Here is a 60,948-nt window from a genome sequence, read left to right on the forward strand (position 1 = left end):
CTAGATAAATAATCAGAAGATCAAACAAAAGCTGTTCCAGTTCACTTTGAAGGTTCATACAGTAAGCAGAACTTCCTCTCATACTTGGACTGTATCATTAGAACTTCTAACAGTTAGCAATAATACCTATTCCAGAGTCAAGACTCCTGAAAAAATAAGACAATCCACAATAATGAGGGGAAAAAAAAAATATATATATATATATATCAAAGACCAAAAGAATATGGCTTTCAAGCAAAATTATCCACCAGTATCTGAGCAGATTCGTGGTGAAGAGCACACTGCTAAGTGATGGAAGTCTGTTAATAGCCACAGTCAGACATCAGTATCAGATGACAGGATCTCTTTGGAATGAAAAAGACCTGCATACACAAGATGAAAGTGCTCGATATAAGGGCGCAAAGATACAGCAGGTTTGGAGCAAACCAGAATGCAGAAATACACTGTACTACTGCTTATCTGATGATACCATCTGTTACTTTTTCAGAAAACTGCATATTAAATTTTGCCATATTTAAGATTTTATTGTGTCAGTAATGGTGTGCCCATCCCAACCGACTCTTCCCATAGTTTTGCCCAGGCAGATGTCATTTTTCAGTGCTAAATTCCAGCACCTGAAATCTCTGACAATTCCAGGAATGGCAGGGCTGTTTGGTAACACATCCTGTAAACTAAAACTTCAGTTCAAGTATTGCACTTAGTCCTACTCCAGGGGTGAAAAGAAAGGTCAGAAACAGTTACAATTTTAATAACTACTTCAAAAGCCAGAAGATGAGCAACAGATCGATATATTAGAAGCACTGCATTATTTAATGAACAATAATGTTTAGAATCACAGAACATGCAGTGCTTCAGCAATCAGGACAATAACGACGGCAAGGGTCTGCGTCTGTATTCTAAAATGGAAGCTCATCCAGCCTCTTGCAATTGCAGGACTTTGGAAAAAGCAATTGGTGGATTCTCTTCTCATACTGTTGAGAGAACGTGAACAATACATCAAAGATAAAAACGCCTTAAGTTTCAACATGTTAACATATAGCCAAAGCATTGAGCAACAGGTGTGAAGAATGACTGTTCAGTTTGTCTACAGAAACTATGAGCATATAAGGAAAGAAGGATGATACTTCATTTGGCTGCCTTACCTCTATGAACTTGCTGAGGGTTGCATTGGTTGGGTTGTGAGTGATCAGGAAACGCATATTCTCATAAGTAATTTCCACGGGGGCTGGACGGTTCATAATGGCAAACAAAATGTGTAAGGGGCCAAAAAAATAAAATTAAAAAAAAAAAAAAAAATCAATAACCTTGGAAACGTTTCACAGCAGAAAACATTAAAAAGACCACTAAAATGCCTGGGATTGATCAGAGCTTGCTTTGACGTGTTTGTTCCTTAAAGAATTTGCTTCTAGAAAAGCAGGTTTGCTTCAGAATCCACTTGAATTCAACTTCGGCCTCAATTACTGCAGGTGGTATCCTTCAGACTCCAAAAATTCTGACTACATGCAAGACTAGGCAGCCTGTTCTACATTTAGGCACTGGTGAGGCAAAAAAGTAAGGGCAGATTTTCTCTCCACTTTGTTTTCTTGATGCTTAGTTTTGCTAGAGTCAGTAAAAGGAATATGCTTCCAATGTGCAGAAGATATCCCATATATTTGAGTGTGTTCGCTGTGTCTGGAGTCTTCAAGGCAAAGTAATTATGGCACGTAGAACCCCCTGCACTCAGCTCACTTGTCAGCCAGGATGCTGTGCTGGGCCTGGCAGAAGTCTGCCCTCACGCTCAGAATCGCCATAAATGTGCGACGTATATTCCAACAGAACACCTAAAGAGAAGAAAAATACCACATAAGAGGATTTGTTGCTTCTGCCTTCAGGAACACCAAATATTGACCCTCCAAGAGAAACTAATTAGACTAGATAAGACTGCGTCTAAAAACCAACCAAACAAACAAACAAAAAAAATCAATCTTTACTGGAGACCCAGCAGATGTAATCCCGAATATTCTTTCGGCACCGAGTACACTCCAGCCCAGAGACACGGGACTTCTCGTAACCGCTGCTCCTGGCAACCAGGCACCGTCACAGAGACAAGGAAACCTTTCTGTGCTCTCTGCAGCCCCTCCCTCCCAACCAGGTGCCCTAGAAGAGGAGAAAATAGCGCAAAGCCCAGTACGTGCTTGAAAATGTCTTGTTGATACAGTCATACCTGTTCGGCTTGAGCCCAAATACATAAAAATATACTGTTGGCATGGCTTTATTTTCTGAACAAAATAAGCAGTACAAACAGAAATAAAAGCATAACCAAACTGCCATATATTCGAGCTTTTGCTAGCAGATAAATTTTACCAACGCCATCGTACCACCAGACTCCCAACAGCAATAGGGAGATATCCTCCAGGAATCAAGTCATTTTAAAAGCATCCAAATGGTCATTTAGCAGTAATAACTTTTGGATATTCACAGTCTTGTCTGTGTTTACACACTAGGGCATTAAGGCAGCAGCAGCTTCCAGTCCTAACACGCAGGACTCAAAAAATAGATGTTTCAGCAAGAGCAATAAAACATGGAACAATGTAATTCTACCATGAAAATGGAGCTAAGCTAGCTCAACTCATTTACAGCTGAAATACTAAATAAGCAACATGGCTTTTCACTGCATTTAAAAAGTGTGAAGCCAAAGAATCACTACTGACACTTCTTTTTTTAAGGAAAAAGTTTTAAATCAGTTGAATAAAATCCAAACTAGCAGCCAGAAGTCATAAACCTGCAACTCAAGTGGAAAGGTCAACGTGGCACACTCAAGTGAATACAATTAGGGAGAAACGCACATGCGTGGAAGTTCACACCCAAAACTTCTGGTGCGCTCAACATTTTAATGAGATCCTCACTTTAAAATAGTCAAATTAAGTGCTACAAAATTACCTTTTTCACTGACATGAAGTCAAAAATCACCCAAAGAACAGCAATTATTTCCTTAAAGAACAGTTTTCAATGCCAAAAAAATACATTAATTAGGTTGCCAGAGGCAAGAACAAAGATGTTTTCAATAACCTCCCCCGACCTTAATGCAGTTCTTACTCTGAGTGACTGAAATACAAATTTCAAAAATTAATCCTGGAATATTTTATCAGTGTAATGACTACAGGATTAAGTCTCACCCCAGATGGAAGAGTCCCATCTAAACATATCATACTCAAGCCCTTACACTTGTCAGTTCTCGCACATTTGTCACAACTCTCTCATATATGCTACCAAATCTCAAAGCAAAGGCTTTGTTAAAATGTATTACAGTCTGCTGTAGCGATGATGTACCAGGAACAGAATGACTGAAGTTAAAATATCCACATGTGTCCAACACCTGGAAAACTGGATGCATGAAAGTCTTTTTTCAGGCAAATACTGGCCTGCTTTTCCCCCATTTGAACATACACTCATCTGACACGTCCTGGAGAGTGACCTGCAGACTCATGTTACAGGAACTGGTTTGAAACTACCTTCTGAGGATCTAACAGGGTCATTTAGATAAAAACGGTGGTCAACACATCTTGGCAAAGGAGATCAAACCCTGGATCCAGAGTACCAGAGGCTTACAGCATTACGAAGTACACTGTCGCGAGACGAAGAGCAGTTGTGTCACATTCAAACAATTTAAACATTTTTTCTTTTCAGCACCAATAAATCGGTTGGAAGACCCTCACCCAGTGCTATTTGCACCGTGAGAGGTATCAAATCGGGTCATTGTGGTTACACTTCTCCCTCAAGCAAATCAAAGAGGGAATTGCAACCCAATTATTTTAAAAGTCTTTTGTAAAAACTATTTACCAAGTCATTAAGAAAGGACACATGGAGATGATATGTTCCAGTAAATTAAGTATGGCAGGGGGAGTCACCAACTCAAATGTTGCTCTCAGATCTGCACCCGTTTGTAGTCTGACCTTGGCCAAGCCACCTTCAGTAGCTCAACCCATCTGCAGAACAGGAATGACACCATCTTACCTTCCCCAAAGGAATATTACTGAAGCGTTTAATTAGCTAATAGCTAAGGAGTGATTAAAAATTTAAAGCACTGTATTTAAGTCTCAAAAATGATTTCCAGAAGGGTAAGAAGTTTACGTAGCACATAACCCTATTTTTAAAAGTTTGGTTACTGACACATTCATCCCTTCCTCCCATGACTTTCAACTGCTGTTAAGCTAAAGTTTAAAAAGAAAAGCCAGGCTTCTAATTAAGAAAATGAAAACCAGGAAAAACCCTATTGTCTACAACTTCTGATCTCCCCTAGAAAATACTTTAAAATTTCTTCCTCCCTTGTTAGCAAGCAAATTTGCACTTCAAAATCCCAGGAGCACTGAGCGCTTTCAAGCTGACAACAATAAATAGTAACCAGGTCTATGCACAACATAAAACAAGAAATTATTTTTCAGCCAATTAACCTTCAACTTTTTATACTTAGAAAGTGAGATAGCACATGGAGAGAAACCAAAGCATTACAACATGTTTTATGTGGCTGGCCTCTGAAAGGGAGCAGAAGTATCCAACATGTCAACGCTACGAATGAGGTGCGATAGCTCCACCAGGAACCAGAGGAGAAAAAGCAGAGACAGCAGGACAAACAAGCCAAGCAATAACCATTCATGCATCTGAAAAGAACGAGATATGCTTGGGAGTCAGTTCCTGATGTTGTTTAACTTAATTATCAGGGAATAATCATCAATCAAGATGCCTATCTGTACAACCAAGTTTAGTGAGCTGTGACAGTCTCTGCACCTACAGACAGGCCTAATTTGAGTTATAACTAACAGCACCGTGAGCTCCCCACCTCTCACAGCCATACACGCCGAGAGCGCTTGATACAGCCTAATGAGGCCAACTGGAGAAGAATGTCTTTCAAAACACTATGAACCTGTCAGAATATGCTTAAAATGTAAGCAAGGGGCAGTCCTATTAATTAGCATAAATAAATCAGGGTGATTAACTAATTGAGAGAGAACGGTTAAATGGATTCCTGACTTGATAGAAGCTTCACTTGACATTGCCTTAAGTAAAAACCCAACACACCTACAATATTAATCTCCAGTGGCTGCCTCATCTCACAGCCTTGCATTGACTCCTAAATTAGACACTTCGATAGGGCAAGTCACTCGCTCTTCTGTATTGAGCCAGTACAAGTTCAGGGAGACAGGTCTAATGAAAAACAAGTAATAACATCGTGAGGAATTCCTGGTTCCACCATCTCCTTCAAAACACACCAGTAAAAGCGCTGCCTTGGCCACGCTGAGACAGCGAAACAGCTTGCAACAGCTGCAGCTTCCAGAGATTACAAAACACAGATACCTCTGGAAAGGTCACTTGGATCACCTTTCAAAATAACCCAGTGCACAGGATGCGCAGCAAAGCCCGCTAATTTGTCAGTCAGTATTAAGAGAATGCTTCGGTGTTTTGAAGACAAGTATTTTCAAACCAGCTCGAATAATTTTGTTCCTTTAAGTGGGAATCCACATTTGATGTTAATAAAGTTAGGTCACGAGCTGCTCAATTCTCTTCTTTTTCCTTTTCTGTAAAACCTCATTCTTGCGGTTTGCATTTACACACGTGAGATGAGCACCACAGCACGCTGACAGTACACAACTTGAGCCCCTAAGAATTGCCTGACATGACACTGCAGCCCGGCCGGGCTTTTCCTGACACTCTGCATGTATTTTTTTTTTTTTATTCCCCTTCCTGCATTGCCCCGCTGAGTGACCCACATTCTATCCCGTACACTACCCAAATGTCCCAGTTCATTTGGAGCACAAGCTGCTGTTCGAGTGAAAGAATTCATCAAGATCTCCAAAACGAGCCTTAAAACAGTGGAAACACACGTTAGCGAGAACTGAAGCAACCACCTTTTCTAAAATATACTTTCCTAGTATACCGAGAAAAGAAACTCTGGAACTAACATTCTTGGAAAAAATTCTTGAGCGCTCTCTGAAGGAAGTTTGCTCAGTGTGACACGTGCCTAGAGAGGGGTGAGGTCAAAAATTTTACTGTTCCACCCTACCCACCCCCGCCATGGAGCTCCCTCCCAGCCTGCTGACAAGTTCTACGGGTGACTCATTCGTTTCCTTTTTCACTAACCTAGTCGCTCCATCTGAGGCCGTAAACCCCACGGCAGCAGATAGAGATCTGCCTCAGCAAGAAAAAAAAAAAGTCCAGATTAAAGCAGTCTCAACTTAAAAGTGACACATCAGGAAACAGTAAAAATTGTCAAATGTACCGTGCAAGACTGTCAGCGAGAGAACAATCCTGCAGCAAACCTCAAAACGGAGCACAACACAAAGTTAGCTGTCATCCCTAAATTTGGGCGAGGTCAAACCACTATAGGCAACACAGGCATCGATGCACAGAGATCATCATCCTGGCGAGCTCGGCAGTGGGAAGCAATTAGATACTGCATTAGCTCTTGCAGAAAGAACTGATAGGCATGCGTGCTTTACGCTTCTGATCTTTTCTTCCCTGTGAAACAGAACCTGCTTCGTAGTTAAAAATGCTGATCTGACACAGGATTTTTTGAACGCCTTCCCCACCCACCATTTAGTTTCTAAAATCCCTTCAGAGGACACATTTGAATGTTATTTACATACCATGCCCAAAAAGTTTAAAGTTACTAAAAGTGTTTGAAGTCAAAACCAAAAGGCCTCACTAAGAAATTTAAGCTTTTAGCCCATTTAAGCCACAGAATTATATTTAAATAAAATCAAAAATTACTTTAGACAAAAGTTCCTGAGTATGTGACACTAACAACTTGCTCCTAAAAATCAGAATGCTGAGTCGTCTAAGCTGTATCAACTGTTGGTCTTTGAAAACACAGTTCTGCTGGATCATCAGCTCCCCTGACAACTCAGGCTACATACTCTCACACTTTAAGATGAAGTATCAAAAAAACCCAACCCACCCACGAAAAACCCATTAACAAGTCAAGCAGGACTTAAAAGCGATTTCAAATCACACTGCAACAGGAATATTATTCTGTGAAGTTACAGGGTTGAATTACTTGCATCTTACTCATCTCACTTATTTGAATTTGCCGTATACCTCTGCCGGAAAAATGACTTAGTGGAGAGAGTTGGCTCCTTCTCCTGCGGCAGTTAAGTTCAGTCTGACAACTGAAACTGAAGCTTACTGATAATTTCACTGCACATCCACAAAGTCTCAATTGTTAAAATCCACAGTCCATTATTTCAAGCAGAGCTAGACTTTCAGTGTGAGAGACCAAAAAGAATTTAACTTTTTAGTACAGAACAGAGAAACAAGGGGTAACAAGGGACACGGAACAGTGACCTGAACAGAGACAGCAACCCAGCGTCTCAAGTGTTGTCACTGAAAAAAGGAACAAGAGATTTAAGGCTCCTTTACCCCTTCACAATTAGCAAAAGGAGCTGCAAGATGATACCGAAGTCAACAGCCACTATAAAGGTATTTTATACTCTCTTATGATATCCATCAGCCCGATACTGGCCTCAGTAGGTGCCAGCCTGATCTAGCACTGCACTTCACATGCGTCAAAAAGAGTAACTCCTAGCCCAAATTCTCAAGCCATTAGGTCTATTTTTCAATGTTTAGACAGAGCTGTCTCAAATCTCCGACTCTGTAACAGGCAAAGCAGCTGTCAAGCTAATCCAAATACAACAGACAACACAGAGCTCCTCTCTGCTAGTTCAGTAACGGTACATCACTGACAGTGTGTTTTCTCCTCCGAAGATATCACCAAAATACACAACCTACACCATTTACAAAAACTTTCTGCTTGCACTACAGTTATCTCAAGAGCTACGTCTTCAGCTGCAGATCACCTTCCTTAAAGCAAGGACAGAAACGTGCCTTTCCACGAGCCACATATCGCCCAGCTCTGCCACCCAGGCCTCCCAACAGTTAACCAACACGGCATTCCACCACGGGGCAAAGTCCAGCGGCAGGAGCAAGGAAACCAGCTGCGATCACAGTTCAGCTCTGATAGAGGACGAGCGTTTTAGTACTCCTGTGTGGAAGAGAACGACGAATATTTGCAGGTAATTAAACCTGAAGTCAGTCACCTATGTTTGAGGGATGTATGTAAAAACATCACAACTAAACCCTACGGAAGACCACCTACATCCCTGCCTGTGCATCCACCCGTACGCAGATACGTACCCCTACCTTAACTCCAACAAATTTTTTCTTTCCAGCAGTTGAGTTCATTAAATCTATTTCTACGTGTTGAGTCACAAGGAGATAGAGTTTTCTGGCTGCTGCTAGTGGTGGGTTTATCTTTTTTCTTCTTTAAATACTAACTGCAGTTCTGAGTCAGAACCCGACTGGTTCATTTGGGGAGTTTTGAAACGAGTTTCCATTTATACAGTAGCCTTTAAAAGCCAACTTTCTGCCTTACTCCTCCTCACGCCGAAACCAACCAGCACACAGCTGCCCGGAGAGAAAAAGCAGATCATGACTAATCACACCAAGGAACCACGAGGAGCCAACACCGCAACTGAGTGGAGGCCACTTCTACACTCATCCCCGTACCGTAACACCTCCCAACCCGCAACCTCGCCTGCACTCCAAATCCCAAACCCCAGCTCTCATGAACTAGGCTTTCTCACCCACCAAAGCACACACTAAGCAGCAAACCACAGCCATTCCCAGTAAGTACACTGCTCCCTGTCTCAGGCCTTCCTGGAGGTCACTCAGCACCCTCAGCAACACCAGTACTTTCTTTAGCCACTGCCCTGGCCAGGCCAGGCTTCATCAACTCCCCCCTTGCAGCCCAAGCAGCTCCAAATCCCAAGGGCAGCCCTCTATCTACACAAACTGGCCTCAGCATTCACAACCCTGCCCCCACTCAAACCCCAGGAAAACCACCACATCCTGGACACCCTTCCTTTCCAGCTCCACATGCCCCCCTCCAGAGTGAGAAAGATCCCCACGCCCCCAACACTGCTCCCAGCCTTCCCCCTCCATTTTCCAGCACAATTCTTTACCCTTTAGAGACCATCTCCAGTCCTAAGACAAGGCAGGCCCCCCCCCTTCCCCCAAAACAAGCCCCCATACTTTTGCAAACTCTTCCCCCATCTGTACAGGAATATGTGACACCCCCTCCCTTCAGACAAACCCCTCCAAATGCCCCTCATACCAGGTACAAGCAACACTCCCCCCATTCACTCACACCAACCCCTCTGCAGTTTCCCTCATCAACTCCCACTGTTGCAGCCCTACAGGCGATGACCTCCCCTCCTGAACACCCCCCAAGCCCAGCTACAAGGCAGACTCCCTCCCTTAAACCATCCCTTTGGGGTCCCCTCCTCCCAGCCCCACAACTGAGGGGGGGGGGGGCCCCACACAAACCAGCCACAACAGACCTGGAAGAAGGGCACTGTAAGTCAACCTCATCCCTGAGGTGAGGGGAGGACCCTCCAAACCAGCCTCGAAGGTAGAAGGAACACCCCACAAAGCAGCCTGATGCCGCAGGCAAGGGCTACTATCCTCAAACCAGCCTTAGCGGCCATGGGGGTCCCTCACACCAGTCCAACCCCACAGGCAGGGGGGACCCCCCCAAAACCAGCCCCAAAGTAGAGTAGGGACCTTACAGACTAGCGAGCTGCCCACGAGCCTACTCCTCAGGCCACGGGAGCCCCCAGGGCTGGGAAGGATTCCCCAAACAAGGCGCACAGGTCAGGAAACCCCCCCGGCCAGGAAGAACCCCCCAGAACCAGACTCTCAGACCAAAGAGAGCCTCCTAGAGCAGCAAGGACCCCCCCGAACCAAACCCGCAGCCCATGCAGGACTCCCAAAGCACAAAAGACCCCTCCAAATCACCCGCAGGGGCCAAACGAGACTCTCCAGGCCAGGGAGGTTCCCCCAGACCAGCCCTACAGGCCGGGGGATCCCCTCCAAACCTCCCAAGCAGCCGGGGCGGGGGGGGGGGGGTACGGACACCCACAGGCCGCCCTAGAGCCACTACCCCCCCCCCACCTCCGCAGCCCAGGCCCGCCCCGGGGCGGGGGCTCAGTCCTCCCGCGGTCCCTCCTCACCCGAAGCCCCCCGGCTCCTCCCCACGGCGGCCCCTCACCCTGGGCATTGAGCGCGTCGGCGTTCTTCCGAGCGGGCCCGGCGCCTCCCACACACCGGGCCGGGGGACGGGAAAGTGCGAAAGGGGACGGGAAGGAGCGAGGCGACGATAAGGCCCGGCCCGGCGGCGACGGGACCCGTGGCGGGGTTTGGGGTTGCGCTCGACCCGGTCCGGCCCGGCCGCGGGGAGAGAGGCGAGAGCCCGCGCGCCGCCAGACGGCTCCTCGCGCACAGGCCGCTCCCTCCCCGCCCGCGCCCCGTGGTACGTCCCGCCCGCCGCTGATTGGCACACCGCGCCCCACACCCACATCCGGCAGCGGGATGGGCCCGGCCGCCCCCGCGCCCCGCGCTCCCGGGGCGCCTCGCCGGGCGCGTCCACCCGCACCTCCCGCGGGGGGGGCTCCGGGCATGGCGACAAGCGCTGGGACGGCCTCGCCTCCCTACGAGCCCGCGGCCCGGTGTGCCGGTCCCCCTCCCCGTGCGGCGGGGAACGGCTCCCTCCCTCCCGCTGCTGTTGGGACGGGCCTGCTCCCCCTGCCGAGGGAGGGAGGCGGCGGTGGTACAGCCCGCTCCCCCCCCCACACACACGCACGTTGGTATGGCCGCGGCGCGGCCGGAGAGCCCGGGGGCGGCTCGCCCAGCCCCGCCTGCCCGCCCCCGGCGGCGAGCACGGCCCCACGCCGAACGCGCCGCCCTGCTGGCCCCGGTTTCTCTTGGTACGCTCCTCCTCCTCCCCCCCGCCGCTCCGGCACACTTGGACCGGCCCTGCGGCCGCACGTGTGTGCGGGCCCTTCCACGCCAGCACCCCCTCGCCTCCTCCCAGCGCCCTGCGGCGGTGGTACAGCGCGCCCCCCCCCCCCCCCCCGCCCCGCTCAGTGGTTCAGCCCGCCCGGTAGTTCCGGTTTCCGCTTTCCCCGGGCCCTTCCCGCTGCCCCGGCAGAGACACGGGCCCGCGGTTGAGCACTGGTGCGTACAGCCCCGGCACCCCTGAGAGACCGGGTTCCCCCGGGAAGGGCAGCCACGCGGCACGGCGAAACCGAAATAAATGAACGAGCCGTTGATCCGGTTCCCTGCTCCGGGGGCGGAGCGCCGGATACGGTGACTCAGAGTTTGGTGGGAGGGTCACGGCTCGCAGGAAACCCCGCGCTTGGCCGGAGCCTGGCCCGGCCGCGTGGCATTAAGTGACCCCGAGGTGACAGCCCCGCCTGGACCCGGCTGGACCGGGTGACGTCCCCTCCCGACACCGGTTTTACCGGCGAGGGTGCGGCAGTGCTTGTGTAACCGGCTCTCGCGTCGGGGGCGGGGGGGCAGCCTCCTAATCCTGCCTGGAAAAGGGGGTCCATACCCGTTGTCATCCTGCTAAGGGGCTGCAGGACGGCTCCGAGTCACCGGGCCTGGACAGGGCCACAAAAATGGTGCTTGGAGCAGGCACGGAGAAACTCTCATGCGGGCTGTGCTGTGCCAGGCTTTCCCCAAGCACAGGGTGACGTTTTCTGCCCCAAAAGCTGCCCCGCTGACAGGGAGCAGCTGCGAGGCCAGACCCTGCATTGGGAGGTCACACGGGGTTGGCCCTGGGGCTGCTCCAGCCTTCCGGAGAAGGGAATATTTATCCACGGGATAAAAAATCACCGTGGCTCCCAAAGATCCCTAAGAATAGCAGGGTTAGTGTCTCCAAGGCTGGCGTTTATTAATCCCCTGTAACAACAAATACCTTCATTGGGAGCCACAGGCTTTTCTGCCAGCCAAGAGCAAAGGATAGAGCCTGGGGAATGATGGCCCGTTCCCACGGGCATCACAGGCGGCCGTGCTGGAAGTGGCACCGGCAAGAGCTGGAACAAGAGTTTCTCTGTTTTGGGCTCCTGCAGGAAGCCCTCTACAGGGCCCCTCGCCCGAGGAGGGAGCGAGGGCAGCAGAGCAGACAGCCGTGCCTCTGACACTCTGCCATTTGCATAATGCACAATATCGAGTGCTCCGGGCTGCCGGGCCTCTTCCTCTTCTGCAGCAAAATAAAGATATTTTCTCTAAGAGGCAATGAACAGCCCCGTCAGAAGCAATCGTGTCCACACCAACCATCAGCTGCTCCCAGAAAGGCGTTCACAGAGGAACAAACGCTGGGAGGATGGAGCGGGGATGGCCCAAAACACACCCATCTCCTATTTTCAGCTAGAGGGAAGCACATCGCTCCTCTGCCCTCGGCCTGGTGTCATCCAGAAGCAGACTGCGTCCATTTTCACACCCAGTGACTATTTCTGAAGCAGCTGGAGACTCTGGCCAAGCTCAGGGCTGCGCTGCTCTCTGTGTAAGGTCATAACAAAGGAATGTCTCGGCCCCTTCACACCCTGAGCAGATCAATGTGAAGAAGGTAAAAGCAACTTAATTTATAGATAGTGAAGTGACAGGTTAAGCAGTGTCCAGGTGCACTCAGGAAGCTTGGCAAGTGTTGGAAACTGACCCCAGATTTCCTAATCTCCAGTCCAGGGCCCCATCAGGTAACCTTCCTCCAAAGATTGAAACATACTCTAAAGGAGCAACACGCATCTCTTTTTTTTTTTTTTTTTTTTTTTGGCTGAAGTACTTTGAGGAAAGGGTCCAAATCAAACATCTAATGACAGCTGCCACCCACAGCTCCATAAGCACAGCAGAGGTTGTGGGAAGACGGGAGGTGTGTGTGCTCAGGGACTACGACTGAGGCAGCAGGTGGAAGCCCTGGGGCAATGACAGCCCGTTACCAGGAGCAGAATTAGTTCATCCCAGCTCTGGGAAGGTGCCATGGCATTTACAAGTGACGCAGCTGTGAGTAAGGATGAGACAGGGATGGCAGGCAGAGAAAGAGATTCTCAATGGAAAATATGCAAGAATGACACTGAAGATACACAACGGGGGTGAAGGAAAAAGAGAGAGTACATGAATGAGGAGGCAAATGACGGAGGAGGAGCAGACCAGGCACATGTATCAGGGACGTGCGCAGCTCCAAAACTATCAATAGCAGGAGCTCCCTTACACAGGCGAGATGTTTTGCGCAGCAGAACTGCGCAGGCACTGATCACCAAGTGACAGGTTCGCACAGGTTCAGGGGGGCTCTTTGGAAATGGCATCCTGGAGGCAGGAGGGACGGGATGAGGTTCTGGCTGTGTTACCTGATGGCATCGGAGGCTATGTCTGTCCATGAACATCAACTTCAGCTCTGCAGAGACGGGGCTGCAGCAGACAGCGTTCTGTCACAAGGTATTAAGAGATCAAATAAGAATCACATGCTTCCTTAACAAGCTAAAATATATGTGTAATTTCATGAATTATAAAAGCTGTTCGTCTTCCCACCTTCTCACGCTATGACTGTCAAATTATTAATAAAAGGCCATATCTGATACTGAATTAAGGAGCTGCAGTGCCTGAAATGTATCTCGTATGCTAAATAACTGCTGCCTCCACAAACCACACTAACAGAAACCCCTGCACACAAGGATTTTCACATTTGGCATCATCCCAACTGAAAAATTGTTCAGCGCCACTTTGCTAAGTTTCAAGACTGTGCAGACAAGCCGTCCCCCATGAGCTCCACCCCAGCACCTTTCCCTGGAGTTGCTTAACCTCTGGTGATCGTAGCCCATAAAACTCTTTTTCTTCCCTCTCCAACACGGCGTAACATCACCTCCCACAGGAGTTAACTGTTCTCTCCAAAGCCCCGTACCACAGCACGGGGACAACATGATGAGCACACCCAGGGCTCCCCTCCTCAGCGGGCACTGCCAAGGCCCTGCACGGCAGGCCTGGGCTGCGAAGGCCGGCGGGGGGAGGCTCAGCTCCCCCACGGACCCACCGAGGCCCTGTTCTGCCGGGCCGGTCCGTGAGCGGAGGCAGGGCTGCAGGCTCAGCCCTCAAGACGTGCTGTGCTGCCTTACCGTGCCTGCAGAGGCCAGGCGGGGCTGGCGGCGCTGCCCCTCTCACCCCGCGGCCCAAGCCCCCCCCCCAGCGCGGTCCCGCAGCGCGCTTCGCGCCTCGGAGCCGCCGCCGCGAGGAAACGCCGAGCGCGCGTGCGCGACAGCCGCGCGCGGGCAGACCCTGCGCACGCGCCGTGAGTCCGCCGGGGACCAATTCTCTCAGCGGCCTGTGACTAATGTGACGCCGGTGGTTCTGCGCGTGCGCAGCCTGCGCGGAGCGGGCGGTGGCCCCTCCCACCCCCGTGTCCTTCCACACACCCCCCCCCCGCCCTTTTCTCCATTTCACGGGCTCCGGGCACTGCGCATGCGCTCGCCGTGCGCGCCCCGGGGGCGGTTGGCGCGCGGCGCGGCACCGACGCAAGCGCAGAGGCGCGCGGGGTGGGCGCGCGGGAGCCGGCGCGGGGTGGGGCGGGGGGAGACAGACCCAGGCGCAGGGGGCGGTACTTCCGGCCCTTCACTTCCGGCCCTGGCGCCGCGGCGGACGGTGTGGCAGCGCCGCTCGGCCCGCTCCGCTCCGCGCCCGCCCGCCCCGCCGCCCGCCCCCCCCCTTCCCCATGCAGCGCCGCGACGACCCCGCCGCCCGCCTGGGACGGGGGCCGGGCCCCGGCGGTGCTCCCCGGCAAGGGGCGCCTCCACCGCGGCGGCCGCCCCGTGGCGGGGGGGGCCGCGGGGCCGGCACGGGGACGCAACCGCCGCCGCTCCTGCCGCCCAGTGCAACGGCCGCCGCCTCGGCCGCTCAGGCCTCTGCCGCCGCCCCCACCCCGCTGCTGCCCGGGGCCGCTGTCAAGATGGAGCCCGAGAACAAGTACCTGCCCGAGCTGATGGCCGAGAAGGACAGCCTGGACCCGTCCTTCACGCACGCCATGCAGCTCCTCACCGCAGGTACCGGGGGCAGGCGGGGCGGAGCGGCGGGCTGGGCAGGTCGGGACCCCCGGGCAGTGCCCCCCCACGCTCCCTGTTCTCGGTGGGGCGGGCAGGGGCGGAGGCAGCTCTTAGTCAACGCCGTGTGCGGCGAGAGGGGAGAGGGACACCCCACCACCCCCCCCCCCCCCGGGGTGCCTGCGGCGGCCGGGCAGCTCCTGGCCGGCCCGGATGAAGCGGCGAGAGGCGGCCGTTATACCGACCCGTCCTGGTTCCCCTGCCCGGTGCGAGATGCGACCCCGGGGTTTTGAAGACTAGATGTTTCTCTTATATTTAATCTCTGTTTAGCCCCGTGCTTAAATCTAGGGCCTGGGCCGGGTTAAACGCAGACCCAGAACTTTCTTTTTAAAATACGACGTGCGGTCATCTTGGCCCTTTTCATCCCTGGGGAGAGAGGGGACCGAAGAGAACGGTCAAAACTGGGGTTTTCCATGTAGCGTCTGCTTGAGTCCCTGTGAGGCATGGTTTGTGATCTCTTTGATTTTCCACTCTGGTAATCTGTATTAGAGCTTGTTTCATGCTTCTGATGAACCTAAATAGGGAATGGAAATGGCAGTCTTTGTTCTGTGCCCAGACTAGCCTTCTCCTTCCCCATCACCACTGTCCAATCGCCTGCCGGCTCTGATTTCTCCATATCTCCACAGTGCAGCTGCTGCACCCGCCTTCGGTGCTTCTGTCAAGTAGATTCAGCTGCCTCAAGACACTGTAGTCAGCTTCAAAATTGGAACGAGTGAAAATATTTCCTACCACTTACAGCTTTATGTGCGTGTAGTGGCGAGCTGGGAGGTACCCGGCGCAAGGATATACTCACATTTAATCTGCAGATGAGCAGAGTGCTCAGCTCTGATACTTATTCTGCTTTTAAATGATTTTTTTTTTTAAGGTCTTTAAAACATATAGTATTGCCATAGTCGGTGCAGTGCTAGAGATGTTATTAGCTCCTCCTTTAATGTAGGAAATAATTCTTAGGAATTGCTGTCTCCCATTGTGCAAGTAGCTGAAGAATATCGTCATGGGTAACTTGGCATAACTCGCGGACATTTTGATCTAAATAAATTAGTTTTATAATCCGATTTGCTGTCAATTTCATGTTTTTCGTTAATAAAACCCTTTAGCCAGCTGATGCTCGAGAGCTCAGTGATAATGCCTTCCAGTGAAATGAAACCTAAGGAGTTTGCTAATTCCCGCACAAAGAACAGCGTTCTCAGCCCACTTAGTAAAGCTTCGTTCACTGAGTGGTGTAACAAGGATTTATGAGTTTTTTTCATTAATTTAAAAATTGCTGATAGCAGGCTGCAGCTTTCTGAAACTTAAAATTGATCACTGGAAGAGCTCCAGATGCTTCCTGCTTGCTTTGGATGGATATTTTGAAAATTGCTGCCTTTTGGGAGCGTTTGCTAGCAGTCCAGATTCAGGACAATCCGAGCAGGAAGCTCATGGGAAAGAATCTGAAGTGAAATGATGGTTTTATGCAACTAAATCTTTTTGCAGAGATGACCCCAAGCTGATCTGGATTGCTCAGAATTTCTCTACTGCTGTGGCACCCTTTGGGGATGTCATGTTGGAGAAGCTGCTGTAAAGCTTACTTTGGCATTTAGGTCTGGGCCAAAGATTGTAATGCATACGGCCGGCACAACTTAAGCAAAATGACTTCCAGACAAAGACATGACTTATTGTTGAATGTCAGCAGTATTCTTATTCCAGCCTTTTTTCAGGAGTGGAAGTTGCTTGTCCTGCCCGCCTCTGGGAGGGAATCCTGCAGGAGTTCTGCATTGAAACTAAGACTTCTTTAAAAACAATATGTAAAAGTAATCTAAAATACTTCTGTGGTTCTAAAGCTGCTTAGGATTTCTAGATAAAATCAGCATTATTTAGGAGCAAGATGAAGGGCAACACAGTGATGTAATACTGATTCTTGAACAATGTATTGTGTGATGAAAAGGCAGTAAAGTTGGCTAGATTTTGGGGTTCTGTTACACAGCACCCTGAACAGAAACTGAAAACTGGGATTTCTTGCACCTTGGAATATGATCCACGTTTCCTCACTGCTGTGATTCGGGATCTGTGTGACCTTCCTCTTCCATAGGAACAAGAAAACCCTTTTTCCTCGCTTTGATTTATGCCCTCCATCTGCTGCGGGGAGGGCGGGGGGAGATGCTGCTGTTTTGAAAGGCACAGTCCTCTCTGCTTGCGTGCCTTGGGAAGACAGGAGACGTCCACCAATGTGTTAGCTAGGCATAGAGTTGGGTGGGTTTGTTTTTTTTTCAAATTCTTGTGGTAATCTTAGCTCCATTTCATGGAGAAACTCCCAAGTGAAAAGAGCTGGTCATCTCTGAGCTTCCTCTGCTGCAAACAGATCTGTGAGCTATGTCATCCCACTAGCAAGGCTCTGCATAGCTGGCATCATCTTGGTCCTTATGTTAAATCAGCCCTTTCCATCCCCAGAAGCGTGGAGCGGTGAGGGGGGATGGAGATGGGAGCTGAGGGGTGGATTCAGAGCAGCTCGCAGGGAGGGAACGCTCAGCAATTACGAGTTAGAGCAACACATTGCAGAGCAGGGAGTGGCTTGAGGTGTCGGAGGTCTGCAGGTCTGCTCGACAATCCCCTGCTGCCCGTGCTGCTTCTCCTGCCGGGCTCGCCCAGGCCGTGTGGACTCCTAGGAGGGGAAAAAAGAGCCGTATGGCAAGGTCAGATGGACGGGCGGTGGCCTCGCTGGAGTGACTTGCCAAGGAACCAAATAGTGGGATTAGAGATGGGCTGAGGTCACAGGGGTGGTGAGAAACTGTATGTAACCCAGAGCAATAAAATGTCCTGAAAATCTCCTTAGCGTGCAGTTAAGGCTGTCCTGAAATGGAGAAGATTTTTCTAAATTTCTCTGTTTCCGAGTGTACGCCCTACCCCCCAGAGGAGCTGTAACTGCCGCCTTAAACCTGTGCCCAGATGTCACCGACTCCGATACACTGATTCCGTTTCACTGTTGCATTTTTAAATGTGTATATTGCTAAGCCATGCCAACATTATTAGATGCTGATGCTAGCCTGCCTGTCACTGCTGTGACTCTGCCTCCTCCCACTCCTCTCCCAGGAGCCTCTACTACCTGTGCCATTTCTCATAGCTCACCTCCAGGCTTTCTCTTCCCTGCCTCATGCTTGAGCAGTGTTTCTCTTCTTCCCCATGCCCCTTCTCCCTCTGCTAGTGGCAGTCCCCTTCCTTCTCAGCAAAGCTCCAGAGCAGAGCTCTCTGCATACAAATCCCAGCATACAGGCTGGAGGGTGGAGGGGGGTATTTCACCAGAAAGCGGGAGGGAAATGGTGGGGTTAGGCTTGCCAAATTCTACAGCTTCCACTCTTGGCAGAGTCCATCCAGGAGCAGGTCCCTGCTTCCTCTCCTGGGAAATCAAACCAGCTGGGGAGCCAGTAGTGTAGGAGAGAGGGGGCTCTGGCTCCCGTCCCCAGGCTCTTGGGTTTTTGGTGGGGTTTTTTGTTGGTTTTTGGGCACGGGGTCAGTATTATCTTACTGTTAAGATAATACTCTCAGTATTATGAATAAACAGAATGTGTCTCTGCTTACAGAGCACAAGTGTGCTGCAGGACGATGTTTAATACGGGGTTTTTTTGTTAAGGAAGAGCTTGGGCTTAGATCAGGAGTAGCACTGTGGCTGCTTAGCCTCCTCCTTGTGAAGCAGCGGTGTTACCAACCCCCTTTACCTACCCCTTAGGATTTCTTCTGAGACAATGCAATCACTGCCCCACATGAAGTCCTGGAAACCACTGCCACACATGCCGCCAGACTGCTGACATTCCCCGTGGCAAGAAGGTAACCTTCTGCTGCACCTCTGACACGGCTTTAAAAAATCAGCACTGAAATGAGGCATGCTTAATCCCTCAAGGTATACGTACGCTTCTCCTTCATATCAGTAAGTGGTCTGACAAACTGCTACCACTCATCAGTTCATTCAGTACTGCTTCATGTTGCGTAGCTAATATGCCAGGATGCATACAGATAACGCTGGAATCCGGAGCAGTAGGACGCGTCACAAGTGGCATGTTTTTAGTCCTCCTTCACGCCTATTTCCAGACTTGGTGTTTGTTCTGAAGGTGTGAAGGGGACTGCTAGGTCACCCACACTGACCTGAATTGCAAAAGCTCCAGAGCTCGGAGTTATTCTGCTGTGCAGGTTGTTTGGTTTGTTTTTTTTTTTTCCTTTTTCTTCTCCTGTGTGTTGTGTTTCATTTAAAGACGTGGTGGTGGTGGATCCGATGCTTTTTCTTAGCAAATGGTTAATTATTTGTTGCTCTCACAGACCAATTCCCAGATGTCATTGCTAGTGGTGGAGGAGGCAGAGTGGATTTTGCTGTGTGATTGATGTGAACTGTGATTCACTGGTTTGCAGAGGCTGATGTCTGATGGCGTGGTGTTTTGACAAGGTAGAAGATGCCTCTGGGTAGTTTAATTTACATCAAGAAAGTTTTAGAGTGCTTTTATTCTTGATGTGCGCATAGAAAACCCTCCTTGTTAATATGCAGAATTCATTTACTGGTTTTGGAGAATGAAAACACTTGAGAAGTAATCACGTTGCATTATAGGGTCTAAAGCTACGCCTAACCAGGGATAAGGTCACCAATGCAGTCTTTAGTTTCCAAATCTTGATTCTCTGATCTGTTCTTATAGCTAAAATTTAAAAACTATGTAGAACTAACCAAGGCAGCCAGGTCCTTTGCTTATATTATAAATTTGACAGTGCTTGAACTTCTGGGTTCTTTACTTTTGCATAGTGTCTTCAGAAAATTTCTTTTTAAATCAAGCTATCTTTTTTCAAAGCTATTAGACCCGGTAGTTTCATTTAAACTAAGGAGTCATGGTAACACTTTTGTAAGGGAGCCAAGGTGCTGTTGCAAGCAGAAATACAAAATTTGGGGTTTTATTTTTTCATAACTATGCAAAACAATCTCCAAGTTCTATATTTAGGTCTCTAAACTAAAACCCAGTTTATGTTACCATGTCCATAACTGAAAAAATAAGACTGATCATTTGATCATGTTTTAAGGTTGGTTTTGTGTTTAGGTTTTGGGGTTTTTTTTTGGTTGCACATCTAGTTGCTTGACTTCCTCGTGGCCTGCACCGTTTGAAAGATGCTTCTCAGCCCATGAGGCTGTGGCAGCCTGTCCAGTCACAGTCAGAAGGATGATGGTAACCCATTGCTCCTATTTCTGGTTGGATGATACAAGACGATTACTAGGTGGATAATATGCTGAGTATCTGGTAACGCCAGTTTTCCAAAACTACAAACATGAACATTTAGGCTAAAGTATATAGTTTCTGACACAGACAGAAATTACAGGAAACACAAAATATTGCAGCTGCCCTGTTTAAATTCTGGTAATGACTAAGCAGTCTTCAGTTTCAGTTTTGTCTTGCAGCTTTAATCCAGTTATGTGTATAATCTTGTGAAAGTGTCTCTCTTTCCCCTGAGATGTGAGAAGTTGTATTTAGAGCGCTTTCGACTCAGATATTTATAGTTCTTGGGTTTGCTGGTAAAATGGCACAACTTAACTTTTAAGGAAGGGTCACGATCCTCCCCTGATAAACATCCGTAAATAATTTGTGATGGCTGTGCACGGTGTGACCCATTTATTTTTTTGTTGTTGTTGGACCAAAGAGTGCATAATGGTTCATCAATAGTTTGGGATTGTAAATAATGGATTGGCTCCAAATTTGAGGGAACTTGTCTAGTTGTTGGCCATTAAATAAAAATTGTACATGACTGGGCATCTCTGGAAAAGTCATTCAGCTATGGGCTACATTCTTCTGAAAAATGTTGGGTGTTTTTCTTGTGCATTAATGGTTGTAAGAACCTACGCTAGAAATGCCTGCCTTGATGATGATCTTCATCTTCTGCTCCATTTGGGTCATCTTTCATGAGATGACTGTCTCCTGCCATCTCTCAGTGAAAATTTAATTTCTAGCCAAATTTGAAAAGGTGTTTGTGTACTAGTTCCTAATTGGCCTACCTTAATGACCTACTTCCAGAAGGTTATTTGGTCTTTGTTCCAGATTCCCCTCAGGCTGCAGCATGCCTTCAGCTCAGTCAGGCCACCTCAGTGTTTTTCCAAGACTCTGCAATTCCCAATATACAATTAAAAAATCAGAATCTTATTTTGAGACAGGAAAATTTGTAGTTGCGTTGCCTGAATCAATTTAAGGACTTTCTGACGCTCACTTCTATGGCGATGTGTCTGAGGCTTACAACTTTAAAAAACAAGTTATGAATTGCTTGTGTGATAAAGATGCATTCATTTAATGAAATGAAGCTTATAAGAATTTCATAAGCCAGACTACGCTCTAGTGTGTCACTCATTCGGGCTTCTGCTTATTAGGAATGTTTTTAACTTAGCTGAAATTCATAGTGTCAGTATGTGTTGGCACCACTAATTAAATTACAGATTTAAAACAGTGCATCGGCTTGAATGATAAAAACTTGCCTGATTTGCTGATGGCTGCTGCATTACAGCAAGTACATACAGTCAGTGTAGCTGGGGCTGGTTTCTTTGTAGGTTTAGGAGTCAACACGTGGGTCCTGCGTTCGGTGGAGGCACGAGGTTGGGACGGAGAGGAAGGCACAGCAGAAGCGATATGCAAAATTGTACCTGCAGTTTCCTACTTTTATCTGTTGAAGTTATTTGTAGGGCATTCTCTGCTGGTTTGTCCTTTTTTTTTTTTTTTTTTGTTGTTGTTCATTACCCTGGTTTTGGCCTTCTGGAATCCCTAGATGTGAAGGGAGGAAGGGGCAAGGCTGGGCTAGCACTAAAGAGGTGGCCTGTCTATCCAGATTCCATTAATGCAATTATAACTGTTCATATATTCACAGAGAATGAGGGTGGTATGTCCTGTCATAATTCCAACTCTAAAAATGATTCTTGTTTGAGGAATATAAGCAGCCCTATTTTTATCTTGTTTAGAAATTGAAAAAATTCAGAAGGGTGAAACAACAAAGAAGGATGAGGAAGAGAACTACCTGGATTTATTTTCCCACAAGAATATGAAACTGAAAGAACGAGTTCTGATACCTGTCAAACAGTACCCCAAGGTGAGGGCCAGAAAATAGCTTACTGAATCTCTGTGATTTTCTTATTTTCTGTGGATTTTATGGCTGACTTTTAGAGATGGTAGCTGTCAAAGTGTCATCAAGAGTTATGCCAGTGTTCCACTATCGCTACCGAATTTTTCCTATGCAAGCTTGCAGGATCTTATTTCTAATACATGACACTTCTAGAATGTCTTGGGATAAAGCTAAATGGTGATGCATAGTTGTGATCTTTTATTACTAGAATAGATGCTTTCACGTGTAGAGCTTTGTGTTTTACAGTTAAGAACTCATTTAACTCTTCAGTCTTGCTGCCTGTAAAACTTCTGGAGAGTAGATGTTAGAATTAAACGCTTTATGTCAGTCACTTTAGCTTGATTTTCTGGTGGAGCATTTTTTCAGGAAAAGAATGTTCTGGAACTTAAATTTTCCTGTGCATTTTTTGGTCTGTATTTTTTTGGGGGGGTGAGGTGAAGAGAAAATGGAGCGGCTAAATTTTTTGTCAGCCAGCATAACATTCAGAAAAGCTTTTGTTAAGGCTACTGAGCTCTGGAGCTAATTTTTTTTTTTTTTCTTCATTCACAGTTCAACTTTGTTGGAAAGATTTTGGGACCTCAAGGCAACACCATCAAGAGACTTCAGGAAGAAACTGGTGCTAAGATATCTGTGCTTGGGAAGGGTTCAATGCGAGATAAAGCAAAGGTGAGGGCATCACCCTTGAAAACATATGTTAATGCCTTTCAAATTGCTATGAGAAGTAGTGGTTCTTGGAGCATTTTATAAAATATTAAAATCCAAAAGCAATGGCAGTAGGAAGTCACTCTTCCTAAATTGTTCTGTGCATGTTGGGAGCAATTTTGATGGAGCTGAAGTGTGATGCATGTTTTCTTTATGAGCATGTCTCAGAGACCGAGTCACCTTTTGATATCCTGTACCCTTGGATGCAGAGATAGTTTATATGAAAGGTGAAGTACAGAGTGTATAAAATAAGAATTAATTCCACCTACTATGTGAAGAGTTATTTGCTAAAGGAATAGGTTTCCCTTCCAGAAAAAAAAAATCCTTTTCCCAGTCATTCCCTCTGAAATCCTTAAATTCTCATGTTCATTGAAGATGTTGGAGCACTGTGTTCCTGGTAATCTTCATGAATCACAAACTGTTAGGAGACTTTTTTTGAGAAGAAAAAACAAATTATTTTTTTTTCTTCCTGCTTACTCCCAAGACTGAGCTAACAATCAACAGAGCTGTAACCTAACTCAGCGTTTTATTTGAGCGGCATTTATTCTAGCTTATTTGTAGTTTCTTAAACCCATCTGAGTAACACAGGTATCTAAGAGCAGAGTTAAAGAACGAGCTTGTTTGAGGCATTAGACTTCACTGGCTGGTAAAGAGCACCTTTGGCAGAAAGGTGGTGTAAAAGAGGAGGAACACTGCTTGCATATACTTAATCTTCTGGGGAAAAAAAAGTGGCTGGTATCAATGAATTAGCAAAAATACCCATCACCTGAAAAGGCAGCTATGAAAAGATGGAAGGTGTAGATTATGCGTGGTATTTTATAAAACTGTATACTCCTCTGTACGTTACCATGATCTGTGTCCAGGCATGGCCAAAATGCTTTTACAGGTATTTCCTGTTAAGGTGTAGAAAACCAGACGAAAGAAAAGTAGTTTTTCTGCGTCTTACTTAATTTTAGGAATCTCTAATCTGCTTTGTTTCAGGAGGAAGAACTGCGTAAAGGGGGAGATCCTAAATATGCTCATCTAAATATGGATTTGCATGTCTTCATTGAAGTTTTTGGACCCCCTTGCGAAGCGTATGCTCTGATGGCTCACGCCATGGAAGAAGTCAAGAAGTTCCTTGTTCCAGTACGTACACTGACGTTCTCTCCTTTTTGAAGGAGGTAGATGGGTTGTGAATCTGGCTGTAAGGATGAGTAAGATTTGCATAGGAATTGGTGTAGTTGAGGAGGCCTGGAGTATTAAGTGTGTGTATGTGGCAGCTTAAGATGAGCCCATTAATCTTGCATGAAAGCATGTGTTATTCCCCTAACCATAATTAGAAAGATGTACACTTGCAGGGCAACTGTACAGAGCACCTGGAGTAGGTATTTCTCTCCTAGCCCTAGCTGTGGGCCCCGGGGTGGGTGGATAGCTCGTCTAGCTCCATGTGTCACTTTTAGTGGGAGAGTAAGTTTAGCCATGCCTGGCGTGGAAGAGATTCTTGGTTGGGTTCCTCTGGCTTGGCACTGTAGCTTAGAAATCTGGCTAGAAAACTTGGTTGGTCAAATGAGAAACTGTAAGGCTGGAGGTGTTTGCTCTGCTCTAAAGGACTGGGGTGAGGATGAGGAGGGTGACTGCCCAGGCAGCTCAGTAGCATTCGGTGTTGTAGCTAGAGACACATCTGTTAAATCAGTATTTCTGTTGCTTTAAATGTGTATGATGTGCAGGAACCTCTGTGCCAGTCAGGCATTTATACGAATGACACTTCTCTATTTGTGGGTGTCTTTTGCTGGTGAACCTTGTAACACCTTCATGGTCAGCTTCACGTTGGTTTGGTGCCAGCTGGAGTATTTACTCCAAGAACTGCAGAATCTGAAGGAGTTTTTCGCATGTTATTAAAATTATAGTGTTGCTTGCTGAATTAGGAAAAAAAACAACAAAATGGGAAAGCAGCACACAGTGCTCCCTGCTTCTGGCTAGCTCAGCCTGTAATTCAGAGTCCTGGCAGGTAGAGAGCTGAATATACTCTGACACCATGTTTCCCAGCTGAGGCTGGGAGCTCAGATATTCTGCCTGAAATAGCAGGGATGGGTGGAACCTGAGAGTGGTGGGTAATAGGGAAGCGTGGAAAAGCGTGTGGGTACTGTGTGATTTCTGTGAGTCTGACACAGAGGAGGAGAGATTGCCATGTGAAGTGTCTTGGAAGGAAAGAGGTCATCTTCAAGGAGCCTCTGGGAGGTACGAAACCTCAGCTTGGTAAAGCAAGCATGCAGCCTTGCTATTTAAAGTGTCTTATCGCTGCCTTCAAACAATGTGTTAAACTTGTGAAAATTGTCAGAGAAGTCACTATGGAAGCCAGCAGCGCTGTGAAGACACATCTGGTAGGAGAGTCCTTGCTTTGGTGTTGCCATGGCATCATTAAGATCCTCGGTGCAAGGCCCAGCCTGTCTGTGTGTCGAAGGGAGAGGGACAAGTGAATTCTGTGGGGTCACCAGAGATCTGTACTAATTCCTGAAGCTAGATCCCCTGGGGTGATAAAAATGCATGAAGCCAGACACACGCTGTGTTCCTAAGAATCTGAAAACACAGCCTGGATTTGCAAATGGGTGTTTACTCTTTGTCAGGCTGCATCCTATCCTGTTCCTTCAGCGTGTCAGGAACACAGCAGGATTTTGTGTTATGTGGGCTCACTGCCTGCCACTTGCCTTTAAATGGGAGCTGTACAGTGCTCGAGGTGAGATATGTCTTTGTCTGACTTCACCTCTAACTCTCCAACGTTTGCAAATAAATCTTGCTGACATCCCTGGGGTGCTGGACACCAGCTACCTCCAGAACCCCCAGGAGAGAGGGGGGACCCCAGGGACCAGCCATAGCCCTCGCTGCAGCTCCCAGAGGGCAGGTGATGTGTCCTTCTTGGCCCGTTTGGAGAAGGCTGGCAGTTGTACATTGCTGCCTGCTGAGCAAATCCCTGTAAAACCAACCAGCAGCTTTTAATTTAGGACTATCAGGTTATTTTTATTCCAGCACGGTAGCCTGTGATATCCTGGAGCACAGACCAGCTAGTTAGCTGTTCTCTGGAGCTGACTCTTTCCCCTCTTTAGGATATGATGGATGATATCTGTCAGGAGCAATTCTTGGAGCTCTCCTATCTGAACGGTGTACCAGAGCCAACTCGTGGCCGAGGAGTCCCTGTGCGGGGAAGGGGAGCAGCTCCACCACCGCCTCCGCCTGTTCCAAGGTACTTTCCCCAAAAGCACGGGCCTAGAAATTCTGCATCTTGCTCAGAGTTGTCCTGCCAGACGAGGTTAAGCTACTTGTTCTTGCACATCAGCCGTTGGCCTTGACCTTGGCTTTTGGCTGCAGTTTTTTAGCCTTGTGTTGCAATGCTTTTAGCATGCTGACATGGAACGTTTTGTGTGTTTCGAGATGCAATCTAGCGCAGTGGATGTCTTCCGTATTATTTTTGATGTCTGAAATCAGTAACTTCATAAAGTAACCTTTCAAAAATTGGCCTATGAAATCGTGTGTAGATAGATATGTCATGTTTGCCTCTGTAGCCTTCAGCAGAATTAAGCATTTCCAGTTTAAACTGACCTTGTTTGAATGTTATAGGATGGCATTTTTCTGTCACTGCTGTCAAGGCATTGGGATAAATTAGTGATAAAACTCTGTTACTATAGTTCTTGCTTCGCTACCTATTTCATGGAGGGAAAGTCTTTGCTTCTGAGTGTTTAGCCCAGAAGTGTCCCTGCTCATCTCGTCCTGGAAGTCTGATGGTCATTAGAGGTTAGTGATAGAGGGTTGTTCAAAATGAACTCTGTGAAATGACTTGGCCCAGGTTCTGTATCAGATTTATTTCTTTGTACAACATCTAATGCAGTAGAATCTCATCCCAGAAGAGGTTTTTGTAAATCCTGCAGTACAATGTTGTTAACAATTCTCGTGCCTTCATTCCTGATTAAGAATTCATGGCTTAGTTAACGGTGACTGTATTTATTTATCAAGCTATTGCATTTTAAAGTAGGTGTAAGAGGCGTATGCGCTGCCCTCAGTATTCCGCACACGAGCAGTACAGCAGTAGCTGTTCACAGCCCTTTTTATCTCCTTTCCAGGGGGCGTGGTGTTGGTCCTCCCCCTCCTCCTCCTCCTCGGGGGGCCCTCGTGCGAGGAGCCCCGGTGCGGGGTGCCATTGCCAGGGGAGCTGCTGTAGCCCGCGGAGTACCTCCTCCCCCAGCAGTACGGGGTGCTCCTGCACCCAGAGCGCGTGCAGCTGGCATTCAGAGAATACCGCTTCCTCCTCCTCCCGCACCAGAAACCTATGAGGAATACGTAAGAAACCGTTTATCTTTGGTTTTTTTCTTTAATTCCAGCTGGCTGACCCTGTACTAGATACTCAACGCTATTGAAATGAGGGCTAACAGCAGTAAGATCGCTCTGGAGAAGCCACCACCAGTGCAGACACTGGTATTGTGCTGGGTGACCCGCTCTGCCTCTTTAGTCCTCAAAGTGGGAACTTCTAGTGTCCTAAACACAGAGTAAACAGTGTTTTTTATAAAACTGAAATGTGCCCCCAAGACTGCAGTTTGCCATAACTATCAGTAGAAAAAACTCACAAAGATTGATGTAGTTCACATCACATTCTCTTTGTGCAAGAGAATTCTTCGAGCAAGAGACGCCAAAGGTTTCTTACTGCCCCCAAAATCCTTAAAGTAAATATGTGAATGAACGTGGTGATGTTTCCAGTCGTGTAACTTAAGCACCACCCTCCTGCCAAGCTTATCTTAGCATCTGTGCCCTTGGTATCCTAAACAAAAAAAAACCCAAGACAACTGGTTTTGATGCACATCAGCACTTTTGGGAATCATCACAAACACTGATACATCTAAAAATCTGTTTCTCCTCTTGGTAAAACTTCTCAGTTTTTCCCCTGAAACCAGTGATAAGCTAATGGGTTGGGTTTTGTCTACCTGTAAACTGTGGTTTAAATAATGCAGTTGCAGGGCTTCTGGCACATGGACTTGTACCACAGCCAAACTGCAGCCTTGCTCATGTAAATGACTTTGAATTGTAAATATTAGCGTGTGTCCTGGTTTCAGTGTGGTTCACTGCTCCCAAGGCACACAGGACACGAGCGAATCTTATGATTGTGAGCCCCTTCCCTGTGGCAGACAAGGATTCACAGGCTCCTCTGAAAGCTGCTGTGGCCTGAATTCAGTTTTGCCATTCCTTTTGGTCAGGCATTAACCTTTGGTCCTTCCATTAATGCCCTTTATATCATCATCCATTTCAGGGCTACGATGATGCATATGCAGACCAGAGCTATGAGGGGTATGAAGGTTACTACAGCCAGGGCCAAGGGTAAGTTTGCTTGTCTCCTATTTGTTACTGAGAAAATTATGCATGATCTTTTTTTTTTAAGGAAACGGAAACACTCATTTCAGAGTTTGAGCTGTAGGGAAAGTGCCCTATTCTGCTGGAATCCAGGAGTGCATGGGAAATAACTTCTGGGAGCGTCCCAGTGTCCTTGACAATTCTGTAAAAGCAGCAATCAGACACACCACAGCCATGAGCAATATTGGGCATCTTTGCTTTTCGAGTGTTTGTGCAAGTTGTGTCAGTTTAAGGAAACAGTTTCAGCGCTGTATGTAACCAAAATAATTACTCTTCCAGGGACACAGAATACTATGATTATGGACACGGGGAGGCACAGGAAACCTATGAAGCTTATGGTATGTCTGGGAATACTGTTCTCTTGACAGGGAAGGGGCTGCACGTAGTTGGGAATTGCCTGCAGCGGTTGCACGTAGTTGGGAATTGCTTGTGGTTGACCAGCTATTTTCCAGTGCCGCTCCACACTGAGCAAAACATCGCTGGGGAGAACCTCAGGTAGTTTTCATGGTAGAATATTTATACCCAACAGATTATCCAGGTCTGAACAACCCAAGGGATTCTGTGGTTTTTAGGTTCTTATCTAGCTTGATTGTCTCAAAGGTGACACTTTCAAAATTCCATTTTTTAACTATGGAAATATCTTTTCATTTCCTTGTAGCTTTAGAATATATTAAGCACTCTGGATTTCCACCCACAGTGCTACTTTTGCTGCAGCCTGGTTTTCACGGATTATATTTTGTTGAGCTGGATGAATTCATGGTTCCATCTGCTTCCATATCCTCAAAAACCCGCTAGCAGATACTGACTCTGCACTATACGTTTGCTTGAAAAATGGATTTAAATGTCATATGAAGGCCTCCCTTTAACTTTGGTCAAGTCAATATGACTTGCAAGTTATCTATGAAGTTCAGCTGATTTGAATTACGTAAAGCTATCAAGTTAAGCTAGACTGAGGGGTGTGGGGGACCAATTTAACCACAGCTGTGTAAATCACCAACTGTTGAGAACAATAGGCCTTATCTGAGGTGCTGGCAGTAAAGGATTGGGTGACTGTGTTGGTTTTTTTTTAATGCTAGTTCAGATAGCTGAGCTTATGAATGGCGTCTGCACGTGGCAATGACTAAGATTAATTTTCTTCTCTCTGTAAGCAGGCTGGGCTATAAACAGTTACAAAAGCTCTACGGCGAGCTGCTTAATGGCATGGAAACATGCTGTATTGAAAACAGTCCCTTTAGCAGAGCATTGGTTGTCTGAAGGCGTGATGCATGCAGGTGATGGTAATGACAAGCTGGAGGGTCTTCCTGGGATCCTGAGGAACTGGGAATCCCCTATGCCGTGTCCTGCTGGTATTAGGGAAGCAGAGTTGTTAATGCTGTGGCTGTCTCTTCTGCCAGCCTCGGGGTGTTCCCTGCTCTGGGCTTAAGTTGTGAAAAGTTCAAATTCAGGTGCATAACCCAGGGATGCTTTTCCAGTCTAAGATGCATTTGAATAGACAGCTGCTGTCAGTAACGTTGGCTGTCTTTCCTGCCTTCAATGCCTTGGTTTGTTGCCTGTGTTAGTCACGCAGCACAAAGAGGCTTTTGTGCCTCCTACTTGGTAGGAGAGCGGTGGTGTTGTCTGGGATATGAAGGCCAAAATTCTCATTGTATACTTGGCATGAAGTTGCCACAGCTAATCTGTTTATCCACAGTAATTTCCTTTGGTCTCTGCTTTCATGAAAACAGAATTATAGAAATAAATTGTTGAGCCAGGCTGGAGACAGTTTTGAGAAAATGGGAACGTGTTCCATGGTGGCAGGAGCAGACCTGGCTGTCTTCCGGCCTTCGGACACTTGCTTTCCTAAACCAGTGGCCCTGGAGAGAATGGCAAGCGTGGAAGTGTGAATGCTGCAGGCACGAGCTGTAACCAAAGCTGAGCTTGGCTCTCTGGGGCTTGAGCTAGCTCAAGGACAACGAGAACTCAAACTTCATTCGCCTCGGTGGTGGCTGTACGTAGCAGAAGGGTTTGTGCTGTCCCGTCAGCAGCGAGTGCTGGTACAGTTCTAGCAAGGGACTCTGCTCCGGAGGGGCGAGCAGATGCTGCGTGAGCTGCGGCTGTAAGTTTTCCCGTGTTTGTGGAGAGGATGGAACAGCAAGTCACAGTCGGAAAGCAGACTGGTGAACGGGAGTTCAGTCGGATGCACTGCATAAGGAGTTATTCTGACACAGTTATCCAGGAGGTGTCTTGTCTGGCATCTGGGAAGGAGTGAAGTGCTCTGCCTGTAGCAGTTGTGTCCCCCCGCCCAACCCCAGGCAGACCCTGGGGTTAGAGATGCTGCTGGCTGCCAGCCTGAGGGGCTGTGACTGCTGCGCCCTTGGCCACGGCTGGCTGCCAGCACTGCCCTGGGAATTGGCTTCGGCTCTGCTGAAATGAATTACTCCTAAAAAGGCTCCGGGTTTGTCCAGTCGGGCGCTTAGCCGGGCTGTCGGAACTGCAGCCTTCCCAGGCATCCCGTGCAAGTGGCCTTTTCCCCTAATGTCAGAAGACGTGCTGCAAACAAGAGGTTTTGGGGGACCGCAGGGCATTTTGCAGACCGGTTTTGGGGTGAAACCATTGTGAAGATGCCTCGTGCCTCCACACCGACCCCTGAGGGGAGCCCGGCCGGCCCTGTCGCTCCCTGTGTGCCCCTTGGCTCGCAGCACTCCTCCATCCTTGACTTATCCCTCTCTTTTCTGCAGGGCAAGATGACTGGAATGGAACCAGGCCCTCCCTGAAGGCCCCGCCGGCCAGGCCAGTGAAGGGGGCCTACAGAGAGCACCCATACGGACGTTATTAAAAAACAAACATGAGGGAAAAATATCAGTTATGAGCAAACAGTTGTTACTGATTCTTGTATCTCCCAGGATTCCCGTTGCTTTACCCACACCAGACAAGTAATTGTCTAACTGTTTTTCTTCGTGGCCCTTTTTCTCCCACTCCATCCTCACCCTGCATTCTGGCTTCTGTACGTAGTATTTTAAAATGAGTTAAATAGATTTAGAGGACCGACTTTTAATTTTTTTTTTTTAAGTGTGTAGATGGCTTTTCTTTCTTTGTTGTTTAGATAAACACAACTGTACCTTTTTTAATAAAAAAAAAAGTTGAGTTAAAAATGTTAGTTTCAAAAGTGACATGCTTTGCTTAGCAGTTATGAGATTAAGGTTTTGTTAACCTTTTAAGTTTGGTTTTAAGGAACCCATAAAAGTTGTAGTTGCAGAATCCCAAAGTAGGCTACATTTCAAAATTCAGGGCTGTTTTTAAGAATTAAAATCATAATGTAACGGTAGTAGCTGCCACCGTTTAAAAGTAACCTCAGATGTCAAACTTTCCTTAAAAGCAGATTGCTGGTGAATCTTAAGTTTAAATTTTAATATGAAGGATCCTCAAGCAAATTAAATAGCATTTTTCTAAAGGTAATTGACTTAAAAGGAAAAAAAAAAAATTAGGTTTGTAAAATTGACTTTTCTTATGTGGGTTTTGAAATCTAGCCCCGAACATGCAGTGTTGAGAGATGCTTGGGAAGCAGATTTTCCAGTGTAAAGGGGTTCTTAGTTTGGTTCTATATGAAGAACTTTTAAGGGAAAAACAAATTAAAGCATGGCTCTAATTGCCCAGTGTTTGATATTAGAAAACAGAGTATTACATGAGTAGGTCTGAACTCTGTAAAATTACAGTTTTCTCTTTTTTTTTATAGTGCTTGGGCAGATAATACAGTGCAAGTTTAAAACTGACAAAATTGTCAATATTAGCAATCCCATTGACTTGTTCAAGTGTATCTCAACACTAGCTTTGCATAAAAAGGGACACTGCAGCTGAAAAAAAATGAGGAAAAATTTCACTTTGTACATAGGATAAAGTCCTAATTGGATTTGTACACTGTCCTCCCACTCTGTTCTTGAAGATTAAATGCTACATGTGTAAGTCTGCCTAAATAGGTAGCTAAAACTTGTCAAAATGTCTGCCGCAGTTTGTCAATAAAGTTTAGTCCTTTTTTAATCAAAGTAAATGTGATGAATTGTCATTTTTTTTGTTGAGCAATAAAATAGCTATTTTTTTTCAAATAAATTTAAATTAATGCTAAAGCTAATTGTCTTTTTAAAACATGGAGACATTCTAAAAATGGTGGTTTTCATAATTCTCAGAAAAAGTTTATCAAGCTCACTGGACGAGCTTAATTTTTTTTAAAAAAAAAAAAAGAAAAAAAAGAAAGAAAAATTGTTTTTCACCCCCTGGAAGTTGTTGAAAGCAGTTTATTGCTGGACTATGGCAGAAATCTGACTTCAGTCTGCTGGAAAGTGTTTACGGTTCTCTGCTGAATTACTGATTCAGATTTCAGGTGGCCTCGCAGAGTATTCCAGACTGCAGACTCCAGATTGAGTCTGAAATGGCTGGTTTAAACGTAGCGTGACAAAATGAATGCTGAAACATCCGAGGCTTAGCTGCCACCAGGAGGAGAAGGAAACTTGCTTTCTGCTTTACGTAAATACCCCTAACCCTTGGCTAAGATGATGCCCTTCCTACTTTACGGTAGTCTTTACTTGGAAAGCCACTTAAAAATGTATCTTTGTTGGAGAAGGGTGCTGCAGTTGCTCCTCATATCCTTCTGAGAGGGTGTGTCTGTACAGATATCTAATAGTTTAAAGTAAACTGCTGCTTAGACATGAAAAATGGTTTGTATTTCCCATCTGCAAAATGAATCTGGCACTCTAGGGGGAGAGAATTAAACTGCTCGGGGGTGAAAAATAGAGCATTAGGAACCAAACTGCTTGTAGCAGTGCATGATTGAGGGGAATACTTTAAAACAAAAAGTTGTATTTGTAGATTGTTATTAAAGTGTAAATAACTGAATTTTCAACAATGGTTTGGAGTCAGCTTTCAGGGCATAATGTCTTGCTTGATGAAAAGATCACCCTATACCCCCCTTTTAAAGGAAAATTATCGCAGGAGAATCAGGATGTGTAAAGCTAACATGCATCGCAAAACCCAAAAGGTAACCTAAATGTCTGATTTTAATAGCACATTTCTCTTTTACATAAACTGTGACGGCAACTTGCATAAACTTTATTGAAACAATTCTTCAGATGTTAATTTTAATGTAAAAATTTGCAAAAAAAAAAAAAATGTTTAAAATAAACATTTAAAAAAAACCACATGCTTCTGCATAAATTAGCAATAACTTTAATAATGTGCCCTTTGAAAATGCACTGTAATGTAATGTGGGCAAAAAGGAATCGGCAAGCTTAAATATCAAAAGATGTAAAATGACAACGAATATAGATAGTCCTGCTACTGCCAAAAAAAAAAAAAAAAAAAAATTCTGCTCAGTTATTTAAAAATGTAAAATGATGGCCCTTTTTAGACCCCAGTATTGATATTTACTGTGAAATGTTCAAAGCTCAGCTTAAGTTGCATGTTTTCCTTCCTGTGTAATTGCATGCAGGAATCTTTTTTTTTTTTTTTTCTTTTGATTTGTGCTTACGTTAAGGAGACTCACAAATGTCTTCAATTTGCAGGAGTCAAGAGTACATCGCTATGAATCACTTGGGCGAAGATGAGCAGGGGCAACACGAAGTGGGTAAGTTTGTTTATTTTTGCAACCCGTTGCAAGCTGCTGCCGTGTTCCGTGTGGGAGGTGGGGGGCGGCACCATCTGAGCTGCTAAATTGAAACCATTCTTTATATACCCCCAAATAAATTACTCTTGCGAAAGGCCGGGTACATGACTGACACGCTTGCAGAGGTCATGGTGTGGAGGAGGTTTCAGTATGTACCTGCCTAGAGCTTTCCCACCGAGATCCCGTGGAGAAGGAGGTTTAAGTGGATTTGAGGAGAGAAGGAAATGTGAGATGTGTCTCTGGGAGCTGGTTCCCAGCTGAGGTGCAGGGCCTCGCTCTCAGCAGCAGGGCAGTGTTAAGGTGGTGGTTACACCGTGCTCGAAAAACAGAGCAGCCCAAGGAACGGCTCAAGAATTCCTATACGAGTCAATAATGCATTAAAATGGCAAAGTGCAGATTTTAGAGCAGATGCTGTCCAGCTAGACCTTGCTGGTTCTACCCCTTCCACGCCCCCATCCGTGTGCTCTGAAATGTCACCTGTCTGCTCCTTTTTCGTGGCTTTTTTTTTTTCCTCTGGTGTTGCCAGAGGTGGCTGAGGCAGTGGTCCTGCCCGCTGGCTGGGACACGTTCAGCTCAGAGCCCTCAGGAGGGTGTGACAGACCCCCAGCACCTTTGGGTGCTGGTGCTGGTCAGCACCCACAGTGGAGGGGCTCCCTCTGGCGGTTGCTTTGGCCCCACCGACTTGCTTATTTTCCAAGAAATACCTTTAAAAAAAAAAAAAAAATGCACGCAAGTGTTTGCAAACCGAGTCGTACCTTGATTGGGGAGATCATCACGCATCAGTGGAGTGACCTGCTTACACAGCAAGGACACATCTCCCCCCAGGCCCAAAGGCAGCAGCTGTAAGCGTTTCCTTTGGGGACAGCTAATCACTTTCTCTCAAATCTCGAGATCACTGCAAGTCTGAGCTCCATAAATAGAAGAACAAAGAAATAAACTCTTGGAATGCTGAAGAAGTCTAATGGCTTCAAACGATAACTGTGAAAAGCCTTGGGCATAGGACATCGAAGGACATGTGTCTTATTTTATATGGAATTGTAAAGCTACCAAACGAGCTTCTCTTATCTTAGGAGTATTAGGAACAAGAAATGCTGCAGCAGAGTGAGATTACCCTCAATTCTTTGACTTTAACTTGAAAATTGGATCCGTAGTTTTCTGCTAGGGGAAATCGTAACGTGTCTGGATTTGTGGCCTGTTTATCGAATGCATCTTCATTTACAATGTAATTGGAACATCAATTTATATGGTGTTGTACCAATCTTTCCTATTTCTTTCTTACTAGGCACATCTTTTATATCAAGTGGAAAAGATTTGATAGAGATCATCTATTATGATGCAGTTTTTTACCAGTAGAAGTGGATCTTGTGACACTGCCTTTGGAGTAATACAGCTTGCTTGTGCATTGCATTTGTTGCATGTTTATGTGAAAGATTTTAATGTTATGGAGGAATGTAAATCTTATTATATTGAAAATAACTGTATATGCCAAAAGTATTTTGAAAACATGCCCTGCATCAAACATCTTCCTCCCTCTCACAGCATTACTACGTTCAGATTTTAGCCTAGAGTCTGCAGAAGCTAATTTGAGATCCCAAAATAGCCATCGGCATCGGATGTGTGTCTCAAAGTTGCTCTAATTAGCCAGACATTCCGGGGGTGATACAGGACTCGCTGAAATTTGTGAGGGGTAGAGATTCCTTTGAGTAAGTCTGAGTCACCTAAATAACCTTTCTGTTATACTGACACGTAGCCCCTGGAGGTAGTATTCTGCTGGCTGTGAGCTAACAAGCACCAGTGATCTTTCATCTCCTCATTTCCCCAAAGGACTAATCCACATCTTATTATTTGTTGGATTTTGATAAAGACCATAAACAAGATAAAGGCCCCCATTGTGCTTGGCGCTGTACAGTGTGACGTACAGCAGGAGTCACGTCTCCTCTGTGGAAGTGCTTCCAACAATACTGTTCTTTTCAAGAGAAGCTTGACTCCAGAAACATCCTCCTGCTGCAGAGCGCTCCGTGCCTCAGCAGTCCTGTCTTCTCTGGCCCTCGCTCTGAGTGGCCCCAGCTTCTTCAGCCTCTAGTCCAGCCCCTTGGTATAAATACTCAGGCTGGCCTTGCTTGGAGCTGGGACAAACCTGGACTTTACACTTCCTCGGTGAGGTCTCAGCGTGCACAGCAGTTCATAGCCAGTATCTTGGACAGCAACAGGAGTGTGAAACTGAGCCTGCAGGAAAAACACTCCAACTGGTATTGTAGAGATGTCCCCGGCAGCTTTTCCTGGAAGGAGACTGTCATACCCTGCCTGTTCCTTAACCCTGGTTTCAAGTTGCTGTTTGGATTATTAAATAAAGCAAATGGCTACAAGCTTTATTTTATAACTTACCTATGGTATTTTTATGTTTAACTTAAAATGCTGTGCTTTCCGTAAGGCTAAGACGTTACCTTGATGTGGCCCTCTGTAAAATTCCATATTTGGCAAGTTGGGTTTAAGAGCACAGCTGGATTCCCTGTTCAGCTGTTAAAGCAGATGATTCCTTTTGTACAGAATGAGTTTTAAAATTTGTATGAGAGCATCTGTTACGAAGAGAGCCAAGAAAAACAATTTAAATGTGCGTGTCTTCCCTTCCTCACCCCATGCCACTGCTCTCCTAAAAACCCACTTGGGCAAAGGGTGATTCCTGCAGCCTGGGACAGACCCTCCAAATGGCCCCAGAGGAGAAGAGACCAGCTGTGACCTGTCTGCTGGGAGATGTCGAGGAGAACAGGCGGTGCTGCTCACACAGCTCTTCTCTCGGCTGCGAGGAACAAGTACATATGGTGCTTTTGGGGGGGGGGGGGAAGGCAGGGCTTAGGGAAATTCTTCTTTAATTGATAAACCTATAACATCTTGGATGAGATGTTGGACACATGCCCCATTTGTAAGCTTTGAGGGGGAGGAATTTCTGCAGGCTAGTCAGGGCCCGTGGGAACTCCCATCTCAAATGTAGATGTTACTCTTTTTTCTACTCGGGAAGCTCAGTTCCTGTGAGCACAGAGCAGAAACCTTTGCTGTTATTGCTCAGTTGAGCCTTCCATTGCTACCATATGTTTTAATGGAAATGTTTGCTTCCACATTCATTTTGCTCCTTTTGCGAACTGGGATGAATCTCCAACGAGCTGATTTCAGATCTGACAAAGGAACCCGGTTAAGATGCCTTTCCCTTTGCTGTGGCTGGGAAATGAGAACCTGCCAGCTCTTGGTGAGTGGTGGAAAACAGCGGAGCCTCCCGCGGCTGCTGCCAGTGCTGGAGAGCAGCAGCTGTGTCTTGGAGACTGAAATAAAAAGTGTTTTCCAGTTGAAGCTGTTACTTTCACCACTGGCTTTAGAACCAGACACACCAAAGGCTCATACACGGTGTTAGAGACGCAAACCTGTTTTTAACCTGACATTGGTGCGTCCTGCCTGTCACCTTTATCGTTGTTCCAGAAGATTGTGTTAAAACAGGTGCCTGGAGATTCCTGTTTTTTGATGATTCTGCACAACGTAGGTTTCAAAAACAGTAAGAAATAAAAAATTGTCCCTGTGAAAGTTCATTAATTTTAGAGTTGGCTTTGCCTCCAGCCCAGGTTCTCAGGATTGTATAACGCTCCATCTGTCCTAAAGCGTCAAAACACCCACAAGTTAAGGAAATCGATGAAAAATACCGCGAGTGGTTGGTAAAGATGGCGAAAACCGATCAAGGTGAATCACAGCATTAAAATAACTTGTAGAGGAAACTGGCAAGCTCTTCTGTGGCTGGTATTTAGCGAGGAGTGTTCAACAGATGTTGGAAGTGATTAGTCATTCCCTATAATAAAGGCCTAACGTTGAATATATATATATATTTTTTTTTTTTTTTGCTTTCGGAGGTGTGAGGTTTTCCTCTCCTTTCTCTTCCTGCTGCAGAGTTGCTGTTTTGGGGGAAGATGTAGTTTGAGGGGGGGAGGTTGGGGGGGGGGGGGGCCTCCAAACGCCCCGAGTGCTTCGGGGCCTGGTCCTCGGGACGGGGCGGGGCTAGAGGCGGGGCCTGGCTGGGGGGGCGTGGCCGGGGCAGCGCGCGCGCGCGCTCCGCAGGAGGATTGTCCGCCCGCGGCCGCCATCGCGCCGCCCGGCCCCGCCCGCCATATTGTGCCCGGCGCAGGCTGAGCGGCGGCCGGAGATGGGTGAGGGGGAGCGAGCGGCGGGACCGACCCGGGGCACCGAGGCGGAGGGAGGCGGCGGGATGGACGCGGAGGAAGGGGACGGGGGGCGGGGGGGAGCGCGGTGAACCGGGAGCTGTGGGGGAGAGGGGCCGAGCGGCGGGCGGGGCGCTGGAGAGCCCGCGGCTGGCCCCGCCCCGCCGCCGCCGCCGGGAGGGGGGCGGCTCCCGCGCCGCGGCCTGGCCCGGAGCCCCCGGGGCGCCCCGCAGCTGCTCTGGAGCCCCGTTCCTCCCTGCAGGCTCCGTGCGTGCCCCGGTACAGCCCCGGGAGCTTACCGCCCCAGCCCGTAGCCCCAAACGCTCCTGCAGGTTCCTTGTACCCCGGTGGGGTCTCTCCGGAGCCCCCGGTGCCCTCCCGTGGCCCGTCCCGCGAGCCCCCAGCCCCCGCGGCACTCCTCAGGCGCCCGCAGCTCCGCCACAGCCCTGGCCTGCACCCCAAGAGCCTTTGTAGCCCCTTCTTACGGCCCCTACTGCTCCCCCAGAGCCCCCGCGGCCCCCACTGCGCTTCTCCAGTCCTCACTTGTGCCCCCTGATTTCCCATTTCTCCCCTGTAGCCTCTGCCTGCACCCCCGGAGTGTTTGTGCCTCCCGCCTGCGCCTCTGTAGAACCCAGAGCCCCTGGTCTGTGCCCTCACAGCCACCACTGCTCCTTCAGAGCCCCCATGCGAGCTCCCAGAGCCCAGAGCTGCCCTCCCGTAGCTCCCAGGTGTGCCCCCACAAACCCCCCAGCTCCCTTCCCAGACCCAACACTTCCGTCCTACCGCTTCTCCCCTCTCAGACTCTCTTGTGGCGACGTCCTGGGCCTCAAACCCACTGTCTTCACCTCCCCGCAAGGTCCTGTCGCTCTGGTGCCCCCCACACAGCCCGTGTGTTGTATCCTGGGGGGGCCCCTGTGAACAGCAGTGCGTTCCCAGGTCCCCAGGACTCTGTGTGCCACGGCACACACTGGGGTTGTTGCCCTTTGCTCTGTACCCCCCCAGTTCCCCCAGCGCTGTGTCCCACTCGCTGCTGTGGTGGCACCCATCTCAGGGTGTCTTTGCATTTCTTGGCTCGAGCCCCAGGCACAGCCCCCTTGCACCCTTGTCCCTCACTGTCCGGGACTAGTAAAGCTCAGCGTAAGCTTTAAAACTTGTTCAAGAGCACTCTCTAAGCCTTCAGCATTTTTTTTTTTAAATTCAGATGCTAATTGCTAAGTGATGCAAACTAGAAATTAGCGATCAGAAAAAGAAATACTAAGCAATTGATGTGACCTGATCCGAGTCTCTTCACGGCTCAGATTTCACTCCTAGTAAGTGGTGTATTATCACCCTGTCCTTTCTCTAAGATTTGTAGATTCTCCTAAGACTAAACAGGATCTGGAGAAGGTTTTTAAAACCTTGGTAGTATTATTATTATTGTTTACACTGCGGGAAGCAAACACGAGAAAAGCTAACTTTGGGCTTTTGAGCTCTGTGGCATGCAAACATACGACAACAACAAATGCCCTGAAAATGCTAGTTATTATTTTCCTGTCTTAAAGAAGCAAAAAAGGAAAAAGCCAGTTTGTGTGCTTTTGCAGTGTCCCTTTAAAAGAGCTGTGATTCCAGCACAAAATTAGGCAAAAGGGAACTTAAGGAACATCCCCAGTTTACTGAATCCTTTGGGCAAATTGTTTAGCATCTCTCTAAGTGTATTGCTCTGCCTGTAAAACGGGGAAAACACCACACCGATGCAGATTAAATTCCTCCTAAACTGCCTTGGGTTGGGAGAGAGGCATGAAAAGCTGCTTCCTGCTCCTGTGGAAGCCTGCATGCGTTAGGCTTTAGACTCAGTGAATCCGCAGCACCTTGGCAAGCTGCTGCACGTCGGAGCGTCGGGAGCTATCTGGGGCCGCATCTGTAGCCCGTGGCAAGTACAGGAGATACAGAAAAGGGTTGAGCAAAGTTGGATTATCCTACTTTGTGCTGCAAACTAGCAGTGATCTGTTCCCGCTGGTCACCAGGGGCGTGGTAAGCAGATGAGCCTTAAATATAAATCTTTTCCTTTTAGTTTTAAGGACTGAAGACATAATCACGCAGTGAACAGCAGAGAAGCCACCTGGAAGATCAGCCCTCTGCACCCTCTGTTGTTATGGCAGGGGGAAGGCGGGGCCCTAACCGCACGTCCTACTGCCGAAATCCCCTCTGTGAACCCGGGGCTGCTGGCGGCTCCGGCCACTCCACGAGTTCCTCTGTCACGGGCGTGCGCTCACGCACCAGGTACGTCCCGCTCTCCACATCCTCACGCCTAGCCAGGCCGGCTGCTCCTCTCTGAGCGAGGTGTGAGGCCACCTGTACCTCCTCATCTCACACGCTGCTGGTTTTCCTGTGGCTCAGCGATTTGTTAACTCCCAGCGTCCAGCTGAAATCCTTTTCCTATACGTGGCAGTGTCCACGCTGGGTGTTGTAATTGGGATAGTAGGTTTTAATTTGTGGAGACTGTTAAGTGCTTTATCAGACCATCAGACCACGAGTGTTCAGAAGCCTTTAGTGACCATTGAATGGAAAGTAAAAATAGAGAGAAATTTTTTATCCAAAAGCCTGACTCTGGAGTTCAGGTTGTTGCGTCTCCTGTGCCCTGAAGTTTATGTCAGGTGAGGCATTTCTGGGGTAGAGTTTAGCTAGGTCAGGTGATGTGTAGGCTGTGGGTTTTTTTCAGGTTCTAGCCTAGCTGGTTGGTTGCAATTCTGCGGCTGAGGTAGAGAGGAGGAAGGAGAAGCAGAGCACCGACAGCAACGCATAAGCAGGAGGCGCCTTATGAACTCTCTGCAAAGAAAGTGTTAGATCTGTCTTAACGTACTCCCTGCTTACGGCCCTAAGCCAAGAAATTTATGGGGATACAGTTATTCAGACAAGTCATTGCAAGGCCACAGAAGGTGGAGCAATCCTACAGACTTTGCTGCGAGAGCTTGCACAGAGGTTCTTACCACGAGTAGTAATGCCCCAGCTCACCTCTGAGCGGTTTGTCTCTGCCGCTGAACCCTGGGATACCCATCACCTGCCTGGCAGCCCAGGCCGAGGAGTCCCTTCATGCCGGTGAGAGCCTTGTCTCTGCTCTTGGGTCTCCTGTGTCTGTTCAAAGCAGAAAAGGCGTTTGTGTTTATATTTAAAGCCCCTTTCTGTAGGATCAGAACAGCAACTTTTGTTCTGTGTGCAGGGAGCAGCGTTCATTGATGGATTTATCAATCCTGAGGAGCTGAATCAGTCTTGTCAGCTTGGGAATCTGGGGATTTTAGAGAGACAGCTCGGGTTCCTAAAGTTTTTCCCTGACACATGGCCTTAATGTAGGCTGTCAGCCTTCTGTTTTAAAAAGCAGGGACTAATCCACCTGTATCCACCCCTGGGCTAAAAGTCTTTCTGCAGTCACACTCCGAGACTTTTGTGGTTTGGGGATTTTCAGTAGGAGTTCGTGCTCTGTAGTTCCTTTGAAACCCACACCCAGATTCCTTTGACTGTTGTTATTTAGAGATTGCAAATCAGGAGAGATATATCTAGTATATATTAACTCCCTTCCCTTTGATTAAAAGGGTTGCTGTCTGGGATCATGTGCGTGCTCACACAGGAATACGCACCTCTGACTAAACTTGTTTTTCCTCCATAGTTGAATAGAAGTTAAAGAATGAGAAAGGGCTTGTGTTTAATTGCTCTGTATTTCATGTTCAAGCGCTCTTAGAAATGTAAATAGCAACTCAAGGCCTAAAAGCTTCCAATTAATTAAAAAGGCCACTGCTTGCCCCTTGAATAGCAAAACACAGCCACAGCTCTGGAACCTGACTCAACGCAGGGGATTTAATACCAAATGACCTGGTGCTGGGGACTGGCCTGGTTCCAAATACTGCTTTTGCTGGTCAAATTCCTGCTGACATCTGCCTGTAATAGTCGTTCTAGACATCTTCAGGGCACTGAAGCTCCTGGTGTGTGTCAGCCATTGACCATGACAGTCAGCTTAGGTGTCTCAGTCAATATTAGACCCCCAGCTTCTAGAGCCTGAGGCTGTGGGCTGTGTTTATCTCAGGGAAGTGACTGCTGCCTTTTGCTTTACCTCGGTAGGAGCGGTTCAGGTACAGGCCTTTCCAGCCCACCTTTGGCAACTCAGACAGTCGTCCCCCTCCGGCACTGTAAGATCCCAGAGCTGCCCGTGGAGAGGAGTGTGCTGTTTGAACTTCAGCTCTTCTTCTGTCATCTCGTTGCTCTGTTTGTCCACTACATCAACATCTACAAAACTGTGTGGTGGTACCCACCCTCCCACCCGCCCTCGCACACGTCATTGGTAAGCACCAGAGGACAGCTGCTGTCCCGTGATACTCACAGACACTCTCTTGGGTCATTAGACATAAAGTTTTCTATATGTGTTTCATGCAAACTACATGTGACTCTACAGCCCTGGAGGGTTGCTCATGTGACTGTTATTTGGCAAATTTTGGGCACTTGCTGTCTGCTTGGCATTCTCTTTCTGATCTTGGAAGAGAGAGTCCGAGGAGAAGAGAATAACTTGGGAGCTTCTCTGTTGAATGTGGGTTTCTGCTGCCTGATGGAAAGTGGAATCATTTTGTTTTTGTCACCGCAGAACTTTCACCTTATTGACTTCAACGTGCTGACAGTGACAACAATCGTCCTGGCACGCCGGCTGATCGGTGCTATTGTGAAGGAGGTAAAGTCCCGAGGCAGATCTCAGAACTGTTCTTTCCTCTCAGGCGAAATGTAAAGCTGTGTGTCCCTTTTGCAGTTCCAAACTCTTCTGTCCTTTTCTAAACAACCTTGTGCTATGTCCAAGTCAGAAACCTAGGCACGGTTTCTAATGGGAAGAACAGAAACGAGCGCCTTGAACTCTTGCTCATGACTCTCTGTCCTTCTGTGATTGTTTCTGAATTACCGTCTCAGCGAGACTGTAGTAATTCTTCCTTGTGAAGAACAGCATTTGGCTCCTTTCCTCTTCTCTTAATTACTCTGTCTTTCTGCACGGAGGGACCAGTGCAGGTTGGTTTCTGCTGACTGCGGAAGCTTTCTGTGGCGAGCGGGTCCAGGAGAGCGGGCTGGTCACAGCGATAACTGCCAGACCGTAACGAGGAACTCTGAGAGCTCTGCTCATTCCCGCTTGAGGAGTGAGGCCCTGGGTTTGGGAGAGGCCAGATTCCAGCCTGCAGAAGGCCTCCCCTTTCCAGTGGCAGTCAAACAGAGCCTTTCACTGGCTCTTCCTTCATGCGTATGAGGTTGATTTTACAGTCTGGGTGCTGCTCTTTTGCCGTTTGCTTCCTGTAGGAAGAGTGAATGAGTCTCCTCTCTGCCCAGCTCTTTCTTCTCTCCCCGCAGGCTTCACAGAGTGGCAAAGTCTCCCTGCCACGCTCTATTTTCCTGGTGATCACTCGGTTTGCTGTTCTCACTGGCACAGGCTGGAGTTTGTGTCGATCAATAATTCACCTTTTCAGAACCTACTCTTTCCTTAATCTCCTGTTCCTGTGTTACCCGTAAGTATCTCCTCTGTCACTTGTGTGTGATTTCTAATATTGCTTCAGTGCAGTGGGTGTTGCTCAGTTGAAATGAAGCCTGAAAGTAAATAAGCACTTGATTACCTGCTAACAGAACTTAAACTACCCTTTTCCCTCTTGCTGTGTCACATTTCTTCTCGGTGGCAGGGCATATCTTTAACAGTTACCCATATTTCAGTTTTAATGTGAGCACCCTTAGATTGCTCCCGTCCTCTGAAAAGGATTGCCTGCTTTTCTCGTGCTGTTCAAAGAACCTGTGTCTCTGGTTTACCTTAGTTCTTAGTACCTCTGCCAGGTGGAGTGAATCAAACAGCTCCCCCGCTTCATCTTAAATAACAAAAGGAAGCCAGTTCTGTTTCCAGTCAAGTTGTGGAAGTAGCTCCCTTCTCTCTGGTAGATGCAGGAGGAAATGTAAAGATCTGAGACTCGGTGCTTGTGTTTGAGATCAGATTGGTGAAGGTCTTTTCTGGAGTTTATATAGGTACTAGATGCCGGTTAGGAGCAGGATGTGATCGTAACGCTGATCTGCTGCCAGCAAAGGCCTTGCCCAGGGAACTCCTAAGGAAGTAACCACCTTTCTGCACTTTGCTGCTCCAGGTTTGGCATGTACATTCCCTTCCTTCAGCTGAACTGTGACCTGCGGAAGACGGGGCTCTTCTCCCAGGTGGCCAACATCGGTCCCAGAGAGACCAGCGAGGTGACCTCCAGGGGCCGAGACTACCTGACTGTCCTAAAGGAAACCTGGAAGCAGCACACTCGGCAGATGTACGGCATGGAGGCCATGCCCACGCACGCCTGCTGCCTCTCCCCGGATCTCATCCGCAACGAGGTGGAATACCTGAAAATGGACTTTAACTGGCGGATGAAGGAGGTGCTGGTGAGCTCCATGCTCAGCGCTTACTACGTGGCCTTTGTGCCGGTCTGGTTTGTGAAGGTGAGCCAGGGCTGGTGATGCTCTTGCAGACTCTGCTCCTCCTGGCGTGGGGCTGGGGAGGGGGAAGGACAGTGGGGAGATGGACACGGGGTTATGGAGGAGGTTTGGTTCTTGCTTCTGTCTTCGCTGGCACGAGGTCGTCACAGGTCTGTGTGCACAGGCGGCTGCGACAAACCCAATTACAGAGGCCTCGTGAAAAGTAACAAAACGGTCTGGGTTTAGCTTTGCTTAAACTCCAGATAATGGAGGACAATATTGTCCTGGTCAGGTGTATTCTGACTGTTGGTGGGAGTGTGTGTCCGTCTGTAGCATCCATCCTGCCTCCCCCTGAAGCTGGAAGGGCTCCAGGCCAGCCATTCCTTCACACGCTGAGCTGCGAGGACAGAGCTCCAGGACAAGGGGGTTGACTTTAACCAGGGTGGTGGGATGAAGGAGCATGGACCTTATTAGGATTCTTTTCTGTTTTATTTAAGTTACTAATAGGTTGTACAGTGAGACAAATGGCTTGCAGTAAATCTGTCAGACCTCAGGGATGAGCCCAAGTCGCATCCCCTGAGGGGCTGGTGCACCCCCCCCCCCCGTCGTCAGCTGAGCTTGGGGAGCACCAGGAGCTCTCTCCCTATTTTTGGTGGTGGGTGATGACAGCGCAAATGTTTCACCGTGGTGTGTTCAGGAGTTGTACAGCAGCCATCCTATGTGGGCGCTTCTTTTTCAAGCAGGATTAATAGCTACGTGAAAACCCCTTGTTGTACCTGCCTGAGCGCTTTGTGTTGTGATGGCTTTGTTAGGTGAGGCTGTCCAAACACCTTGTCACGCATTTGTCTTGTCCCCCCGCCCCTACAGAACACTCAGTACTATGACAAACGCTGGTCGTGTGAGCTCTTCCTCCTGGTTTCCATCAGCACGTCGGTGATCCTGATGCAGTACCTCTTACCCGCGCGCTACTGCGACCTGCTCCACAAAGCTGCAGCACACCTGGGCTGCTGGCAGAAGGTCGATCCAGCCCTCTGCTCCAACGTGCTGCAGCATCAGTAAGGAACTCTCTCTTGGGGCTGGGGCTGGAGTTTTTGCTGGCAGGCCTGTTGGCATGAGCAGAGAGGCTGGATGAGGAGCTCAGCTCTCCAGCCACTTCTCCTCCTCCTCTTGTTGCTTAAAAAAAAAAAAAAAAAAACCAACAAGAGAAAGAAAAATGAAAGCAGAGCTGTTGGCTGACACATCCGACAGCTTACAGACACTATCTGTGCTGGCCACTTCCAAGCAGCGCAGCAAGCAGATCTGATTTTTGGCAAGGTGCCTGCTGCTTTTGGCCACAGGTAACTGCAGTTTGTCACTGCCATAGTTACACACCTCGCTGGGCCAAACCCTGCCCTCGCCAATGATGTCAGCTTGCTGCCGCGGCCAAGGCTGCGGAGGGTGATGGTGGGGAGGCAGCAGACCCCGCTTCGGCTCTGGAGGTAGAAACGAGAGCGCTCTGCTTCTTTCCTGCAGGTGGACAGAGGAGTGCATGTGGCCCCAGGGAGTGTTGGTGAAACACAGCAAGAACGTGTACAAAGCTGTGGGTCATTACAACGTGGCGGTGCCCTCGGACGTCTCGCACTTCCGCTTTCACGTAAGATCGCGGCTCCTCGGTGGGGTCTGAGGGGTAGCACCTCGCAGGGTCACGCTCCTCGTGTCCTCAGCACCTCTGAGCTGGGCTCTGCGAGGGGGAGAGCTGCCCTGGGGGGTGTGCCGGGGTGCTGGGGCCTTCCAGCTGACTCCCACAGCTCCTGTCGGTGCCGCCAAAAGGGTGATTCTGGCCCTGCAAACCGGGGCTCTGTCCAGAGCTGGTCACGGGCAAAAATTAAAAAAAAAAAAAAAAAAGAGGAGCAGCTGAGGGAACTGGTGGGGTTTAGTCTGGAGAAGAGGAGGCTGAGGGGAGACCTCCTGGCCCTCTGCAACTCCCTGCCAGGAGGGGGCAGAGAGGGGGGATGAGTCTCTGGAGCCAAGGCCCCAGCGCCAGGCCCCGAGGGAATGGCCTCAAGCTGCCCAGGGCAGGGTCAGGCTGGCTCTGAGGGAGGATTTCTGTGCAGAAGGGGCTGTTGGGCGTTGGAATGGGCTGCCCAGGGCAGGGGGGAGTCCCCGGGATCCCTGGGGGGGTTGAAGAGTCGGGCTGAGCCAGCGCTGAGGGATCTGGGGGAGTTGGGAACGGTCAGGGTGAGGGTCATGGTTGGGCTGGAGGAGCTTCAGGGGCTTTTCCAACCCGGATGAGTCTGGGTTCTGTGAAAAAAGGAATCCCAGAGGAATCCACACCGGCCTCTGCCTCACACGTCCTGTCAAAAACACGTACCCAAAGGGTCTGACCTCGCTCGGTGCCTTATTTTGGTCCCTCGTACAGTTCTTTTTCAGCAAACCACTGAGGATCCTCAACATCCTGATCCTGCTGGAAGGAGCCGTCATCTTCTACCAGCTCTACTCACTGATTTCTTCAGAGAAGTGGCACCAGACTATCTCGCTGGCTCTGATCCTCTTCAGCAATTACTACGCCTTCTTCAAGCTGCTGCGTGACCGTCTGGTGCTGGGCAAAGCCTACTCATATTCTGCCAGCAGAGACTCAGAGCAGAAGTTAAATTAAAACAATTGCACTGATGCTCAGCTTATTACAAAACAAACAAAACAAGAAACCCTCAGAGCTTTGTATTTTTGTTACCACTGCTTTTTTTCTTTGATAACTGATGTAATTAAAAGGAAAAAACATATTTTTTTACTCCCAACAGTTGTTTGTGTGTTTGTTGTCTGGTAAAATCCCCCGAGAAGCCCTCCTCCTGTTTGTATTCGAGAGGAGTGATTTATTAACAACGGCGCTTAGTTTTGAGCAACGCAAACACTGCTGCTGCTGGAGTTGGGAGCTCCAGCTGGCGCTGAGTGGGAAGATGAGAATTAAAGGTATGTTTAAGCTCACAGCCTCAGGCTGGGTTCCTTTGGAAGGGGTGAGCCCTGGTCCCATCCTTTGGGGGACCCCGAGGGTCCCCCTGCAGCACCCCTCCATGCTCTGTGGCCTTAGTGGGGGGAGAAGGCTGCGTTTGGTTTGTTACTGGTGATTTTTAAATGGATGCACCAGAACTGCTGCAACCCCAGAACTGCTGCAACCCCAGAACTGGTGCAACCCCTCGCTCACAGCGCGCAGGGGATGGTTTGAGGTCTGCAGCAGCGTGAGGGGATTTGGTGCGAGGGGACCCCGTGTGAGGAGATGCAGTGCTAAAAGGCCATTGAGTGACTCGAGGTGGCCAGAGAAGGGCAACGGAGCTGGGGCAGGGTCTGGAGCACAGGTCTGCTGGGGAGCGGCTGGGGGAACTGGGGGGGTTCAGTCTGGAGAAGAGGAGGCTGAGGGGAGACCTCCTGGCCCTCTGCAACTCCCTGCCAGGAGGGGGCAGAGAGGGGGGATGAGTCTCTGGAGCCAAGGCCCCAGCGCCAGGCCCCGAGGGAATGGCCTCAAGCTGCCCAGGGCAGGGTCAGGCTGGCTCTGAGGAAGGATTTCTGTGCAGAAGGGGCTGTTGGGCGTTGGAATGGGCTGCCCAGGGCAGGGGGGAGTCCCCGGGATCCCTGGGGGGGTTGAAGAGTCGGGCTGAGCCAGCGCTGAGGGATCTGGGGGAGTTGGGAACGGTCAGGGTGAGGGTCATGGTGGGGCTGGAGGAGCTTCAGGGGCTTTTCCAACCCGGATGAGTCTGGGATTCTGTGTGGGGGCACCTGGTGTGAGGGGACGCACCGTGTGTGGGGGAGCTCGGGGGGGCCGTTGCTCTGGCTGCTCCCGCTTTGCCTTTCCAGGAGGGGTTGGGTGTCCCCCGGGTCTGGTGTCGCCCCCCCCTCGCCGCCTCTCCTGCCCAACCTGCCCGTCAGGTCTGCCCAGGGCTGGGCCCGGGTGGCTGCGAGGGTGACATCACCCCGGCGAGGAGGAGGAGGAGGAGGAGGAGGAAGGGCGCAGCCCAGCCCCTGGGTGACTCGGGGCCGCCCCAGAGCCGCCGCCGTCCCCGCGGCCGGGGGCACCGGCCGTGCCCGCTGCTGTGGCCGGGTCCCGGCTCGGGTCCTGCCCGTGACGGGGCTCCCGGTCGCCGGTGCCGGCTCCGGCCTTTGTTCTGCGGGGGCCCCGCCGCCGCCAGGGGGCGCCCGGAGCGTGCGCGGCCGCTCCCGGTGCCGCTCCCGGTCCCGGTGCCCCGGCAGCGCTGCCGCTCTCCGCGACGCGGGACCCGCCTTCCTCCTCCCCCCCCCCACGCGGAGATTATTGCGAATGAAACCGCAGATCAAACACCGGACGGGGCCGGGGTGGCCCCGGGAACGGGACCGGCCCCTGCAGAACTCCAGGCCGGCAGCAGCATCGCCCCGGTGCACCGGGGGGGGAGCGGGACGGCACCCCCGGCCCTGCCAGCGCGGTGACCCCGGGCACAGAGCGGCGGGGGGGGGGGTCTCGGTGCCCGGCCAGCCCCGAGCATCCGACCCCGCAGCAAAACGTCACCCCGGCCCTCGGCGGGGACGCGGCGGGGTCAAAGAGCACCGGGAACAAAGCCGCTGCCGTTACCGGCCGCTGCGTGTCAGCAGGGTGAAGGGCACGGCGAGGAAGAGGAAGGAGGAGCGGGGAAAAATGAGAACCGGGGCTGGCAGGGAGCCCTGCCGAGCTGGGGGTGCCGCTGCGCCCCCCGGACTGTGCCCCCACACCCACGGGGAGGCCGCCGGCGGGGGCACAGGGGGGTTTTGCTGGCTCAGGGTATGGGAAAACTGCAAAAAAGTTCCCCCCTGGGGACCCCCGGCAGGTCCTGGGGGGATGGAGGGGCCCCCCCAAGCTGTCCCCCAGCTCTCGTATCGCCCCAGCGCGGGCCAGAGCCGGTCTCTGGACAGGATCGCTGACGGGGATGGGAGGTGATGTTGGGGCGCCGTGGGTGGGTGTGCCTGGGCCCCCCTCCCCACCGCAGCAGGAGGAAGCGGCCGTGTCCAGCCTTTCCCGAGGATGAGGATTTCCTTCCTCCCATTGAGCGGGGACCCTGAGGTTAGCACGCAGCCACAGGGCACACGGGGAAGGGGGGGGGGGGAGCTGGGAGGTGGGGGGCAGAGACACCCCCCCCCGACACACAGGTCTGGGTGCAACTCCTGCCAGGACCCCCCTTTCCCTCCCCCGGCCTGGCCAGGACCCCGCGTGCGGGCAGGAGGAGGGGGGCAGCTGCCTGCAGGGATGAGGGAGCAGCTTTGCGGGGGGCTCAGGATGGAGACTTGCAGCCATTTCCTTCTCTCCTTCCCCACGGCTTCGCCCCCTCCCCTTTGCCCAGCCCGAGCACCCTGCTGATATTTTGGGGGCAAGAAGAAGCCGGGCAGAGCGGGCAGTCCTGGGGCAACAGAGCCCGTCCCCCCTTGGCGTGGCCCAACTGGGACCGGCCAAGCTGCAGCCACCCTGACTGCAATTCTTGGGGCTCCCAGTCACACCGGGAGGGTTTGGAAAGCCCCCCCACGTCCAGCAACGTGACCCTCAGGGCAGAACCTCCCCCGAAGGGTGCCTGCGCCCCGCCGCACCCCCAGCCCCCCTCCTCCTAGCAGGGCCCTGGTTACTGCATTCCCAGAAAAAGCTTTTCCTGCGGTGGGAAGTGCTGCCGGGGGGAGCCGGGTCAGGGCTCGGCTCGGTTCCCTTCAGTCATCTGAGAGGGGGTGCACAGGGGCTTTCCCGGGGCCGCCGGAGGGGACGACCGGGTGGGGAATTCCCCCGGGGAGCAGCCGGGTGGCTTCCTTGGGGATGATCCAGTTTGCCTTGGTGACCCCAGGGGTCCCGGGCAACCCAAACGGTGCCCGGCCCACGGGGGTCCTGGCCTGGCCGGGCTCCATCTGCCGCCCTCCCCACGCCCGCTAATCCCGGGATTAGCAGCCAGATGCCAGGCGCCGGTTTGCTGCAGGTAACGAGTATCCCTGGGGGAGGAGGTGACGGCCATCCAAGTGCAGGCAATTAGGGCTAATCCCACACCTGCGCCTAACGAGCTCGGCAGCGTCCTGCCCGCGCCAAGCAGGACTGGGGAGAAGCCAGCTGGCACCACGGCGGGGTCCCCGACCCAGGAGCGCAGTGGGTACAGGGACCCTGCGGGTGCTGGGGACACACCCCGGGGTGCCCCCAGGCACAGCACCCCAGAGTAATGGTTGTCTTGGTGGGTCACGGAGCAGAAATGCCCCCCCAGGGGCTTGGCATGGCTGAGCCCCCGCCTTGTGCAGACTCAGCATGGGGCTCGCGTGTAGGGGATGACCTTCAGCCTCCCGCTGCCCCCCGGGAATCCCCTCACCGCTTCCCGGCGCACGCAGCTGATGGGAAGTGTTGGTGGTTTTCCCCGAAAAGCTTCATCCCGATGTTCCTGGGAAGCCACAACTCCCACCCACATCCCCCCACCCCCGGGACTTCTGTCCAGACAGTTCCTGGCTGGTCCCAGCCCAGCTCAGCACAGATGGGGGAAGGACACTGCGGGCTACGAAATCTCAGCACGGGGCTACCGACAGCCCCCGACCCACAGACCTGCCCCACATGTGCACCCCACCGAGCTCCTGCCCCCCGAGTGACAGGGCACAGCAACAGCCAGCACAGATCTCACCCTCCAGACTGGTTTTCCCCCCCATGCAGCAGGCAGAGACGGTGTCGGTGCCCCTTGGCACCCCAACGCTCTGGTCACGGGGGGGGGTCCCAGGTTTGTGCAGTGATGCCCCACCGGGAGCACAACAGACACCCCCCACACCTGCTCCTCACCCCCCGAAGTCACCAGCCTGTCTCTGGTTGCTGCGCTGCCGACCCCAGTGGCTGCTGGTGTGGGGACCCGGGCGAGGGGGCACGGGGGGACAGGAGCCCCCCACAAAGCTGAAAGTCCCCAGCCTGGGCACGCAAAGCCGGGCGGGGGGATCCCTGTTGTCCTTTATCTGGAAGCCGGTAGCTTTAATTCTTCTTTAGTAGTTGTTTATGCTGTTAATAAACCCAAATCACTAAAGTGGCCAATTAAGGGTTTGCTTGCCGCTGCCACCTCACGCTGTGGCAGGTTTTGAGATCAAGGAGGGGGGAAAAAAATATCACGGGGAGGGTGGTGGGAGCAGCCTCCCCGTGCCCATCCCACCGGCATCCCTGCTGCCCCGGGCTGGGGGCTGGGGACCCCTGAGCAGCACCCCAAGCCCTGTGCCCCCCCAGACCCAGAGCCAAGGGGTCTCCGTGGGGCTTGAGCACCCCAATGCGGGAGGTGCTGAGCTGAGCCGCGCCAGCCACGGCTGCCCGACCTTGCCTGGGGCTCACCTGGCCGAAACCGGGGCAGGACACGGCCCACGAGGCCCCGTCCCGAGCCAGCGAGACCTGCCATAATTGGTAGCCCTGAATTAGCATATGCACATCCTCATTAGCAATCACACACACACACACACCACACATCTGCGCGTGCGTGGCCTCATTTTCTCATCTGAACAAATCCACAGTGGGGACCCGGGAGCTGGGGCGAGCGAGCGTGGGGCGGTGGGGCTGGACCCCCAGCTCACCCAACCTCTCCCAGTCCTTCACTCATCACCTGAGACCGCTGAACTCATTACACTTGTGCAACAGAGCAGAGACAACGTCTCCAGCACCCACGTCCCCACCATCGGGTGGGTGGGGGGAAGCAGCAGCCCCTGCGGGGAGCAGATGGTGACTCGCAGCCCTACAATGCCCGGAGCAGCGCGGGGGCCGGGGGACCGGAGGGGAGCAGACCCGGCCCAGCGTCCCCCCGCTCCCGGCTCCGCTTCCGCTGCCATTTTACCCAGCCAGCTGTAAATATTTAAGAGCTCCATCCTCCGCTGCGCTGCTGAACTGACAGCCGGAGGGACGGCAGCTCCCACCGCTCTGACCCACTTGGCACCGCGCTGGGGGCCACTGGGCTGAGACCCCCCGCACGTCCCCTCCCCACAGCGCCGCTCTGGGGCTGAGCTAAAGAACCCCAGCGAGCCGGGCTGGGAGCGCTTGAGGGCTGAAAGGTGATGAGTGGAGACTTTGGAGGGCACGGGGGTATTCCCCAAGAGCGGGGCACGAGGGGGGAGCAGGGAGAGCTGGGCAGGTCGCCCACCTCCCCCCGGGTGACCCCATCCTGGCCCCCGCGCAGGCTGAGCACCCTGAACCCTCCCAGAGCTCCAAGGGGGCTTAAATACCCCCAAACACACCCCTATGGCCCGGGGCGGGGGGCAACCGCGGGGTCAGACCCCGGCCAGGAGCCCTGCGAGCAGCCGCACCACCACACCGGCCACCGCGGGGGGGTCCCAGGGGTCCACTGCTGGGTCGTGTCCCACGCTGCGGCACGAGGCTGCTGCGGGGCTCGTCCCGGCTTGTGGCACAGAGGCGTTCTCAGCCGAGGGCTCGCCCGGGAAGGGCCTTTTCCCGGCACCGAGGGAGTTTCGGTGACGCTGCGGGCACGGCGGGTGCCCCTTCTGCCGGCACCCAACCTCGGTGCCCCCGTGGGACACACGTGCAGCAGGGCAGCCCCCGGCCAGGCCCAGGCTCCCTCCCACCGCCGCGGCCCGGAGCCTTTCTGCCGCTCTTCCGCCGACCCCGGGGCCACCGGCCGCCTTCCTGCTCTGGCCCACGCTGCCGCCCGGTTTCCTGCCCGCCAGCGCCGGGGCTGCCGCGGCCGCTCTGCCTCCACACCCACCCCAGCGGAGCGTTCCCCGCTTCCCCCGCCGCGCCAGCACCATCCATCCACCCTCTTGCTCTTTCCCAACCCACAGACAAGGGGACCCCGGTCCCTCCGCCGTGTCCCCAACTGCTGTCCCGGGACCCTGCGCCCTCCGCGGGGGCTCTGTCCCCAGTCTCCACGTGGGACTTGGCCCCGACGCCCCTGTGGGCTCAGTCAGGCAAGATCAGGGGGGAGTTTGTGCTTCACCAGCCGTTTTCTTCCAGCTCAGTGATAAAGGTATCGAACGGAGCAAGTCCCCCCGCCCTGGGCTCACACCGGGGAGCAGCAATTCCCCGATTGCAATCACTTTTGGGGATCTACCACTGACCTAGTTTTTAATCCACTGTGCCGGGGCGGCAGGGATCGCACGCGGGGCTGCCGTCGGGCACGAGCAAGAGCTTTCTAGGAGCGTCGATACCCACCCCAGGCAAAGCCTCCCCCCCGCCCTGCGCCCCATCCTTGTGTTGGGGAGACGAGGCTGGCCCCGGCTCCGAGCTGTGCTGAGGTCGGGCCGTTCCCACGCTGAGCCCAAGGGTCTCCCCCAAAACCGGTCGGGCGTGCGGAGCCGTGACTCAGCCCCGAGTCAGTCGGTGGGAAGCAGCGTGCACCGGCAGGCCCGGGGGGGGCTGGAGGAGGGCAGGGGGTGCGGCGGCAGGATGGGACCTGCACAAGGGCCCCCCCGTTTCCCGGACAGCAAAGAGGGAAGCGAAAAAAATTTCCTTTTCCTTCCTCCTGCAGAGGTGCGGAGAGGGTGTCGTCGTGCTGGGGTGACCTTCCCCTGCACCCCGCTCCCTAAAGCAGCCCCCCCCATGTCCCCTAACCCAGGCACGCCGCGGGGTGAGGTCTAGGCAGGGCTCTTTATCTCCCTTCCCAGCTGATGCAGCGTTTGCTCATCGCTGCTGCGCCCAGGCCCACCCCACCCCAGGGCAGGTGACGCTCGGGGTGTCCCCTCCCCTTGCAGGGATGGAACAGGGATGATGCCACCATCCTCCCATGGTCCTTCATACCTTTCACACCCCCCCCAGCATCATTCCCTGCCCCACAGCAGACTGGCCGAGATCTCCAAGTTTCCCCTGGTGCCTCCAACCCCCGGGGTGGCCAGGGGGTCAGAGGCACCGGGGCTGGGGGGAGATTCACTGCCCCCCAGGCTGTTGCCAGCCCTCTGCGCCAGACAGGAATAAGTGGATTAGGAAGGAATCTCGTTATCGCTGCTAGCAGCCTCGGGGAGGGCTGTGGGGTGGGGATGGGGATGGGGACAGGGATGGGGACACCCCCAGTGGGGGGGACCAGGGGTGGCCGGTGCCCAGCATGGGGCAGAGTGTGGCCACGTTGCTTCAAGAGCGAGGGCTCCTGCTGTTCCCAGCTATGCAGCATCCGGGCTCTAATGAGCCAGGACGGTTAATTAGTCAGTGTCAATTTTTGTTAATTAGTCAGAGGAGTCGAGAGACTGATTCCTCTGCCACCTGGCTGGCACCGGGATGCGCAGGGCCTGGCTGGGGGGTGGGAGGGGGGAGAACAACGTGCGTGTGCGCGGGTGCACGTGTGCGTGAACACGTGGGCGCGTGCACGTAGATACGTGTCGTCGTGTGTGCGTGTGCGCTGCCACCTGTGCACCCACAAACACGTGCACCCACGGACACCCACGCAGCCCCGGAAAGCCGAGCTCACGGCTCGGGGAGCTGCGAGGTGGGTGACGAGGGACGGGGCCGCCACGTCCGAGCGACGCGAAGTTTCCTGCAGGTGATTCATCCTCTTCCTCGTCTGTATGCGCAAGGGCTGAGACCTCAGAGGAAGCCACAGGGATTTCCACAAGGGCTCAGAAAAACTCCCCCCCCCTTCCCTCCCCAACGCCTCGCCGCCCGCTGTGATTTCCTCCTGGGCTGAAACGCAGCGGGTCTGGGGGCGAAGGAGCCACGTGGGCAGCAGCACACGGCAGCGAGACCGGGAAGCTCCTGGTGCTGGGGCTCTGCTGCAAGGAGGGAAGAGGATGGGAAACGTGCCGTGGCCGGATCCAGGCAGGGAGGGAGCCCCTCTCCGGGCTGGGGAGCTGAGCAGGGGGTGAAGCTGCTCTGTCTTGTGATTTATTCAATCCAGGCTAACGGGCATCACAGCGTGGGCTGCTGTTGGCTTCTGGGTTTTGTTTCCCCTTCTTAAGACAAGATTGTAACCACAAAAAAAAAAAAAAAAAAAAGCAAAAAATCCTTAATCCTGCAAATCCTCTGCTGCTCCTGGCAAAGGCCTCGGTTCATGGCAGGGGCTGGATGTGCCCGTCCCTGCTCTGGTGCCTGTGATGGGATGTGGGGGTCGGATGCTCCCCCGGGGCTGCCCGGCTGAAGCCCAGAGCAGCTAAAAATACACCCCACAGCCGAGGTGTTGCAGCCACCAAATCAGCTATGCAAACAAGACCGAAATTAAATCAGTCACATGCAAGAGAGACAGAGAGAGAGAGAGAAATCTGTTAACCCCTGCCAGGGCAGCGGGGACACGTCCCCCCGCGGGCACTGGCACTGCCGTGGCAGCGAGGGCCGCGCTGGGGCCGGGGACCCGCAGCACCCACCGGGGCTGAGGCCCCACAGTGGGGCTGAGCCACTGTCCCCCTCCACCACCCCCCCGGCTCGCAGCCATCTGTCCGGGGTGTATTAAAGGAGAAGCTGGAGAGAAACGGGGTCAGGGCTGTGATGGCAGCCAGGGCCTCGCCTTCCCCTGCCACCCCCCGCATGTCTCCAGTGGGACTGTGGCACCACCCAGAGCAGGGATGGCTCTTTGGGATGCCCTTGGACCCCCTTCCAGGGGAGCCCAAGGCAAGTGTTGGCCCCACAGCTGGCTCCTGGGCGCAGCGGGGGGACGTGGCCGGGCAGACTTTGCCCCACGGCACTGGCGGAGCTGAGCAGAGGGGCTGCACCGTGCCCCAGCACCTCCCAGGAATCCTGACCCTGCCGTGGGCTGCGGACACACCGGGCATCACCCCGCACCAGCACAGGGCAAGAAGAGCCCCCACCACCACCGCAGGTACCCCGAAATCCCGGTACTCCCTGGGGCTCCCCCGCCGCCACTGCCTGACCCGGGCACATGGGTGCAGCCCCGAGAACGTGCCCCCACCCGTGCCTGAGTGTGAGTGTGCAAGTCCCCGTAGGCAGCTGCCTGCATTTCATGCATTTTTAAGAAGAACAAGGTTAGTGGGTCACTCCAGAGCCGGAGGCTTTCCTCCAGCTGAGCTGCTTTGCTGCCAAACCCATCGGGGCTGGCAGCTGCCTGCACCGGGGCAGGGAGGGCGCTGGGGCAGGCAGCGGGGCAGGCAGCGGCTGAGCCTGAGGTGCTGCAGCTGCAGCTCCCCCCGGGGCTGTGATGGACTTTCTGCCCTCACCAGCTCCGGCCACCGTTCGTTCACCCCCCCCCGGGGCAGCTGAGAAGCTGGCAGGAGCGGGATGCAGCCAGGCCAGGCCCCGTCCTGCTGCCAAGCAGGCAGGGAGCGGGCAGGGAGCGGGCAGGGAGCAGACATGCACCATGCTGGGGGGGATTGCACCCCCCCCAGTAGTCCTGCAGCTGCTGGGGCTGCAGCACCCCGAGCCGCAGGGCTCTGGTGAGGCTGGCGGGGTGCAGCGGTGGCGGCGGAGAGGAAAAGCCGCCGCGGTTAAAAGTTAACGTGGAGACAAAGCGGAACCAGGACGGCAACGCCAGCGCGGCCACACCAGTGCAAACAGCCCCGGCTTTAGGGCAGCCCAGCCCCGATAAAGGGGTGAATTGCTCCATCCCCCCCCCCATCCCCGGCCTCTCCCCACGCACCGTCCCCCCAAGGACACGCGCTGCGGACGGGGGGATGAACCAGCATCGCTGCAGGGAGAGGGGTGAAGGCAGACCTGGTGCCGCGATTGAGAGACGGGGCACAGCTTGATGCAAGCAGAGAGTCGTTTTATTGCACAGAACACTCGTTTATATAGGAAATCCGAAGACGCATGTTTTAAACCGATTGGCTGCTATGCCTCAAAATTCTTAGCAGCGCGCTCTGATTGGTAGCTACGTTGAACCTTAGCAATTGGACTGTTAGCAGCTAAGCTGCTCTTGCAAAAAACTCTAAGTTCCTTCCTTTTTGCACCATCAATTCCTTCTTTTGCAACCCTTTATCGAGCGTGACTCACCGGTCAGTAATCTTCCACCATATCAGTGCTTTTCTATTCCCCTATCAGGCCTCCCAAGGTTTATGGCCTACAAGTTCCAGCCTGTCCCCTTCTGAGGATGGAGCAGTACTCACCGTCCTTCCCGATTCCTTCCAGTCTTGCCCTACATCTCCTCCTTCCCGTTGCACAAAAAGAATCTTTTTCGTGGAGCGCTCCATCAATCGTTGCAAACATCGTAACAAACAGGGTAAAAAAAGCAGTAAGAGAATAAAAAAGGCTAAAGCATAAACAATCGTCTTTACTAAGCTTCTTAACCACCCTGGTAGTGCCCACCCTCCAAAGAGTTGGTCTAACCAATCCCAACTACCATCTTGTCGGAGTTTAGAGACCCCCTTTTTTAAGTTGTTGAATACTGGCATGAATCGATTCCGAGTGGTCGGAGAGATTCATCCAACACATGCCTTCAAAATCTTCACAGCCATGGCCTTGTGCTAAAAGCAAAAAAAATCTATGGCAGCTCTATTTTGTAATGTGGCATGGCGAACGCTGTCCACGTCTCACACAAGGCCAGGCAATGCCTTGCTAGTAGCACTCGTCTGTTTAGCAAGCCAGCAGCCGAGCTTGTCTAATGTTGCTAATGCCTTTCCATTGGCGGCTTCTGGTGACAAAAAAGAAGCAACAAAGTGTTGACTCAAGGACCAAAATTCTGTATTATCGTCACAGTCGGGGGTATATGCACGGATGCCGTGCTTTGCCCTGTGGGATAAGGGATGTTGTAAAATCATAGATGTATTAGGAGTCAAGACAGGCTTCCGAGGCTACGTGGACCTCCCTTTATATGAGATTGGGAAAACGGGCCACGCTCCATCTCCACAAATAAAGAATATCCCCAACGGTAACGAAAGGGGAGCGTTGCTAGATTTAGACAGGTTTGTTGCTGTATAATTACACCAAGCGCATTTTTGAAAATGGGATGGGCAGGAGATACATCCCATGCTTTAGACTGATTTGTTCCTCTATAGTTAAACTTAACACAAAAATCCATTTTTACGACCCAAGGAGCTCAATTTCTTGTGGTTCCAGAGTAGCCCGCGGGAGAAAGGAGACCCATACAGCCCATCATCCATCAAATTTTGTGACAGAGCTGGAAAAGTGTCTTTTACACTTTCAGGTATCGGCCCCTTTTCTAGCAGCAGACCTACGAGGCATACAGAAAAGGTGAGGCGGTGGCAAGACACAAAGTGTCTTGTCCAGTTATATTTGCTAGCGTGACCCACACATTGACCTTAGGGAGTGCAGGGGGAGATGAAGAGCCCTGCGCTATTGTCATTAGTGCTAAGAAAATTGATATTATTTTAAAGATTTCTTTATGCCACCCCCCTTTTTTCTTCCATGCAAATCGCTTCCTGCATCTTTCTTTGATCCCCTCCCAGGCCTGTTTAGGAACAGCCCAGATAGAGGGTACAAGGTTTTGCTTACTGCACTCAATATTACTGATCAAAACTGCCTTCGCTCGCTGGGACACTAGCTGGGCCCAATCCTGACAACACTCCCAGTACTCGTCACTGCCTAGTTCCACACGCCCGGTGATAAGTACAATTTTACCAACGTCTACCTCCGTTTCCAGGCATTCGTCACACCAACGGCGGGCTAGGGTCGCTTTATGCCACCACTCCTTTTCTCAGCTATAACATACACCCCGGACCCAGGGTTCACAATGCCCACATACCGCGCAGACATCGTCCGCCACAATTACCTCTTTGCTTTGGCTCATCTAACGATCCCCAGTCTATGAAGTTCCGTAGGTGTCCTCCGTAGCCTCAAGAAGGTCAGGGAGTTGTTGTTCAGGAGGATGATCTGGGGGTTGAGCAGAGTCCCTGCCGGGCTCGTCGGGTGCTGGAGGGAGGGATTCATGGAAAGGACACACGTTTTTTACTGGAATCCACCTGGGATTCGCCTTTCTCTGTGGAGACACAAGCATCACCTCTTCCCCATGTGACAAGAGGATATGGTCCCATTATTTTACCTGTTTCTGGGCCGCGAACCAACACCGGGGCTTTAACTCATGTCTCAAATGAAGTATTCGCATTAAAATGTCGAACTATCGGAGGATCATTATCTAGCAAAGAACAAGAAGTTAGACACATACAAAGCTTTCTGTAGTCGTTCCTCAGGGGTGGCAATCCCTGCTCCCCCTTTCTGTTGTAGTAAGCTCTTCAAAGACCAGTGAGAACGTTCAGTTAGAGACTGACCTGTAGGGGAATGAGGGATGCCAGTCATGTGAGTCGCACCCCAGGAGTCAAGAAAGGTTTTCGTTGCAGTTGAGATATACGCAGAGCCATTGTCCCTTTTTATTTGAGAGGGTATGGCCAAGGTGGCAAAAGCACGCGTTAAATGTTTATGGACGTCACGTGCCTTCTCTCCTGTGTGGCAAGAAGAAAACAAAGCGCCTGAAAAGGTGTCAATAGAAGAACAAACATATTTCAATTTACCAAATTCCGGATAATGCGTAAAGTCCGTTTGCCGTAGTTGTAAGCTTTGTAGACCTCTAGGATTAACCCCTCTTGCTATCGATGGGAAAGAATGCCTTTGGCAGTCAGGACACATGGCGATAATATTAGACGCTTGTTGGGAGGTAAGTCCAAACTGTTGTTTGAGACCTCCAGCATTCTGGTGGAAAAAGGAATGGCTGAGTTTAGCTTGTGCTATGCGATCCGGCAATACTTGTGCCGGTAGCGTCAGCATATCTGCGCGTCGGTTCCCCTCTGCAATAAAACCAGATAAAGAAGTGTGCGATCTGACAAGCATAACAAAATAGGCGTGAGGGCGAGAATCTAAAAGAAAGATAAGTTCGTGTAATAAAGAGTTCAGAATGTGCGATATCGCGTAATACAGACGTAATCCCTGTAACATAAACTGAATCCGTAATAAGGTTAAGTGGTGTGGACCGCCTCCGAAAAACTCAAACTGCAGTCAGTTCCACTATCTGGGGAGAACCAGGAATGGTCTCTATGTGCGGGTCCCATCGTCCGTTCTGGTCGTCCCACCACAAGATGACTGATTTGTGCTGTTTCTCAGACCCATCCATAAATACAGGAAGGGCTCGTAACGGCTGATCATTTTTCTTCGGCCTGGATATCAAGCGAACATTGGCGTTAAGCAGCTTATGCGGAGGTGGGTGGGATGTAAGTTGACCCATATAGTCTGCCCATGCCATACTAGAAGCGTCTGATTGCTAAAGCCACTGTAAATACATGTTTGTCACAGGTAGGCAGATACAAGCGAAGTCTACCCCTGATAATGTTAGTAAGCGTTGTCTGCCTTTAATTATCAGAGAAGCAAACATCTCATGCTGTGTCAAAATGGTTTTTGTAGATTGATCTGGCAAAAAAATCCATTCAATAATTAACAGCGGGTCTGGCTTCTGAGGATCCCGTTGAAAAATCAGTGCATGAGGCTGTCGAGTGGGGTTTGAAATAATGAGAAAAAAGGGTAATTCAGGGGCCCACCGGTGAACTTGCCTGTTGGCGATCGCTGCGGCAACCTTTTGCAAAGAGTCAACAGCCTCAGAGCCAAGACTGCGGGAGGAACGCAAGTCAGTATCTCCCTTAAGCAGTTCAAATAAAGGACTTAAGTCCGCATTAGAAATTCCCAACAGCGGTCGGACCCAGTTAATTGTTCCCAACAATTTCTGTACATCATGCAGGCTTCTAACGTCTCTCTGTATCTGTAAGGGTCGAGGAA

The 60,948-nt window shown here is 51.0% G+C and overlaps 3 protein-coding genes across 6 annotated transcripts in view; 2 read left to right on the plus strand and 1 right to left on the minus strand.

Annotated features, from left to right (window-relative positions):
* The window catches only part of PTP4A2 (protein tyrosine phosphatase 4A2), a 19,739-nt gene extending 9,390 nt beyond the window's left edge, over positions 1 to 10,349 (minus strand). Inside the window, exons 1-2 of one of the 2 annotated variants that reach the window (XM_074925843.1) lie at positions 10,082 to 10,349; positions 1,143 to 1,820 (exon numbers count right to left, since the gene is read on the minus strand). In XM_074925843.1, the coding sequence (XP_074781944.1) occupies positions 1,143 to 1,238 (96 nt within the window). In that variant the 5' untranslated portion in view covers positions 1,239 to 1,820; positions 10,082 to 10,349. Of the gene's footprint in view, positions 1 to 1,142; positions 1,821 to 10,043 lie in introns of both variants that reach the window. The other variant, XM_074925844.1, reaches the window with a different exon arrangement.
* A 4,127-nt stretch (positions 10,350 to 14,476) lies between these two features.
* On the plus strand, positions 14,477 to 33,613 carry KHDRBS1 (KH RNA binding domain containing, signal transduction associated 1). Of its 3 annotated transcripts, none has more exons than XM_074925870.1 (9): positions 14,477 to 14,900; positions 21,898 to 22,025; positions 22,608 to 22,724; positions 23,742 to 23,888; positions 25,844 to 26,046; positions 26,855 to 27,071; positions 28,033 to 28,100; positions 28,413 to 28,471; positions 30,851 to 33,612. In XM_074925870.1, exons 1-9 carry the CDS (start codon positions 14,573 to 14,575, stop codon positions 30,946 to 30,948), a joined length of 1,365 nt encoding a protein of 454 aa, XP_074781971.1. In that variant the 5' UTR covers positions 14,477 to 14,572; the 3' UTR covers positions 30,949 to 33,612. The 3 variants fall into 3 exon arrangements, with proteins under 3 accessions (XP_074781971.1, XP_074781973.1, XP_074781972.1); XM_074925871.1 differs by having other exon boundaries at positions 14,480 to 14,900; positions 25,844 to 25,980; positions 30,851 to 33,608; XM_074925872.1 differs by lacking the exon at positions 22,608 to 22,724 and having other exon boundaries at positions 25,844 to 25,980; positions 30,851 to 33,613.
* Positions 33,614 to 37,839: 4,226 nt separating this feature from the next.
* TMEM39B (transmembrane protein 39B) lies at positions 37,840 to 47,164 on the plus strand. Its single transcript, XM_074926030.1, has 9 exons — positions 37,840 to 37,949; positions 40,012 to 40,220; positions 42,051 to 42,270; positions 42,568 to 42,651; positions 43,311 to 43,465; positions 44,084 to 44,420; positions 45,264 to 45,451; positions 45,909 to 46,029; positions 46,795 to 47,164. Exons 2-9 carry the CDS (start codon positions 40,093 to 40,095, stop codon positions 47,029 to 47,031), a joined length of 1,470 nt encoding a protein of 489 aa, XP_074782131.1. The 5' UTR covers positions 37,840 to 37,949; positions 40,012 to 40,092; the 3' UTR covers positions 47,032 to 47,164.
* The last annotated feature ends 13,784 nt before the right edge of the window (positions 47,165 to 60,948 follow it).

This window comes from Athene noctua, chromosome 24 (genome assembly GCF_965140245.1).
Source record: "Athene noctua chromosome 24, bAthNoc1.hap1.1, whole genome shotgun sequence".
Lineage (NCBI taxonomy): Eukaryota > Metazoa > Chordata > Aves > Strigiformes > Strigidae > Athene > Athene noctua.

Excerpts from the sequence above, each read along its gene's own strand:
- KHDRBS1 (XM_074925870.1), top strand. The coding sequence starts at position 14,573 with ATGCAGCGCCGCGACGACCCCGCCGCCCGCCTGGGACGGGGGCCGGGC. Across the intron at positions 14,901-21,897 it reads CATGCAGCTCCTCACCGCAG|AAATTGAAAAAATTCAGAAG; the intron begins GTACCGGGGGCA and ends TATCTTGTTTAG. Across the intron at positions 28,472-30,850 it reads GGAAACCTATGAAGCTTATG|GGCAAGATGACTGGAATGGA; the intron begins GTATGTCTGGGA and ends TCTTTTCTGCAG.
- TMEM39B (XM_074926030.1), top strand. The coding sequence starts at position 40,093 with ATGGCAGGGGGAAGGCGGGGCCCTAACCGCACGTCCTACTGCCGAAAT. Across the intron at positions 42,652-43,310 it reads TCGGTGCTATTGTGAAGGAG|GCTTCACAGAGTGGCAAAGT; the intron begins GTAAAGTCCCGA and ends CTCTCCCCGCAG. Across the intron at positions 43,466-44,083 it reads CTCCTGTTCCTGTGTTACCC|GTTTGGCATGTACATTCCCT; the intron begins GTAAGTATCTCC and ends TTGCTGCTCCAG.